General features: G+C 42.2%; 1 protein-coding gene across 1 annotated transcript; it reads left to right on the top strand.

Annotated features, from left to right (window-relative positions):
- The first annotated feature begins 15,641 nt into the window (after positions 1–15,641).
- On the top strand, positions 15,642–55,018 carry LOC126442260 (proton-coupled folate transporter-like). The gene is made up of 10 exons (XM_050090695.1): positions 15,642–15,741; positions 20,330–20,608; positions 28,307–28,481; positions 36,007–36,193; positions 36,298–36,445; positions 40,106–40,207; positions 42,530–42,667; positions 44,746–44,829; positions 45,698–45,854; positions 54,931–55,018. The coding sequence occupies exons 1-10, from the start codon at positions 15,642–15,644 to the stop codon at positions 55,016–55,018; spliced, it is 1,458 nt and encodes a 485-aa protein (XP_049946652.1).
- Positions 55,019–72,089: the final 17,071 nt, after the last annotated feature.

Raw genomic sequence — 72,089 nt, 5'->3', positions numbered from 1 at the left:
AACAACAGTCCAGTACGGATTCAACTAACCTATCTAAAGAAATTATCGTATTAAAGAAAATGCAAAGAACCATTACTAACCACACAGTTTTCATTGAACAAATTGTAAAGCAATTTATCTCACATTTACAAGTAATTGGTAATGAAACTGTTAGATTTAAACACTCTTGTGTTAAGGATTACTGATAGTTTACCAAATGCTAGAACTGATACCCTTAACTTAAGAACAGCCTTAGAAAGTAGTTCAAACGATTGTTTGAGCAGAGTACCACTACATCCAGAACAATTTTTAAAGATCCTACTATCAATTGAACGGAAGCTAGATGCAACATATACTATGATTTACCCTGTTAACTCTTACAGTTTATATGCTTACTATAAGTTAACCACCACAGACTTATTAATGATTGATGATGAATTAACTGTTATTGTTTCTATTCCCATTGCTAGATCAAAGCATAATTTTGAAATGTATACGATTTGTACTTACCCTGTGAAATGGAGACAGACAGGTATTCCTGTAAAGTATGTACTGAATGATTATCTGCTGATCAGCAAGGATCGAAGATATTTTGTGTCACTAAATGAAAATGATTTGCATGTGTGTAAACGTAGTCATAAGTTAATTTGCCCTGAATCGGCAGTATTCTTAGACAGTAGAATGTACAGCTGTGAGAAAGAGTTCTTTATGAATCATCCCCCAAGAAATGATTGCCCTAGAATTTTAACGCATCTTTATCATCCATTTCTTAAACGATGTTCTGAAGGTATAATTTTCTCATTTAACTCCACCTGTGATGTCACATTTACCTGAGCTGCCCTTTACACTAAAACTGAACAATAATAGATTAATCTTGAATGCCACACATTGTGATTTATCATGTGAACTATTTGATATGCCTAGTGTGTTGCCAACTACATTTCATGCAACTGGACATTTGCCATTAACTAGAAAGTTATCTGTTTATTACAATGATTCATAAATATTAACATATGGAAAGCATTCCTTATCAAGTTTTTCTGAAGACAATAATTTAATTAAGGACACCATTAAAACGTAATCTCTTCCAATAATGAGTTAAATTTCATTGAAGCTCAAATAGAATTGTCTTTCGATTCCTCCAGTAATGTTAATGCATACTTGATTGTCAGTACTGTGTTTTTATTGCTTTTATTAATTTGTCTTTCGTCAACAGCATTTGTCATGTGTGAAATTGTCATCTTGAAGGCACGCTTCTCTGTACCGAACATTACTGTGTCTACAAATGAAATACATGTTGCAATGCCTTCTGATGCCACAAATGGCGAAATAGATTCATAACGCCCACGAGGTCGTTTTGAGTCACCTATGGTTGCTTTTTTTCTCTGGGGAGAGTGATGTAAGGGTCTATGGGTTTCAAGCAGCCGTACAGTACGGGCAAGCCCTCGCCAGCCGGCCTTTCTCAAATGTTGACAATTTGCTTGGTCAGTAGACGTGTGTCCGGCCGGCGTGCGACGCAGCGAGTACGCCACTGGCCGCTGTCTGCAGCGCGCGGTATTAATTAGCGCGGCCTCGGGCGCGAATGTGTCTCTTTTTCTTAGCTCACCATGGACCCTTTCGATACGACCGTCATTAGACGGTGTTAGGATGTCAGACACAGTGATGATAGGTGCGCTTTTGTGGACGTCTTGTGTCTTATCCGGTCCAGTACGTCATCGTATTCTATGTAATATAGCATAAACCAGTCCCAGACGTGACTGATGCGACGTATACTCACCGATGGGCGCAGGCTTTGTAGTCCCAACTGTTTGAAAATTCCAGCTGTTCAACTATTCGGTAGCGCCAGCCTTTTAACATCCTACAGTCCTAATTCTCTTCCACTCTGTGATAAAGCTAAATTTGAATTTTAGCCTTGGATGTACAAGAGGTATTAGGAAAGCAAAGTCGGATAGTTCGCGAAATGGAATTTTCTTTCCCAATAGCCCTAGTATTTTCACTGTACTTACTAGTCCTCTACAACATTATTTCATCTGGGAGTGAGGATTATCGTGAGTTTTTATCGTGATATTTCACGAGGAGACGCCGAAATACTTGTTAGTATATGTACAGCTGTCTTCAAATCATTCACAATGCGATGCGTTTTCCTTAATCAACGTCGTACTTGTTTACATAGCCCCACCACATGTTTCCGATTTATTTATTTATTCGTATGGCTAGATGGGTCAGAAAAATTGTTTAATTACAAACCTAGCGATCAGTTTCTTGTAACGAAACTACATGGGTGACCGTCTAGTATCTGACGCGCGAGCGGACCATTCCATATCATATTTAACCAAAATTAACTCGTGTTGGTAAACTCTGACAGAGTTCCGGTTCGTTGTAGATGAAAATATCATGGTTCAAATGGATCTGAGCACTATGGGATTTAACTTCTAAGGTCATCTGTCCCCTAGAACTAGTTAAACCTAACTAACCTAAGGACCACACACACATCCATGCCCGAGGCAGGATTCGAACCTGCGACCGTAGCGGTCGCACGGTTCCAGACTGTAGCGCCTAGAACCGCTCGGCCACCTCGGTTGGCGCCGGTCTTTCAATCTGATGCCACCTCGGTGACCTGCAATCGATGAGGATGATAGATGATGATGAGGACAGCATAGCACCCAGTCCCTGGGCGGAGAAAATTCCCCACCCTAGCCGGGAATCGAACCCTGGCCCAGAGGAATGACAATGCGTCACGGTGACCATTCAGCTACCGGGGACGGACATGTTTCCGATAATGGCCACTGAGGGCAAGTGCAATAATGTCGTGGCCAGGTAGTACAATTACGAGGTCATGCCACGAGAGGAAGCGCTGGCGCGCTCTCTGTTAACACGGCCACTCCGTCTACAAGGCCGTGTAGCGCATGAGTGCTCACCACTGCGGCCGGGAATGGACTGACTGATTTGGCTATGAAAGCCCAACTCACTATCGTTCCTCACCGCTTTTATTTTGGCAGTACCACATCCCCACCCTCCGAATTTCACAGAAGTCACAATGCATTCCTAGTGGGACTAGCACTTCTGGAAGAAAGGATATTGAGGAGACGTGGTTTAGCCACGGCCTGCAGAATTGTTTATAAACAAGTTTTCACTCTGCAGCGGAGTGTGCGCTGATTTGGGACTGCCTGACAGATTAAAACTGTGAGAAGGGGTTGTACATCGTGCTGGCGAAAGGCAGAATTCCTGGGTTCGTTTCCCGGTCCGCCACGCAGTTTTAATCTGTCACGAAGTTTCAAATCAGCACACACTCCACTTGTGGGGCGGCGTGTGTAAGTTTGTAAAAATAAATTTGCTGTAACAAACGCTTGCAAGTTGAATCAGTTTCTGGCTTTTAGAATGTTGTTAATGCTGTCTTTCGCCGTTCTCAACACTGGCTCTCTATTTACTTCTTGGCACCCAGAAAGTGATTTAATAAAACATGGAGCCAGTATTTAGAGATCCTAGTGCCCACTTCAATTGAGATACCATTATAGCTGCAGCTTATAGCTCTGAGGAATTAGGAGATTGTCCGGGATTTCTAATCAAAAACGGTTTTCCAAAATAGTTGAGTATATTCTGAAATTCACTGATAAAAAACACAAGTATCCCTACAACCTAACTAACAGAGCAGTTCAGAGTCTAATGCGCTGATGCAACTATAAATGTCCGAATTAAATATTAAAAAGAATGCTCGCCATAATTTGATGAAAATATTTCATCAAACGCCACGCTAAATATTTGGTAGAATGTCTGTCCCGCGACGGCGCGTGAAAATACGACAATACGCAAACTGAAGTTAGATAATGAAAATCATTCCAGAATTAACACTTCACATGAAATGTTTTCATGGTTCCGCGTATCTCTAGTAACTTAATACGGCACCCGAGGCTGTTTGTAGCAGATACACTGATGCGACGCGACTACCGACACAGATGGCGTGTCATTCAGCGTCTGGAGAGAACTGGGGCCTTGCTTCCTCGCGTAGCGTCCTTATATATAAAGCCGCGGTGCGGACGGCTAAGGGAACGCCTGATCAAATCGGCTGTCCCGACTAGCCGCTGGGCTAGTAACGCATCACTTCAAGTTACATAATAATTTATAGCTTCTTTTGCTGATGGCCGAAGAAGCTCTTAATTTAAACGTGCATTCAGCACGCAGGTAAGTATTGATAATAAAATTTTGACGTGGCTAAGTTAAATATTCTGGGCGAGAGAATTAATTAAATTACACTGTACGCAGTAGATGAGCTCTGAACTGGCCCTTTTGAGATCCGCTATCGCTATAATTTTATAGGTATTCAAAAGAAACTTTACACATCTTCATAGTCATAGCGGACCTCCAACCTATTTAAATCTAAACATCCTAGCCTTATTTATTAACCTACTTAATCTATCTTGCTTCCTTCAGTTTTGAGATGAAAACCACAAAATCATGAATTTCCACTAAAATCTTAATTTGTGAAATCCAAAGTACTGTTTTTATTAAATAATTATGAAAGATGAATCTAAATATAAATTTTGAAGCCTCTAGCTCTTTTCTGTTGCGCCAATGATTTTTTAGAAAAACGTCCAAATTTCGAAAATGACTTAAGTTATCGAACTGATATTCAACACACATTAATTTAGTATTATTCCTGACATGCTAGAAAAGTTTTAGGTCATTTGCTTGATTTTTAAGGTATTGCGCAACATTTATGACGTCAGAGCTAGTTACAGCAGACTGGCTGGCACACAATGGAAACTGATGTGAATTTACTACAGCGTGAGTAGGCTGCTTCCCTGCACACTGCGGAATGAAAATTTATTTTGGATTATCAAAAGCTATTTACAAGCTGTAGCAATGGCATAAAGATCGGAGAGAAAGGAGTATCACACAAATGAGAAAAAATGGGTAAGGCCTAGGCAAAATCAATATTACTTGTAGATCACCGAAGTAAACATACTATCTCAACTATTTACACTTTCTAAAGCACAGCGATAAAGATTTCCTTTGACACTAACCCTGTTCAAGATATAGATATGTGAAAATCGCTTTTTGTATAGAGAACATCAGCAGGAAATGTAACATTTTAGATTTTCTTCCCATTAATGAAACGATATAATACTCAATTACGAGAGTGAAACGAGCTGTAATCGAGAGAAACCAATGGAAGTGTATCAGACAACTACTACATGCCTGATTGAGGATAATGTTGATTTACAGATACTTAAACGTGGAAGTAGTTATATAAAAGCACTTAAGTGCATAGAAATTATCGAATGGTGGAGAACTTTCTGAGTTGTGTGTATTGTAAAGTAAGTAGAAGTAATGTAACTGAATTTTACGACAAAATAATGAACGATGTGATGTAATATAAGTGCCGCTGTAACTGCTGTATACAATTTGAGTGGCTCTACGGATTTAGGTTCTAGTGTCAAATAACTTTAAGAACATGGCGTTTGCAGAAACTGATTTAGGGAAACTAAAATGTGACACATGATGATGGCTTGCCACGTACCACCTGTATCCAGTAAAATAGCCCACAATTCGTGAGATGCCCTGTGAGCCGCCACTGTCAAACCTGATAGTTGTAACAATACTTGACACGAATGGGTACGGTTCTTACCATAAATCGTAATCACAGAAAGATTATTAAGAGAGGAGTCGCCTTCAGTAAACGAGGTACGAAACAAAAGTTGTTGTGCAGGCTCTCCAATTCCTCGAAAACATTACTATTCCACTGATCCACCATTGGCAATGAAGGTTGTGATTAATTTCTAGCACATTTTTGTTGCCTGAATTTAGTTCCCGTTTCGGTTCCAGAGGGAATTTACGTGTGACGTGAAGTGATAAAATCTGTCACCCATAATACCTTTTGATAGATATGAACTGCTTCGCGGGGAGGCACTTATCTCGGAGATCATGGTTATCGGTAAGTCACAAGACCGCGACATCCTGCCTGTTAACACTTAAAAGCAGCAGGTGGGAGTGTACCGTATCTCACAGCGGCGACGGGCTGAGACACAGGTAAGGCTTCTGTGTTGAGTGGCCGGCCGCGGTGGCCGTGCGGTTCTAGGCGCTTCAGTCCGGAACCGCGTGACTCCTACGGTCGCAGGTTCGAATCCTGCCTCGGGCATGGATGTGTGTGATGTGCTTAGGTTAGTTAGGTTTAAGTAGTTCTAAGTTCTAGGGGACTGACGACCTAAGATGTTAAGTCCCATAGTGCTCAGATCCATTTGAACCTTTTTTTTTGTGTTGAGTGCTACTGTTTGTGCCGGCGGGCAGCGTTCAGTTATCTGTGTGGCGCCATCAACACGTTGGTGCTGCTGTGCAATTAGTATCTCGTAGCTGTCAGTAACAGTATGTGTCGCATGTATGCAAGCGAAGCAGGGAACGTACATTTAGTTAAACGTAGTGGGCAGGATATCAGCTGTAGATCACTGTGCAAAGATAAAAATGTGTAGTCTCTACACACGTCAAGCGTCTACGTTTAAATACGCCTGTTATTTGAAACACTTTTGGATGCAGGCGCTTGATGATGTTATTTTCATTTCATTTTAACACTGACTCATCTTCGCAATCTTTACACCCTCCGAGTGGTGGAAGATTATTTTTGTTCTTCATGAGGGTATTTTTGATCCGTCGTTGAAACTACAAAAATGCGTGATTTTTTCACCAGACGCGTTTCGCTTTATTGAGGTAAAGTATCATCAGTGGTAAGTAATTAAGTTTATTTACATTTTGATTTGCTTTTTAGATCGAAAAACAGTTCGTTAAGAATAGGTTGGTTTGTACTTACGGTGATTTTTCGGCTGCTTTCTCGCTTACATCGGGAAATGCTGTCTGCTAGCACATCGTTGTTTTCTGTGTTAGACAGTGATAATTTTTGTCTACTTTTTAGATGTTCTGCAGCACTACGCATTTCTCACAACACACTTTTATGCACACCACTGTATTCTGTTTGTTTTCGTGCTTGAAGTATGTGTTGATGTTTTTGTTTTGTAGTGTTGCCAACATAACCTTTCCACTACTTTGTCTTTGACCTACAAATATTCTTTTCTAAATTTGGTTACTGTATGCGTGTAATTCTATTTAAGTACGTTTCTGTGTATTTGTATGCTGTGTAAGAGTAGAGAAGGAATAGCGAAGGAGATATATTTACTTATTTTTGAGAGGAGAAGCCATGATGAGTGGACGTAAGTATATAGCAGTGCGATGGAGTGTGGGTTAGTTTCATTTCACCTCTCGCTCCTCACCTTCTCCTCTAACCGACACTCCATCACACTGCTATATACTTATGTCCACTCATCATGGTTTCTCCTCCCAAAAAAATAAATAAATAAGTCTTCATCGCTATTCCTTCTCTACTCTTACACAGCATATAAATACACACAAACATACTTAAATAGAATTACACGCATATAATAACCTAATTTAAAAAAGGATATTTGTAGGTCAAAGACAGTGTAGTGGAAAGGTTATCTTGGCAACACTACAAAACACAAACATCAACACATACTTGAAATACAAAAACAAACAGAATATAGTGGTGTGCATAAAAGTGTGTTGCTAGAAATGCGTAGTGCTGCAGAACATCTAAAAAGTAGACAAAAATTATCACTGTCTAACACAGAAAAACAACGATGTGCTAGCAGACGGCATTTCCCGATGTAAGCGAGAAAGCAGCCGAAAAATCACCGTAAGCACAAACCAATCTATTCTTAACGTACTGTTTTTCGATCTAAAAAGCAAATCAAAATGTAAATAAACTTAATTACAGATCACTGATGAGGCTTTACCCCAATAAAGCGAAACGCGTCTGGTGAAAACATGACGCATTTTATAGTTTCAACGACGGATCAAAAATACCCTCATGAATTATAAAGCAACTACGGACACTATATCCACAAAAATGAATATTTTGATGTCTTGAAACACTCTTACTCATTTACGGAAATTAAAAAACCCAGTAATTCATACGCATGACTTTACCACTGTACATTGGGTTCAGATTTCTCCTAAAAATAGCAAGAGCAATTACGAAAAAAGTTGGTTCATATTAATATGATACCTAAAAAGCATAAAAAGTTGAACTCCATACTGATGTTATGAATGTGAAAGTGTCTTTGCCGGCCGAAGTGGCCGAGCGGTTCTATGCGCGACTGCTACGGTCGCAGGTTCGAATCCTGCTTCGGGCATGGATGTGTGTGATGTCCTTAGATTAGTTAGGTTTTAAGTAGTTCTGAGTTCTGGGGGACTGATGACCTTAGAAGTTAAGTCCCATAGTGCTCAGAGCCATCGAAACAATACAGAGGTGGGCTGCTAGATTAGTTACTGGTACGTTGAACAACACGTAATGTTACGGGATGCTTCTGAATTCAAATGGGAATCCCTGGAGGGAACGCGACGTTCTTTTCCAAGAACACTATTGAGAAAATTCAGAGAACAGGCATTTGAAGCTGACTGCTGAATAATTCTACCGCCCCCAACATACACTGCTCGTAAGCACCACGAAGATAAGCCACGAGAAATTAGGGCTCATAGGGAAGCATACAGATAGTCATTTTTCCCTCGCTCTATTTGCGAGTGGAACACGAAAGGAAATGACTAGTAGTGGTACAGAGTACGTTCCGCCACGCACCGTACGGTGGCTTGCGGAGTATCTATGTAGATGTTGATGTAGATGTACTTCTTCACGACGAAACCGCTGAATGGATTTTGATGAAATTTTATGTGGAGACAGCTTGAACGTCGAGAAAGGATATAGGCTACTGTAGGAAGTGTTTAGAGTGTTTAGTACAAGATATTTATTGATTTAAAGAATATAACGCGAATTAGGGAAAATATTTACTCTTTGAAGAAGTTACTTACTCTTTGACTTTTCGGCTTTCATATTTGTGAAGATGCTTTTATTTGCTGATACGTTCTACATAATACGATTCAACGTTATGAATACAATGCTTAGAAAGAGTTTAATCCACGCTTCCGCACTATAATATACTAATTGCGACAGTAACTATGTCACGTTTTTAAGACGAAACCTCTGAACCGATTTCTATGAAATTTGGTGTGGAGATAGACTGGACGCTGTCGAAGAACATAGGATACTTTATAAAACAAAACAAAAAAATCGCCTCCTAAGAGGGTGAAATAGGGACTGGAACATCAGTGAACATAAACCACGTCTTCGTACGTTGAGGCACTTGGGGAGTGATTACGCACTTCACGAGCTATGCTTACCCAAACAAGCAGATGCGTGAGAGCAGCTGGCGTTATTTCGCGGTACTGTAGCTTACTTACCATCACTCATCATAACAAAATTGCTAATATGCGAGCGCAGCCGCAGCTAAGTGGGGGTTATTTATAAAAAAAATATACCTTTACTTATAAAAGCAGTGTTGATGCTGCAGGTTGTGATCCGTTAGAAAGAATTTGTAGATCACTGCAGTTTATGTTCGACAAACTGCAGAATTGACGTATGTAAGATTTCACGCTAAGTCGTCTTTCTCTGTGCGACGCCAAAATCTTATAAAATAATTGATGCTCACATATATTTATTACAACGATCTTTTATCACTACGCCACGTACTGGGTGATTTAATCGACAACTAGCGTGTTTCTGCCAAGCCCTAAGTATAAGGCGTGAATACATCTGGTCGCTTTCATTTCCCTGATTACTGATTCTGTTGCCTATGTGATAATGACTCTAGGTTCAGAACCCTCATCGTCAGGAAATACACGACCAACTAACAAACACGTTTAGTATCAACATTGTAGCGATTACTTTATCGTGTTTCGGTACACTGCTTACTCTAGTGTCGCCTAGCCTAGATAAGGCGTTCGAAGAACGCGGCGATAGTTGATTTGAGCCCGTGAGTAGTCTCTACAGTGCTCCCCCAACGCGTGGGTCAACGTGATGCCCGGATGCCCGTGATGCCCGGCTAGCTAAGCTACAAACTTCCGGAGCATTTCGTCTAACATGTTGACAGAAAGCATCAGGGAAGTGGACATTGTGGAAGGTATGTAGGCTCTTGTTCTATCAGAAATTCCGTCAAAATTTACCATCATATAAGTAGCTCTTTTTTTTTTTTTTTTTACCTTTCCTAAAGCCACGCTAATTGTCATGTAACAGATCCTCAGTTTTCTTTTCCATTCTTCTGTATATTATTCTTGTCAGCTACTTGGAAGCATGAGCTGTTAAGCTGATTGTGCGATAGTTCTTGCATTTATCTGCCCTTTCTGTCTGCGGAACTGCGTCGATGACATTTTTCCAGTCTCGTAGATTCTACACACCAACTTGAATAGTAGTTTTGTTCTCTCTTCTCCCATTGATTTTAGCAATTCCGATAGAATATCATCTCTTTGAGCTCAGGTCTTCCAGAGTTCTTTCAAATTCTGACTCTAGTACTAGATCCCCTATGTCTTCCGTATCGACTTCAGTTTCTTCTTCTATCACTTCAGATATGACCCACGCCAAATGCGCTATTTCCATCCACATTCTTTCTCCTCCTCGTTTAACAATGGAATTCCCATTGCACTCTGAATGTTACCACCCTTGCTTTTAATTTCACCGAAGTCAGCCCTTCCGACAATCATTCCTTTTTCTTTTTTTCCCACGTTTTTCCTACAGCCATTTCGCCTTGGTTGCACTGCACTTCCTATTTATTTCATTCCAAAGGAATTTATATTGCTGTATATCGGTCTTTCCCTGAACATTTTTGTATTTCTTTCTTCATCAACTAATTGAAGTATTTCTTCTGTTGCCCATGGTTTCTCCGCAGTTACCTTTTTTGTACTTACGTTTGTCTGGGCAACGTCAGTGATTGCCCATTTTAGTGGTGTCCATTCCTCTTCAACTGAACTGCCTATTTTAATATTCACTGACACAGTATCCACATCCTTAGCGAATTTCAAACACGTCTCATCGTTGCTCAGTATTTCATTATCGCACTTCTTTCCACACTGATTCTTCTGAACGATTTTCTTATACTTCAGTCTACACTTCATTATTAATAAATTGTGATCTGAATCTATGCCTGCACATGCGTACGCCTTACAATCCAATATCTGATTTCGGAATCTCTGTGTGACCATAATGTAATCACACTGGACTCTTCACGTGTCTCCGGTTCTTTCCAAGTATATCTCCTCCTCTTGTGATTCTTGAACACTGTATTCGCTACTACCATCTAAAGATTTTTGCAGAACTCAATTAGTCTCTCTCATTCCTGTTTCCAAGACCATATTCTCCTGTTACCTTTTCTGCTGTTGCTTCCCCTACTACTGCGTTCCTATCCCCCTTGATTATAAAAGTTTCATCTCACTTTGTATCCTGAATTACCCGTTTAGTATCCTCATATACGTTCTCTGTCTCGTCATTTTCTGCTTGGAGCGTCGGCATGTATACCTGAACTATCGTTTTCGGCGTTAGTTTGCTAGCGAATCTGATGAGAACAGTCCTATCACTGAAATGTTCACACTACCTCTCTCGTTACTTTCCTATTCATAACAGAATGCTACTCCCATTACACCATTTTCTGCTGCTGTCCATATTACTCAGTTTATGGTTCGACCAAGAATCCTTATGTTCTATCCACTTCACTGTCGCCCATTATATCTAGATGCAGCCTCTTCATTTCCGATTTCAGATTTTTAAGCTTTCCTACTACGTTCAAACTTCTGACATTCCTAGCTCCGACACGTAGGATGTTACCCTGTCGTTCGTTATTCCATTTTTTTCTCATGGTCACCTCCATTTTAACAGTCCCGTCCCGGAGATCCGAATGGGGATTAATCAGGAATCTTTTGCCAATGGAGAGATCATTATGACACTATTTCAGTCACAGGCCGCATACACTGTGCATAACATTACGTGTTTCTAATGCAGTGGTTTCCCTTGTTTTCTCCATTTTCATGCCATTGGTCATGGCTGATTCTTCTTCTTGGTCCTAAGATTGTATTCAGACACCTAACTCACGATTTCCTTACCAGAGTATTTTATAGTAGCCGTCTGATACGAAAGCCGCGTTTCGAGTTTTTACAAAAGCCTTGACAGAAGATAAAAGTGTGTAGAGATCGTTTTATTGTTTTTCAGAATATTCGCTTTTAAAATTTATACACTTTTGTCATCGACTGAACCAATTATGATAACATTTTTTTCTCACTGATGTTGATATCTCAAAAATACGATTTTGGAAGTATTCAACATCTTATTAATATGATGAAATTCTCTGTCCGTATATTTTGTAGATGATGTAAGAAAGCAAAAAGAAGTAGTGAGACAGTGAATCATGTGAATACAGACAGTAAGACAGTAGTTCGATTCTCTTGGAAGCGATTCGCAAACGAGCCAGTTTAGTTGGTTTCGGTTGGTTTTGGAACACCGAAATAGTTGACAGCTTAGTTTCCGGCCTGTACAAATGTATCCCAGTTTCGTCTTTGGCACTATATTGTTCACTGATTTTACGATTCGGTAAAAAGATTTTGGGATTTATTGTATAACAGACACGAGCGTGTCTTTTTGGAGCTTCGGTCAGATTATACCGAATGCATCCGCTACGCATCTTCTCCATCACTAAACTTCGATGCTAATTCCACTACCTAACAAAAAGGCGAACCACCCTGGAGATACTGTCAGACGTCAGAGTAGGCATCATCGGCGGGTAAAAGATGATTGAGTTGCTGTTCCCTGTGACAGGTACACTGGCCACTAGAGTACGGTAGTGCTGTTTGTCTGCTGTAGTTACCAGGGCTGGTAGGATATAGACCAGGCACGACCAGCGTCACGCGTTGGAGTGATCAGTGTGACAGACCCGGAGGTGCCGGGTACAGAGGCAACGTTAACTCCACCTGACAGACTTCGAAAGGGGCATCGTTGCCGAATACTACTCAGCCAGCTGGTTGAATTGTGCAATGTCCAGATTTGCTCAGCATTCAGATGTGACAACTGCTCGATATTGGAATGCATGGGAATGTGAGGTCACCCAAACTCGTCGTCAACTTTCCGATCGGCGGCGTTTGATCTCTACAGGGGGTGTGGCCGTATTGTGCACCAAGCGCATCCTAACCCCTTCGCATCAGCGCCCGCCAGCCAAGAGCAAGTAACGGACGTCCTGCAATTCCGTGTCATCCCGCACCATTGGTCAGAGACCAGCGGCAGCTGGGCTAGGGAATTACTTTCGCACGCGTAAGCTGTCGTTAACACAGCAATACAAACTGCCGTGTCTGGTGTATTGCCGTGACTGGGAAGCGCGGTTTTCTGATGAAGATACATCACATTGTGTTCAGCGATGAATCGTGGTTCTGCACTACCCCGGATGATCTGGGGAGAGATCCACGCTTACAGTGTTTTGCAGCACAGCGGTGTTACTCCTGGGATCGTGCTGTGGGGAACAATCGAGTATGACTTCATGTAATCGATGGTAGTAGTGCTTGTGGGAACTGACGGCACAACGCTAGGTCACGGACATCCTGCGTCCTCATGTGTCACCTCTTGGTGCCATTGTTCAGTAGAACAATGCTCCCCCACACATGGCTTCTGTTTCTATAAACTGTATGCGTGATGTTAAGGTATTCCTGTGGATGGGAAGATCCCTAGAATTGCCATCGGCAGAACACGTGCGGGACCAGCGCGGACGTCAAATCCGTCTCAGTGCGAGTATCCAGGACATCAAGGACCAGTCACAACAGTTTTGGTCCATTTTACAGCAGGAAAGGAAACAACGGCCTTACGACACCCTTCCCAACCGAATCAGTACATACATCCAAAGTAGAGGGGATGCAACGTCATACTGATAAATGGGCTGATACTTCCAAGTGCTTTGTAAATTTAACTCGATTTGTAGGACGTGAGGTCCGCCAGTTATGGAAAACACCGTTTTTTCTCAGTAACCAAACATGTTTCTGCACCACTGTGCCATCATCAGTGGGTTTCCGTTTTATTTATTCTTTACACTTGGTGTGCATGAATTTTCCGGATCATTTGTGTATTATTTACTACAGGTAGCTTGTCATGTTTTCATGTGGCAAGCCCTTTTATTCTCCGCATCACGGAGAGGTGTCGTGATGCACACGTAAATATAACACGTATTTTCCACAAATAAGGTAGTAAAACACTTTTCACTTCACCAAAGCACAAGTGATGCGGAAAATTCATGCTCACCAAGTATAAAGAATAAATAAAACGGAAACCCAATGATGATGACACAGTGGTGCTCAAACATGTTTGGGTTCTGAGAAAAAACGGTGTTTTGCATAACTGGCGGACCTCACATCCTACAATTTTAACTGCAAACACGGTCAACACAAGGAGCTGCAAATCCAAATGATGAATATTTACTCGCCTTTTTAATCAGTGAAATAAAATAACACACCCTGAAGTTTCATTTTGTTTTCCAGCCCGTGCTGGCTGCTCTACTGTTTTTTTCTGGCAGTGTCGATAGTAGTGCCGTATTCGATATACTTAAGGACGCCGCTGTCTAGCGGTAAGCCACCTGCCGAGTCTCTTCAATCGCCGGCCGGAGTGGCCGAGCGGTTCTAGTCTGGAACCGCGCGAACGCTACGGTCGCAGGTTCGAATCCTGCCTCAGGCATGGATGTGTGTGATGTCCTTAGGTTAGTTAGGTTTAAGTAGTTCTAAGTTCTAGGGGACTGATGACCTCAGATGCTAAGTCCCATAGTGCTCAGAGCCATTTGAACCATTTTCTCTTCAATCATGTTTCGCATAGCGTACATGATTTTTTGTAACAACAGTCGATTAGATCGACCTTCACAAAATTTATCGCTGACTTAAGACGTTCAAATTTTGGCAGACCAGTTGTAAATAGAATTTTCTCAGCGTCATTGATTACTAAAAGTTGAACGAAGCGCTTAGAGGCATTGATTTGAGTTAGGTCCTAACGAAAACCTTTAGAAAATCACCTCTCAGAAAACTTCACATGAAATATCCGTTCTGACACAACACTGTTTCTTTAAACATTCACTCATAAGTAAATTGCTTGTCCAGTTTTTGAGCTGTTATTGTTTCCACAACAGAACATGGAATATTTTTTAAAAAACTGTAATATCTGTCAAACCTCATTTTAAAAGACATTCTCGTTCGTCGCCTGGCCGTTCTCTTCTAACTGTGTAAACGAATTTTCACGTCTGAAGTCTTCGCTAATATGCTATTGAAATTTAAGTAGTAAACTCAGTAACCGAATGTGCATTTCACTACCTGCGTACGCTAGTTCACTCAGTTCCGGAGGAATTGGATTCCAGCTGTCAAATTTTCGCAAGGAAAGTAACCCCTTTTTCCCTGCTTCACACAGGCAGATACTGTTTTTGTCCCCGTATTTGTGCAGTCGACCGCCTGTTCAAAATGGTTCAAATGGCTCTGAGCACTATGGGACTTAACTTCTGAGGTCATCAGTTCCCTAGAACTTAGAATACTTAAACCTAACTAACCTAAGGACATCACACTCACCCATGCCCGAGGCAGGATTCGAACCTGCGACGGTAGCGGTACCGCGGTTCCAGACTGTAGCGCCTAGAACCGCTCGTCCACTGCGGCCGGCGGACTGCTTGTCTCCCTCCGTCACACTTAACAGTGCAATAGAATTAATTAGGTTGAAATCCATCATAGTCTCACGCAGATTCTTTGTTCTCTTTTTCAGAGTAAAGACGATGGAAGCCAGAGCGAGTGTTACAGCGCCGGAAGAGGAGGTGATGTGTGAGACCGACAGGAACGACCCGCAGGAGGACGCGGCTCCACCCACACGCGCAGGTGAGTGCGCGGCGCGGCTCCCCGCAACACAGCACCACTCTGCAGCAGCCACGTGCAACAGATCCCCTCTTCATAGAGCAGCACGATGAGAGGCAGTATAACACAGTCAATGGTTATCTGACATCCTACATTAGTGCTCACAACTCACTATGTTGATTCTTCCATAACGGTTGAAGGATGGCAGCGTTCCTTTGATACGAGTCAGATCTAGATGTTCAGGATGTACCAGTCCACTAGCAGTATTTTGCTAGACCTTCCCGTTGGGCTACACACTTCATACAAGTCTGTATCAATATCACCGTTCTGCTACGACAAAATATGATTTAAATCTATGACGCACACTATTTTTTTTAAAATCTGTCTTTTATTCTACATGTTTGAAAGTTTTACAGTGTGTAGATACATCCTTTAGGAACAATATTTTCATTTCTCCACATAATTTCCATTCCTCTCAACTGCCTTACGCCATCTTGTAACCAGCGCCTGTATACCCGCACGGTAAAATTCTGGACCAACCTGTTGGAGCCACTGTTTGGCGGCGTGCACAAGGGAGTCATCATCTTCAAACCTTGTTCCACGAAGGGAGTCTTTCAGTTTCCCACAGAGATTATAGTCACATGGAGCCAGGTTAGGACTGTAAGGCGGGTGTTTCAGTGTTGTCCATCCGAGTTTTGTGATCGCTTCCATGGTTTTTTGAGTGACATGTGGCCGTGCATTGTCGTGCAACAGCTAAACATCCTGCTTTTGCCGATGTGGTCGAACACGACTCAATCGAGCTTGAAGTTTCTTCAGTGTAGTCACATATGCATCAGAATTTATGGTAGTTCCACTTGCAACAGTCCTTCGGAATCAAAAAACACCGTAGCCATAACTTTACCCTGGAGAAGGTGGGGTTTTGAATGTTTTTTCTTGGGTGAGTTTGCATGATGCCACTCCATTGATTGCCTCTTCGTCTCTGGTGAAAAATGATGGAGCCATGTTTCATCACCTGTCACAATTCTTCCAAGAAATTCATCTCCACCATTCTCGTACTGTTCCAAAAGTTCGCTGCATACTGTTTTTCTTGTTTCTTTGTGAGTCACTGTCAACATCCTGGGAATCCACCTGGCACAAACGTTTTTAACGCCAACACTTTCAGTATTCTGCAGACACTTCCTTCCCCTATCCCAACGTAGCGTGACAGTTCATTAACTCTCTGCACATTGTCTGGAGTGTGTGCTGTACGAGGCCTGCCGCTGCGAGGACAATTCTCAATATTGCCGTGCCCGCTTTCATCACGTAACCTGCTTGCCCACCGACTAACTGTACTGCGATCGACAGCAGCATCTCCATACACCTTTTTCAACCTCTTGTGGATGTTTGCCACTGTCTCGTTTTCACAGCACAGGAATTCTATGACAGCACATTGCACGAACGTCAAGTGTAGCAGCCATCTTGAAGACATGCTGTGTCGGTGCCACTCACGGGAACAGGTTGAACTAAGTTTGAAAACAAGCGGGAAGGATGTGTCTACACACTGAAAAACTTTCACACATGCAGAATCAAAAATGTATTTTTACAAAAATAGTGTGCATTTCTTTTGAAGTGACCCTCGTAATTGTCGTCACAATACTCCTCCTGGCAATGGATCATTTGCCAGATCCTTGATGAAGTCTTGTAACTCCTACAGTGCTTAAATGCAAACAATAATTAACTCTATTTGTATCCGAGAGTAAATGGAAGCTCACTATATACTGTGTATTTGTCTTGTGACACACAGCAACTGCACTGATATTTAAGACATTTCTCATTTATTGTTCCGTCTCAGCTGCACCTTTGTTATTAGATTACATGTTTCGATCACTGAGGATCGTCTTCAGATCTAAAACAAAAACTAAATATGTACCATCTAATATTAACAATAGCGGAAAAGTAAAGAGTTGAACATAAACGTGGAATTTACCCAAGTAGCTGCGTCAGCAACACGTCTTGTCTGCTCAGAAACACATTTGAGTACTGTTTTTTGCAACTGAGGTCAATATTTTAAACGGATATATGTTGGAGGTAGGGGTGGCGGCGGGACGAGGGGGAAGGGGAAGTGGAGCGAGGGTTATTGGGGGAGGGGGGGGGAGGAATTAGGTTGGGGATGGTGGTGACGTCACGAGTTTAATAAGTGGAGTCGTCCTAAAATAATAGAACGCATAATTATGAAAAAATTCTCGTTAGAGTATTAGTAGTGCAAAACAATGAATATGTAATATATAGACTGCAAAGATAGTAAAATTACACTACTGGCCATTAAAATTGCTACACCAAGAAGAAATGCAGATGATAAACGGGTATTCATTGGACAAATATATTATACTAGAACTGACATGTGATTACATTTTCACGCAATTTGGGTGCATAGCTCCTGAGAAATCAGTTCCCAGAACAACAACCTCTGGCCGTAATAACGGCCTTGATACGCCTGGGCGTTGAGTCAAACAGAGCTTGGATGGCGTGTACAGGTACAGCTGCCCATGCAGCTTCAACACGATACCACAGTTCATCACGAGTAGTGACTGGCGTATTGTGATGGGCCAGTTGCTCGACCACCATTGACCAGACGTTTTCAATTGGGGAGAGATCTGGAGAATGTGCTGGCCAGGGCAGCAGTCGAATGTTTTCTGTATCCAGAAAGGCATGTACAGGACCTGCAACATGCGGTCGTGCATTGTCCTGCTGAAATGTAGGGTTTCGCAAGCATTGAATGAGGGGTAAAGCCATGGGTCGTAACACATCTGAAATGTAACGTCCACTGTTCAAAGTGGCGTCAATGCGAACAAGAGGTAGCGAGACGTGTAACCAATGGCACCCCATACCATCACGCCAAGTGATACGCCAGTATGGAGATGACGAATACACGCTTCCAATGTGCGTTCACCGCGATGTCGCCAAACACGGATGCGACCATCATGATGCTGTAAACAGAACCTGGATTCATCCGAAAAATGACTTTTGCCATTCGTGCACCCAGTTTCGTCGTTGAGTACACCATCGCAGGCGCTCCTGTCTGTGATGTAACCGCAACCATGGTCTCCGAGCTGATAGTCCATGCTGCTGAAACGTCGTCGAACTGTTCGTGCAGATGGTTGTTGTCTTGCAAACGTCCCCATCTGTTGACTCAGGGATCGAGAAGTGGCTGCACGATTCGTTACAGCCATGCGGATAAGATGCCTGACATCTCGACTGCTAGTGATACGAGGCCGTTGAGATCCAGCACGGCGTTCCGTACCACCCTCCTGAACCCACCGATTCCATATTCTGCCAGCAGTCATTGGATCTCGACCAACGCGAGCAGCAATGTCGCAATACGATAAACCGCAATCATGATAGGCTACAATCCGACCCTTATCAAAGTCGGAAACGTGATGGTACGCATTTCTCCTCCTTACACGAGGCATCACAACAACGTTTCACCAGGCAACGCCGGTCAACTGCTATTTGTGTACGAGGAATCGGCTGGAAACTTCCCTCATGTCAGCACGTTGAAGGTGTCGCCAACGGCGCCAACCTTGTGTGAATGCTCTGAAAAGCTAATCGTTTGCATATCTTCTTCCTGTCGGTTAAATTTCGCGTCTGTAGCACGTCATCTTCGTGGTGTATCAATTTTAATGGCCAGTAGTGTAAAAAATGGTCTGATGGGGATTGGGAGTGACCAAAGAAGAGCGGGTTAGGGGCAGGGAGGCTGTGCGTTTAACAAGAGAAGGTCTTATACTAAGATTGCGAAAAGTCAGTTTGTAAAAAATCTTCCGTAAAAATACCAGAATATGTGTGTGAAACTGTAAAAGGAGATAAAATAGTATATTATAATAGTGGAAATAAAGGGAGGAATGTGAATTAGCATCTTGAGACATTGAAAGTAAAAAACTTTCAAAGTGTAAAACCGTAAGGTCTTACTCTGAAAATATTAAAAATAAAAAAAAGAAGCGATTAGGGGAAATCACGGCAAACCTAAATACGGATGACCAGATGCGTGTTTGAACCATCCTCCCCCCGGATGCGAGTCCGGTGTGCTAATCACTGCGCCACTTCTCTCGGTCGGCCTACAACGATGGATGTATAAGAAGTGAAATACATAAAGGTTGTAAAATTACAGACGTGAGAACCCTGAACTGCATGAGGTGTCATTATTAATATATTTTAAAAGCATTGCGACTATAAAGCAGCAAAAAGCGTAAAATAATAAATTATAAAAGGGAAATTTTATACACTTTTATTTTTTATACTTTCAGAATAAGACTTTATGGCTTTATACTTTCAAAGTTTCACACCCACGCCAATGAAAAATTTCTGGCTGTACCGGGAACCGAAACCGAGTCTTCCGCGTGGCAGGGAGTCACGCCGACCAGTCGTACGTAGGCGGACTATCAGTTTGTAGTGTAGAAATTGATTCATTAGACATATTCCAGACGTAAACACTCACCAGTAATAGTAAATGTAATCGAAATATTTCCTATATTTGTACATTTGGTACACACGCTCAGAGGCGAGAGTGTGAAATACAACTTCACGAGCAGGAACTGAGGCAGCGATCGGACGAGTGAAGGAGTGCGTCGTGTTGCAGTGAAGTGGTGGCGCACGCGCCCGACGGTGGAGCCGCTGGTGTTGCTGTTCATGTTCTCCTACGTGGTGACGCACTCAGTGGTCAACGGGCTCTTCCTGGAGCGCGTGTGCGGCTCCAGCGACACCAGCGTGTGCACGAACGAGGACCGCGCCTACTCCAGCACGCTCACCACCTGGAAGACCATCATCGAAGCTATCGTGCCCGCCGCTGTGTCGCTTTTCATCGGCAGCTGGAGCGACAAGTTCGGACGTCGACCCATCTTCATCTGGTCATTTGCTGGTATGTCAAGAGCAAATGTCTTCTATGAATCAACTACGTTTACCAAACTGAGCTTGCTTTAAAATTTACGATAGCGGTGCTTCATACAAAAAGAGCGGTTTCCTTTAGTTGTAGAAATAGTCACGTTAAGAGCTGTGTGCCTTTGATACTCTATATTAATGCATGTAATAGCACCGACAGTTTCGACCCATTCTTCATGATAGATGAAAATACAAAAATCTACATCACAGCTAAGTAAATTTAAACAGATTCAGAAAATGCACAGTGTTACTGACAAGGGGAGGCCACGACTTTTGGAACGCGGTTTTACTGCAAACTTCGTACACTCGTAGTACTCCATGAGGACAGGAACATGTGTAAGCAGTAGCCCGTACTTCTCAAGCGTTATTAAGAAAATCGCAAGATAATTTCGATCGTCGAATATATATCTGTCCGTGGTCATTTGAACTACCAAGCGACTGCGGCCGACTGGTGTTGGTACGGTAGCTCAGCGTGTTCGGTCAGATCGTTAATTACCCTTTATAAAAAAAAAAAAAAAAAAAAAACTGGGCGCACGGATGAACGAAAAATTGCACGGGTGTCATCGGACGTCCGCCCTGAACAAATTCAACAAACAATATAGAACAAAATTTAAAAAAAAAGGAAGTGTTTGGCGTTCAAGCCGCTGGATCGCTGGATCGAGTTCCGTTCGTCAGTTTGGTTTTTAATTTTCAACACAGTCATTTTCTTTACTATTTATATTACAATTGATATGATGGGAAAAATACGTGTAATCGGATGAACTTTTATTAAATTTACAGTGTTATTTGTCAGTCTACTAATTTTTATTATCACAAATAATGTAATATTCATAACTATCGACTAGTAAACGACCAAACGCATAAAGTGATACTGAAAATGTATGCTTGTCCGTGATTTGAGAAATCCCTTATACCTGGAAGGAGCCCGAAACGACGTGTTACCTCCAAGTTTTGACCGGCACAGACGGCTTTTGAAATACGTACAATTAATCGTCGCTTTCGACATTGCGAGTACAAGTTGCAGGATGGTATTTTTCGTAAAAAACATAGAAAACATACAGTTAAACGGCACCAGCTGCATTGAATAAGCGCTATGTTTCCGCATACGCAAGGTCTTTTGGCGTTTTCCGTGGAAAAACAAACTTCGTTAACATTTTCAAAAACCTCTCTTTCAGACAATAGTTTGGAAGCAAACCATGCATAACGCAGTATTTCTTTAAAAATCGACTCTGATAATTGGTTATGCAGTATCGAGTGTATTTTAATGGCGGCTTCCGAGAAGCAATTTCTCGTTCTCTTTCGATTAAATACGAACAGTTTTGAAGACGCGGACAAGCGTACATTTTCATTATCACTTTATGCGCTTGGTCGTTTACTAGTCGATACTTATGATTATTACATTATTTGTGGTAATAAAAATTAGTAGACTGACAAGTAACATTGTAAATTTAATAAAAGTTCATTCGATTACACGTATTTTTCCCATTATACCAACTGTAATATAAATAGGAATGAAAATGACTGTTGAAAATTAAAAAAAACTGACGAACGGAACTCGATCCAGCGGCTTGAACGCCAAACAATTTAAAACAAAAAATTGTTCTGTATTGTTCGCCGAATTTGTTCATGGCGGACGTCCGATGACACCCGTGCAGTTTGTTCCTCCATCCGCTCGCCCAGATTTTTATTATAAAGGGTAGCTAACGCTCTTTTTTTTGTAATCTCATTTTTTTCGTTTCAATTGTTCGTGGCGGACGACACATGACGCCCGTTGAAGTTCGTTACTGATCCATTCTCTCAGTTTTTTTTATTACAGAGGGCAGCCGAACACGCTGAGCTACCGTGCCGGCACGCTCTGACCGAACACGCTGAGCTACCGTTCCGGCACCACTCGGCCGCAGCCGCTTCATGGTTAAAATGGCCACGCACAGATATAGACGGTGATCAAAAAGTCAGTATAAATTTGAAAACTTAATAAACCGCGGAATAATGTAGATAGAGAGGTAAAAATTGACACATATGCTTGGAATGACATGGGGTTTTATTAGAACCAAAAAAAAAACAAAGTTCACAAATGTCCGACGGATGGCGCTGGACAGCAAAACTACTACCGTGACGGGTGAGAGGTACGCCGATATGTTACAGAATCGCATCATCCCCAGCCTGGCTGATAAACACCTGCTGGGACGTACGATGTTTATGCAGGATGGCACTCCACCCCATATTGCTAGACGCGTGAAAGATCTCTTGCGCGCGTCGTTTGGTGATGATCGTGTGTTCAGCCGCCACTTTCGTCATGCTTGGCCTCCCAGAGTTGCGAATAGGCCAAATTTGTGTAACCATATTTTCGTGTTTATCTGTAATTTAACTGACTTATTCTTAATAAATTATTACGTTTATCATGAGTGAAAAGTGCTTGACTTGCCGTAGAATTGTTAGGTCGGGGCTTTGGTGTGATGGGTGCTGTAGTTTTTTCCATGTGGGTGACTGTAGTGGCGTGGGAATAGGGGAAGTAAATGAGACTCATCAGTGGTTTTGTAGGATTTGTAGTAGAGATAGGAAGATACTGGAACAGGAGGGGAAAATTGCTGCCCTTCAGGCTGAGTTAGACAAGGCCAGGGGAGATCTTGACAGGTTAAGGAGGGAGAAGGGTAAAGAGAGGTGGGAAGTGGCAACAGGCAACAGGAGGAACAGGCCTAGAACTTTGTCTGACAGCTTTATGGTGAATGTGGGAAATAGATTTGACCTGTTGCTTCAGTTAGAAGCTGGTGAGCCTCAAGCAGTTACAGGTGTAGACAGGGCACAACAAACTTTCAGCAGCAAATTGAAAAGTAAGAATGTAGGGAAATCAGTAAAGAGAAAGAAAGTGTTGTTGTTAGGTAGTTCCCATGGAAGAGGTGTTGGCCAACTCTTGCAGGATGAACTAGGATCAGAATACCAGGTCACCAATTTTTTTAAACCTAGTGCTGGTCTGGAGCAGGTGACAGAGGATTTAGGATCACTTTGCAAAGATTTCACTAAGGAAGACACCGTGGTTATAGTGGGTGGGGCAGGTAACAGTATTGACAGAGATCCTGGGTACAGCATAGAGTGTGACCTGGCGAAGATTGCATCAGCATCGAGGCATACCAGTGTTGAGTTTGTATCTGTTCTTGGGCGCCATGACCGACCTCATTTGAACTCTTCTGTCAAGAGAGTTAATTTGGAGCTGGAACGGCTGCTCATGTCGGGTGCGGGGTCACACATTGGTGTGGTTCATGTTGATTCTGTCAGTAGGTGGGATTATACTAGGCATGGCCTTCACCTCAACAGGAAGGGGAAGGGTAAATTGGCTGGGGAAATAGCAGGAAAGTTAAAGGGGGGAGGCACTGTCATGAGTGGTAAAATACCAGTGGTTATAGGATTCAGAAAAGACCCTTTTTTAGGGTAGGGAGGACAGAAAGAAAACAAATTTTAAGAGAGGTTAGAACTGAGACAAACCTTCAGTTTGAGAAAGAAATCAAAAAACATAATTCCAGCTTATTACATCAACATAAACAGCCATTGGTTAAGAATTTTCAACTGTCAGCAGATATTTTAACTCCATCCAATTTTAAGTCAGTCAATGTGAAATGTCAGCTATCTTTATTGCATCAAAATATTCGAGGACTGAGAAATAAAATTAATGAATTAACTATCTGCATAGATGAATTAGAGTCTTCAAACCCAGCTGACATAATCTGCCTCTCTGAACATCATGTGACCACTGGTATAGAACTTTTAAGTGTTACAGGGTTTAGGTTAGCATCTCACTATTGTAGATCAGAAATGGAGAAAGGAGGAGTTGCCACATTCATCAGGAACTGTCATAAATTTAAGAACATAGACATTCATAAATTTTGCCTAGAACAGCATATGGAAGCATGTGCAACAGAATTAGATTTTCACAAAAAATCTTTCATAATATTAAGTGTATATCGAGCACCTGCAGGTAACTTTAATCTGTTTGTAAACCACCTTGAAGCTGTACTGGCCCATTTAACAACCAAAAACAAAGAAATAGTGGTTGCTGGTGATTTCAATGTAGATTTCCTTAAAGACTCTCCCAATAAGAACCTATTTGAGTTAGTAACACTATCATTCAACTTAATTCCCACAGTAAAGTTCCCCACTAGGATAACCACTTGCTCACAAACAGCCATTGATAATATCTTTATAGAAAAGTCAAATGAACAAAATTATATTGCAAAACCAATAGTCAATGGCCTCTCAGACCATGACATGCAGTTCCTTCTGTTAAATGTTAATACTGAACAGGATATAAAATCTGTTAAATCTGAGCTCAAGAGGGTAATCAGTAAGCCAAAAATTGATTATTTTAGGACACTCCTCAGAGACATTCACTGGACTGATGTTTACAGTGCTCATGGCATGAATGAAAAATATAACATTTTTGCTAATAAAGTGCTTACCTTATTTGAACACTGCTTTCCCCCAAAACTTACCAAGGTTAGAGCAAAGTCTACAAAGAAGCCATGGATTACTCGAGGAATAGGGGTATCTTGTAAAACAAAAAGAAAACTGTATCTGTCAATCCGAAACATTTCCAATGTTGATGCTATAGCACATTATAAGAAATACTGCAAAATATTAAAGACTGTAATACGGATGTCAAAGCAAATATATTACAAGGAAAAGATAGTCATATCAGATAACAAAATAAAGACAATATGGGATATAGTGAAGGAGGAGACCGGTAGAACCAGACATGAAGAGGAACAAATAGCATTAAGAGTAAATGATGCATTGGTGACAGATGTGTATAGTGTTGCAGAACTTTTTAACAAACATTTTATAACTGTTACTGAAAAGATGGGGTTGTCAGGTTCGGTAGATGCTGCTATGGATTACCTTAGACCAGACATTTCAAGTAACTTCCATAATATGAATTTGACCCTCACTACCCCAACAGAAATAATGTCCATCATAAAATCTTTAAAATCAAAAACATCTAGTGGGTATGATGAAATATCAACAAAGTTAATTAAAGAATGTGATTCTGAGCTAAGTAACATATTAAGCTATCTGTGTAACCAGTCGTTTATCAGTGGAATATTTCCCGAATGGCTGAAATATGCTGAAGTTAAGCCACTGTTTAAGAAGGGAGATAAAGAAAGAGCATCAAATTTCCGTCCAATTTCACTGTTGCCAGCATTCTCAAAAATTTTCGAAAAAGTAATGTACAGTCGTCTTTATAACCATCTTATCTCAAATAACATACTGTCAAAGTCACAGTTTGGATTTCTAAAAGGTTCTGATATTGAGAAGGCTATCTACACTTACAGTGAAAATGTACTTAATTCATTAGACAAAAAATTGCAGGCAACTGGTATATTTTGTGATCTGTCAAAGGCATTTGACTGTGTAAATCACAATATCCTTTTAAGTAAACTAGAATATTATAGTGTAACAGGAAATGCTGCAAAATGGTTCAAATCTTATATCTCTGGCAGGAAACGAAGGGTGTTATTAGGAAAGAGACATGTATCAAGCTATCAGGCATCATCCAACTGGGAACTAATTACATGTGGGGTCCCACAAGGTTCCATTTTGGGGCCCTTACTTTTTCTTGTGTATATCAATGACCTTTCATCAGTAACATTACCAGATGCCAAGTTTGTTTTGTTTGCTGATGATACAAACATTGCAATAAATAGCAAATCAAGTGTAGTCTTAGAAAGATCAGCCAATAAAATATTTGTAGACATTAATCACTGGTTCCTAGCCAATTCTTTGTCACTAAACTTTGAAAAAACACACTACATGCAGTTCAGAACTTGTAAGGGGTGTCCCAAGAGTATATGTCTAACATATGATGACAAGAAGATAGAAGAAGTGGACGGTGTTAAATTCTTGGGATTACAGCTTGATAATAAATTCAACTGGGAGGAGCACACCACAGAACTGCTGAAGCGTCTTAACAAATCTCTGTGTGCAATGCGAATTTTGTCAGACATAGGGGATATAAAAATGAAAAAGCTGGCATACTATGCTTACTTTCATTCCATAATGTCATATGGGATTATTTTCTGGGGTAATTCATCAAGCCAAGCTAAAGTTTTCCGGGCACAAAAACGTGCAGTAAGAATTATATGTGGTGTGAACTCAAGAACATCCTGCAGAAGCCTGTTTAGGGAACTAGGGATACTAACTACAGCTTCCCAATATATTTATTCCTTAATGAAATTTGTCATTAAAAATATATCACTTTTTCAAACCAACAGCTCAATTCATGGAATCAATACTAGAAATAAGAATAATCTTCACAAGGATTTAAAGTCACTTAGTCTTGTACAAAAAGGTGTGCATTATTCAGGAACACACATTTTCAATAACTTGCCAGCAGCCATAAAAAGCTTAACAACCAATGAAATTCAGTTTAAGAGAAGCCTAAAGGATTTATTGGTGGCCAACTCCTTCTACTCCATTGATGAATTTCTGAGGAAAACCAACTGATTTGTATATAAGTACAACATAACTTCTGCACAATTTCAGTGCAGTAATGTGTTCACTGAAAATTTGTGTGTGTGTGTGTGTGTGTGTGTGTGTGTGTGTGTGTGTGTGTGTGTGTGTGTGTAAGTATAATCTAACTTCTGCACCATTTCAGTGCAGTAATGTGTTCATTGTAAATAAGTATTACAGTAGTTGTATTACATGTTTCTTACCTTATAAATAAATATAAAACTTTTTTATTTTAAATTCAGTGCAATAGTATTTGTAAAATGACTCTTAGTGTTCATTAAAAAATGACGATCATTCCACTTGGGACCTGTGGAATGGTACATTAGCTTATTTGTTTTAGTTTAAATATTTGTCATGTATTGTTGTTTTTCTGACATGTTCCACATCCTGGAGGACCTCCTCACTACGGATCAATTGGAATGAAAGTAAATCTAATCTAATCTAATCCAGGTCCCCAGACCTCAGTCCGTACGATTATTGGCTTTGGGGTTACCTGAAGTCGCAAGTGTATCGAGATCGACCGACATCTCTAGGGATGCTGAAAGACAACATCCGACGCCAATGCCTCACCATAACTCCGGACATGCTTTACAGTGCTGTTCACAACATTATTCCTCGACTACAGCTATTGGTGACGAATGATGGTGGCCATATTGAGCATTTCCTGTAAAGAACATCATCTTTGCTTTGTCATACTTTGTTATGCTAATAATTGCTATTCTGATCAGATGAAGCGCCATCTGTCGGACATTTTTCGAACTTTTGTATTTTTTTTGGTTCTAATAAAACCCCATGTCATTTCAAGTATGTGTGTCAATTTGTTCCTCTCTATCTACATTATTCCGTGATTTATTGAGTTTTCAAATTTATACTGATTCTTTGATCACCCAGTATATTCGACGACCGAAATTATCTTGCGATTTTCTCAATAACGCTTGAGAAGTACGCGCTACTGCTTACACATTTTGATGTCCTCATGGAGTACTACAAGTGTACGAAGTTTGCAGTAAATCCGCGCTCCTAACGTCCTGTCCTCCCCTTGTGAGTATTCGAGCGTAAACGACCTCCACAAAATAACTATTGACATCAAGTAGTCCAACGCTGTGTTACAACTGGCTTGTGCCGGAACACTGTGCTCTTCTGTTGCTGGTTATGTCAACGTCGTCCCTCATTCCAGGCAACGCCATTGCGTACGGCGTGTTCTCCGGGCTGGCTGCGATTCCAAACCTAGCGCCGGAGTGGTTGTTGATGCCTTCAGTAGCGGCCACCTTCAGCGGCGGCATGATGAACCTCATGGCTGTGGCCAACGTCTACATCGCCGACGTCAGCCCTGCGGGGCAGAAGGAGCTGAGGTAGGCGCTCACAGCTTAATACACTCATTACAGACCAGGGTGCCAACGAAGCACGTGATATTGCAGTTTTAATGGTAGATGTCAGTCGCAGTGTACTGAAGAAGAATATTCAGTTGTAACAGTAATATTACACAGCAAATACACCGATAAACCAATTCAATACGCCCGCTGCCACCGCATGGCTGGATGCTGCCTGGTGATGTTGCGGGTCAGTATGAGTAGGAGTATCTAAGCGGAGCAGACGCGGACGGGTGAACACTCCAACGAAGACATGGGCTGCATATTGGGAGATCCATGCAGATAAGCGACTTTTGCGAAGGGCAGATTATTTTTACGCAGAGCCTGTGAACGAAAATCTCGAAAACTGCGAAGCTGGTCAAATACGAGGGCATTTCGAAAAGTAAAGATACAATGGCTTGCAGTCCTTAAATAGAACATTTATTTAGAAAACGTCAGTTACATCTTATTAACTGTATTATTTGTTATTTTTCGACATAATCACCCCCATTATCCAAACATTTGTTAAGTTGTTGCACAAGCTTTTGTATCCCACAGTCATAGAAGGTTGCCGCCTGTTGTCGAAACCACATTTCAACTTCATCTTTGATCTCTTCATCGTCGTGGAATGATTTTCCACCAAGATGTGACTTCAGGTAACTGAAGACATGGAAGTCGGTGGGCGCAAGGTCCGGGCTGTATGGCGGATGGTCCAATACGTCCCATTTGGATTGTTTGAGTAGTGCTTTGGTTACGAGCGCTGTGTGAGGCCGAGCTTTGTCATGAAGCAAGAGGACTCCACTTGTCAGCATGCCCCTGCGTTTGTTTCGAATTGTCCTTCGAAGACGTTTCAAAGTCTGGCAACATGCAGCAGCATTAATTGTCGTTCCAGGAGGCATAAATTCCAACAGAAGAATGCCTTGTCTGTCCCAAAAAACAGAAGCCATGATTTTCTTCGCTAAAATCGACGTTTTGCATTACTTAGCTTTTGGTGAATTCGAATGGTGCCATTGCATTGATTGTTGCTTGGATTCAGGTGTATGGTGATAAACCCACGTCTCGTCACCTGTCACAATGTGATCAAGGAACTCATCACCTGCTTCAGCACAGCGTGTGAGGAAGTCGAATGCAAAGCCCATCCTTTTCTTTTTGTGTTCTTCCGTTAACAGTTTTGGAACCCAGCGCGCACACAATTTCCTGTACCCTAACTTGACAGTCACAACATCATAAAGAGTTATCATTGACACGTTCGGTATGATCTGATGCAATTCTTTCAATGTGAGATGCCTATTCACACGAATTGCTTCCTCCGGGCATCAAAAATCACAGATGGCCGACCTGTTCTTTGTTCGTCATGAACATCGGTCCTACCTTCAGAGAAATGACGACACCATTTCGTTACATTTTGTCGATTCATAATGTTCCCATAAACAGAAACAATTTCTTTGTGGATATCCGCTGGTCGCTGACCTTTTGCATGAGGAAAACATATGACGGAGCGCACTTCGCATTTGGCGGGATTCTGAATCGGGGCAGCCATTTTAAACACAACCTACTCCAACCAGAAGCAACGTTCGACTGCCGAACGACCGCGAGGAGAAAGCTAATGGTTTAAGGTTAACACCAGTGTTGCCAATCTGCTCGCCAAAACACTTCTGTTCCTCTGGCGTATGGTGTATCTTTACTTTCCGAAATACCCTCGTATTATACTGCCATGAGCATCTACGGAAAGAGATAGAAGGGCAGTAAAACTATCACTCGGCACCAAATGGCAGAGCGGACAAGACTCTTCACAGAACATGGGGTTCGAACATTGTCTGCTCTGTAAAGTAGGTTAGATGGTGATCTGTGGCGTCTCTGCTGAAACAGCACAAAGCTGGTGGTCGCACAATTGCTTCGGAGCACACCGTCCATCCTAAATTGTTGAACATGGTTCTCCGCAGCAAACCACCCCTACGTATTCACATGTTGACCAAACGACATCGTCAGTTACGACTGCAGTGGGCACGGGACCATCGGGATTCGACCATCGATCAATGGAAACTCGTCGGCACTTTGGGGAAATCACATTTTTCCTTCAGTAAGCCGGTGGTTGTCTCCACAAAGGCCATCATCGAGATGAACGGAGGCTGAAAATGTGCAGTGCACCACGGAGACATTCTCCTGCGCTTGCTTGGGGCATGTGGTAGCAATCTTACACACATTGACAGCTGCGAAGCTCCTGCATCCCTTCATGTTTGATGTCTCCCCCGACGGCGATGTCATCTCTCAGCGGTACAATTGTCCGTGTCTCCCAGCCAAAACCGTGGTACAGTGGTTTGAGGAGCATAATAGTGAAGCCACGTTGGCGTCTGGGTGATTCGCAGTTCAAGGTCACGCGGTTCCTGGCACGAAACTAAGTCCACAGTACTTATTTGATGATTGTTAATATTTTTTTAAAAAGGAGATAAGGAAAAGAGATAAGGAACTTTATTGTTTATAATACAACATACAGTCACCATAAATCTTTATTTTACAATTGTTATTGCCCACTTTAGCCCATATAAAAAGGTACATATCACCATTCAACTTCTTCTTCTTCCTGGTAGACAAAACAAATGGTATACTAGGAACAAGAGTACGATACAGTACTTTTGCTAGTATTCCTGCTGTCTCAGCTATATTCCACGTCTTCCAGGCCAGAATGTTAGCATCTGGAAATGCTTCAAGGCCACCATAGTCTGCATGATTGCCCCAAACAACAGCCAAGGTAAGCGATGTTGAGCCTCCAAACACAGCTTGTACATCACAAGTGAGGTTCAGACGCAGTCCACGAAAAACACTTGGTCGTCCAATCAATTGCTATTTAGAAATCTGCCCAGCCAGATCAATATCAATGGCCTATAAAGACCTGTACACAGGTACACTGCGCCGCCAGCGACGACGGTAACCTAGACGTCGCAGAGGCATTGCTGAGGCACGCTAACACAAGTCTTTAAAGGCCATTGATATTGATCTGGCTGGGCAGTTTTCTAAACAGCAATTGATTGGACGACCAAGTATTTTTCGTGGACTGCGTCTGAACCTCACTTGTGATGTACAAGCTGTTGTTGGAGGCTCAACATGGCTTACTTTGGCTGCTGTTTGGGGCAATCATGCAGACTATGGTGGCCTTGAAGCATTTCCAGATGCTAACATTCTGGCCTGGAAGACGTGGAGTATAGCTGAGACAGCAGGAACACTAGCAAAAGCCCCATATGGTACTCTTGTCCCTAGTATGCCATTTGTTTTGTCTACCAGGAAGAAGAAGAAGTTGAATGCTGATGAGTACCTTTTTATATGGGCCAAAGTGGGCAATAACAATTGTAAAATAAAGATAAATGGTGACTATGTGATGCATTATAGACAATAAAGTTCCTTATCTCCTTTTTAAATAAATATTAACAAATTCGCGTGGTGTAAATCCTGTGGAATCGATCTGCGTCGCTGTCGCGCACCATCACCGCGTGCGCAAATCAGCATCCCGTCATTTATGCGAATTACGTGACCTGTGCGCAGACATGTAATGACACATACTTCCACAAACCTACCAAGAAACTTTAGGGTCCCTGATACGTAGAATCAGTGAAGTATTTCGTCCCAAAAATGGACAAAAAAGTTATAATCAGGTGGTCATAATATTTTGGCTTATTAGTGTATGCTAAACTTATCTCATAGTATCAGCTGAAATATTTGCCACTTCCGGGTTTCACGTTCTCTGTTAGGCGTTTGATTTGGTTAACCTATGTAAAACCATTTACTGATAAATCGAAAACATAGGACAGCCGTGTAATATTATCCTGTGCTAACTGACTTCCTGACCTCCCCTCGAAGTCTAGGTGGAAACACCGCAAGAAATGCATGCCTGGCCATAAACGCAGATGTTAACCAAGCATGCAGGTTGCAACTTTGTTTTTTGATCACGAACATCACTTGTGCAACACCCTCAATGCTTTGCAAGTGTCATTCACGTTAAGAACAGTATTCAGCGTAGTTGTGTGCGCATTTTGTCGGAGCTAAATGAATTCGAAGCGGGCAAATTGTTGCTGCTCATATGCTGAGTGCGTATATAACCAAGGTATCCGAAGAGTGGCCGGCCGGTATGGCCGAGAGGTTCTAGGCCCTTCAGTCTGGAGGCGCGTGACGGCTACGGTCGCAGGTTCGAATCCTGCCTCGGGCATGAATGTGTGTGATGTCCTTAGGTTAGTTAGGTTTAAGTAGTTCTAAGTTCTAGGGGAATGATGACCTCAGATCTTAAGTTCCCATAGTCCTCAGAGCCATTTGAACCATTTTATCCGAAGTGTTCGATGTTTTAAGAGGCACCGTATTGACGGTTTATGCAGCATATAGGCAAAGTGGAAAAGCATCATCCGCAAAGAGTTGAGTGGTAGTGGGTTCATGGTCAGTGAGGAGGATTGTGACGAAAAATAAGAGGATGACAGCTGCAGCACGACAACAACACGAAGATAGCTGCATAAGCAGGAAATTGCAGGGCCAGCTGGAATTCCACGTTCACTCCTCAGCGCTGCAAATGTCCGTAACAGGAAAACTGATGCAGAAGGCATAAAACCTGGACTACGGGGCAATGGAAGAAAGTCATTTGGCTGGATGAGTCTTCTTCCACCGTGTTTCCAACTTCTGCTCGAGTTTATGTCCCAAGAGTGCAAGATGGCGCGGGGTTCGCCGATGATTTAGGCAGCCATATCGTGCTATTCCGTGAGCCCCATGGTTACTCTGCAAGGATTACGTGACCATTTTAGCTCACCAGTTCCATCTCATGGAACAATGTTCGCTCCCCAATGCTCATGCTTTGTCTGAAGACAACAGGGACCCTGTTCACACAGCTCGTATCTTCCAAAAACTTTTTTTTAAATACTAAGATGAATTCTCACATCTCTCCTTGTCACCACAGATCTATATTACTGAGCCCGTGTGATCTACTTAGGAAAGAAAATTGCCTGATCACTATCCACCTCCATCATCGTTACCTGACCTTGCTTCTATTTTGTAGGAAGAATGTTGTAAGATTCGCTTCTAAACCAAATAGGACCTTTATTTATCCTTTCAGAGATGACTGTAAGATGTTTCAAAAGCCAATGGGTTACCTACACTGAACTAACAGTGGCATTGTGTTGTTTTTGTGGTGTTCCCATATTTTTGTACTATCTCTGAAATGTGACGTTACGGCTGACGCGAGTTCAGCTCTAGAGATTCAGTTAAACCCAAGAAAATTAGGGAGTATAAAATACTTATTTTTATTTGTGTGATCTCGTTGAAGTCAATAATGTGTAGTTTTTGTCTCCAAGCAGAAATGAATTTTGAGAAATAAAGCGAATCAAATTAAGAGAGGTCGTCATTATCAGTAATCTTCGTTATTTATTGTTGCTTCTTCCTCCACTTATGTTTCTCAGACATTTAAGTTCAAACATTGGCGCTAACACTGCGCAATATTCGACAGAAAACAGAATTTCAAAATGCATCTTTCTCATATCGCACCTGGCAAGCACCTCCTCTGTCAATTTCTCACTGTTAAGCAAGACGCTCCTTTCCAAAGTCAATGCAATTTTTGAATCTGTAATACTTGAATTTTAGCGCGGCTCAACACCAGTGGCACAATCTAAAGTGCATTGTGTCCACTCTGACCTCTAAGCCTTTCACTGAGATATGAATTACGGAAAGGTGACAACTTCTTAGAAATACATAAATTTTGAAAATGTGTGTTTCATCAGGTATCAATTTGTATTTCTTATTACTTGTGATGACATTTCGGTTTTTTATACAAGACATGGTCATTGTAGAGGTAAAGCTGGTATTAGGCACAATTAACTTGCTTCTCAAGACGTTATATTTAGATATATAAGTGGTAAGAAACGGGGTCGTAACTACTATGCGTCAGAAACCGTTCTTTCGTTTATCAGTATTAGAGAATATAAAGTGTACATTATATATAGTGTTATGTGCATAAATTCAAGTAGACGTGTATTTCTTCAATTACGTGGTTCACTAGCCGATATTTGAATGTACAAAACAGTACTGTAGTATCCGATACATGACCTATTTCGTTGCAACTTAAACTCTTATTGCTAGACTGAACTTTTTCTGTGAATTGTGCGGAGTTGCTATAGCCAAAATCAACATTTACTGCTGTTCATTGTGGTATAGACGTGAGAATGTGGTTTCTTGCGGTAACATTCTTACATAAATATTTCACGGATTTCTTGCGGGGTCAAATTTGTATGTGAACCTAAGCTTTCAACGATATCCTCTGCCGTCAGTGCCAGGAATTATTATGGGTCATGTGGGACTTTCACGCCCGGGTTCCCGGGTTCGATTCCCGGCGGGGTCAGGGATTTTCTCTGCCTCGTGATGGCTGGGTGTTGTGTGCTGTCCTTAGGTTAGTTAGGTTTAAGTAGTTCTAAGTTCTAGGGGACTGATGACCATAGCTGTTAAGTCCCATAGTGCTCAGAGCCATGTGGGACTTTATTTATTCCGCCGAACTATGTCAAGCAGACGGCCCGAAAACACAGAAGTTCCAAGTGCTGTCACAGAGTATGCCGGTATCTGTGATGAGAAGTATTAGCAGCGATGCTTGCTACTCTGTACCTTTCAGCTTCAAGCGCCTGTTTTGTGCAACAAGGATATACTTGCTGTTACATATTCTGATCTCAACGGCTTAGTTGAGGACAGAATCCCAGTAGACTGGCTACGTACAGACGATACCATTTGTCATACATCAAACACGATCGCCCGTTTGTTTATGGTCTCTTTAACTGAGTAGTCAACTCGTCTAACTACCATTTTTCCGGGCCCGGATTCGATTCCCAGCCGGATCAGAGATATCCTCCTCTAGGGGTGTTGTGTTGTCATCACCGTATCATCATCATAGGCAAGCAAGTCGCCAAGCGTGGCGTCACCTGAAGAGCCTTGTGGTTAGACGTCCAAACTGTAGGGTCTGTAGGGTCTGCCGGCCATCAATGGCACACGATCATTTCGTTTCATTCAGTTTGTGTTTGGTAACACAGATTTGTCGAAACCATGATATTTAATATGGCATCGGTGCTCTGTGCAACGATCTGAAATAGTATGTGTTGGCTGATAAATGTAGCTACTACTGTACTGTCACGAAATTTTATAAATTACACGAACATTGATACCAAGACTGTCTTCATTCTGGAAGCAATATCTCTTTAATTTTCCTGGGCAGGCACGATATTTAATCAATTTTTCGACCGCCCAAGAAATTCCTGGTGATGACGACAGAGGAAGCCATCCCAAGCTTAAGTCTATGAACAAATCTGACAGAGCAGAAAATCCCTGACACCTTTATCCAAACCATGTGTGTAGCATGTGATCAGGTTGACTTCGACCTAATGTGCATGCGAGCAACAGCATTGGCACAGACGAGATCGTGACTTAAATTTAATGAGTGAAAAAACCAGTACATCCAATGTAGAGGTGGTCGCGTCACAAGAGGAGAACTTTCCTGACACTGTTTACTTCCCGCTTGCAGACTGGGGATACTGGATGCGGCGCAGTACTCGGCCATGATGCTGGGGTCAGGGCTGTCCACGCCGCTTTTCCTGGGCCTCAGCTACTACGGGGTGTACGCCCTGGCCGCCGGCCTCATGCTGCTGTGTCTACTCTACTCCATTTTCCTGCTGCCGGAGACCATGGCGCCCTATACGCCGCCTGAAGACGTGAGTTGCAGGTCTTCCGGCCGACCGAACTGAACGCATTACTCGCACCCTAAAACATCCATAATCATTACAAAAAATCACGTGACTTTGTCTCGTGTGCTCAGGCGAGTTGCGGTTGCTGCAAGGGGATCTTCCGCCCCCAGCTGGTGCGCGACGCGCTCAAGACGTCCCTGATGAAGCGGCCTCATCATGGAAGGTCAACCATCCTCATCGTCATCGTTGTCGTCGTCACTGGCGTCCTCATCTCCCAAGGTATACCCAAACTGAAGCACTGATCCTAGTAAGAACATTATGAGCTTATGTTTATCTGATTTATACTTGATCTGGAAGCAAATTTTGGCGAATGGAAACTCTTAAGTGTTTCACACAGGTTAACTTGTTCAGTTGCATTCATGGCCAGTAGGAACAAACTCATCTGTGACCTGATAGTTTTGGAATCTCTTCTAAATAGGATTTTAATTCTGGACAAATTTTAATTTAGATCACACTCCTACGATTTCCAAACAACATTTGACAGAAGAATTCATTCATTTTTCAAGTTCAACATAAAAGAGTACGTGCTCGGCTCGGCACTAGATCCCGTCAATACTCGCCCAACAGCTGCTATTAGTCGTGACTAGCTCATTACGTAAGGGGGAGACGAGCGTTAGACCGGTCGCCAAATTGACTTCAGCTGAACACTGCTACACCGGAGGTATACATTGAGATGACAAAAGACATGAGATACCTCCTAATACCGTGTCGGACCTCCTTTTGCCCGGCGAATTAAGGCAGCTCGACGTCGCATGGACCAACAAGTCGTTCGATGTCCTATCCAGAAATAATGAGCCATGCTCCCTCCATAGCCGTCCATAATTGCGAAAGTGTTGGTGTTACAGGATTTTGTGCACGAACTGACCGCTCGATTACGTCCCAGTAATGTTCGCTGGAATTCCTGTCGGGTAATCTGGATGGCCCAATCATTCGCTGGAATTATCCAGAATGTTCTTCAGAGCAATCGCTAACAACTGGACCATTATCATCCACAAAAATGAAGTCCATGAATGGCTGCAAAAGGTCTCCAAGTAGCCGGACATAACCATTTCCAGTCAATGATCGGTTCAGTTGGTCCAGAGAACCGAATGCGTTCCATGTAAATACAGCCCACAACAATATGGAGACACCACCAGCGTGCACAGTGCCTTGTCGATAATTTGGGTCCATGGCTTTGTGGGGTCTGCGCCATGCTCGAACCCTTCCATCTGCTCTTACCATCTAAAATGAGGACATCTGACAAAGCAACAGTTTTGCAGTCGAGTACAACTGATATGGTCATGAGCCTAGGAAGGGTGCTGCAGACAATGTCGAGCTGTTAACAAGGGCACACGCTTCTCTCGTCTGCTGCTATAGCAACGCCTTACGGTTTCGTTCGTCGTCCTTCCCAGATTGATTTCTGCGGTTATTTCTCGCAGTGTTTCTTACATTGACAACTCTACACAAATACCGTTGCTCTCGTCGTTAAGTCAAGGCCGTCGGCCACTGCGTCGTTCTTGATGAGAGGTAATGCCTGAAATTTGGAATTCTCGACACACAGAATATTGAATCCCCTAATAATTCCCGTTGTGCTGCCATAATCAATTCGGAAGCCTTTTCACGCGGATCATCTGAGCACAAACGACATCTCTGCCGACGCGTTGCTCTTTAATATCTTGTCTATTATACGATGCAGTCGCCATCTGTATATGTCCATCTCCCTATCCCATGAATTTTGTCACCTCAGTGAAGTACATTTTAATCGCATACATTGATGCGAGAAACAAAGGAAAACTCTCAGTCGATTAACTAACTTTTTTAGACATCGGTTCTCACAAAACAATGGCCACTGTGACGCCTGCAGAGACATGTCAGCGTGGTTAGGAGGTCACGTTCACCGTGGCTGAGCATCGGTTTATTCTTTATCTTTCTACAAGAGACAAGAGTAAAGGTCACGAAGTTCTGCATTGTTCAACAGGCCATGGGAGACGATGCTACAGTTTCCATGTTGTACAAGATCTCCTTCTTTGACCTATCGTATAGCGCAACAGGCTGGGCGCCAGCTTGCGAGTGAGGGAAGTGAGATAGATATGAACTGAAAGCGCACAGCAGATTTACGGGCTGTTGGGTAGTACACCGTCCAGTCTGAGAGTGGTTTCAGGCGGTTTCCCACGCTCATTATGTCAAGTGCTGGGCAGGTCCCCAAATTCCGCCTTAGAGAATACAGTACACAAGCGTTCAAAGTACGAACACACGGGACAAAGTTTACACGACTCACAGTCAGATAGTGCACAAGACTAAAGGGGTGATTCCACCTGCGCGCCTTGCTCCTAGTCAACGTACGGTTCTGCTTGCCCCATACGCAAGTATGGGCTTCCAGTGTCAACACTGATGTGGATGGGAGCACTCATGGGGAAAAGGCATGCACCTACACGCGTGCCTCTACTTGCGTGCGGGGCAAGCACAGCCGCAAGGCGACTGGGCACAGGGCGCCCAGGTGTTAAACGCTCCAGTAGGTTACGTTGACGACTGTGGCGTTATTAAGGGCATCTAGCCACAAAGTTAAACAAGAAAATAAAATTGGACAAATTCTAGAATAGTTCACCTCGTACTAGAATGGAAAAGAAGAAGAAAGGGTAAGGTCTCCATCAATAAAACTGCTAATCCGTATTTGCGTTGAATAAGGAAGACAACTTCTCGCCAATGAAGTACGAGAGAAAATTGTGTAAGAGTAATGTAAACAATTTTAGTACATGTCCTACACAGTGTGTCAGGGCAATTTCTGGAATGTACGTTAAGCAAAATTCGAACACTCCGCTTCGATAGCAACTCAGCCTGTCCTCGATCATGACTTTCTCAGTCAGATGGCTGTGTTTCACTATGAACGCCGACGAGTGGATGTCAGACCCAGAAGAAGGCCACTGCAACCGTGACCGGAACGTTGGTTTTCTCCAGCGGCTGTGATTTTATACATTATGACGCGGTACCATAACCATAAAACTTTTATGTCGACTGACTGGCCGCGGAAGCCTAAGCGATTATATTCAAATTTTTGTTAGTTAAAATTCGAATCTGTGTTTACTTTAAGTATAGTTCAAATGGTTGAAATGGCTCTGAGCACTATGGGACTTAACATCTAAGGTCATCAGTCCCCTAGAACTTAGAACTACTTAAACCTAACTAACCTAAGGACATCACACACATCCATGGCCAAGGCAGGATTCGAACCTGCGACCGTAGCGGTCGCGCGGTTCCAGACTGAAGCGCCTAGAACCGCTCGGCCACACTGGCCGGCAAGTATAGTTTAATGGTCAATCACAGTGTAGCTAATTTTATGATTATATAATATATACACACTTCTCAACACATTTATCTTGGCAAGATTACGGTCCTTTTAAGTCCAACCATCCATTCTAAATATTGTCCATTATGTTCAAATAACGAAACAGATGTTAGAAAAAGGAAAAAAAAAAAAATCAGATACAACAAAGCGTTATAATTTTTTTTTTAGAAATGCAGCTCTTTTTCTTCTTACAGCCTAGATAGATCTAATTAAACATCTGAAATAACATATCTTTTCCATCTGTCACTCTGCTTATCGTTCAGTGGTCTCCATTTATCTATTTTAATTTTTCAAATTCTAGAAGACGAAAAATGTGCCCAGATGGTTAAAAATGTCCTCCTCCGTTCTCCATTAACAGGTGTAAGTGTATCGCAGGTGTTTAGTAAACAGTTCAAACGATGACACAGTTCTTATAGCTGTTCTGTAGTAATTTCAATTTTTCATACATCGTTATTTCCTTTCCGCAGAGTCTTAAGCTAAACGAAGACATAGAAAATCCTTCTGAGCTATTACCGGAGGCGTCGCACGGTGTGTAATATTTTGCTGTACATTTCCAGGAGAAGGCGTCGCCAACTACCAGTTCCTGAACGCCAAGTTTCACTGGACCGTCGAACAGAGCTTGCTGTACGGTTTCTTCACCAACGGCACCACTGCTGTAGGTAAGCTGACACATATCAGTTCTGATATCTGGTACACACCCAAGGACAAGAAGCTGGCATTCATTTTGATACAAAACAACAGAGACGACTAGTTTTCAACGAAAAGATCAGTCATGAAAATAGTTTCAATAAGTGCTCTTCTGCGACTATTTGTTCGAGGACATTACAGCTCTGAAGGAGCTGAAAGAAGGGAGCACCTCACGATGAAATCTCAATTTAATGTTTATGCAATAACGCCTCTGACATTGCTAGAAGTCTTTGTTTTACCTTGTGTGTTGACTAACCAAACCATTTCAACGTAGAGAAGCGAACTTTTTCGAATGTCAGGAAATACATTGAAGTCACAAAGTACTTTGAAGCTGCCATTCATCACAACAACTAGCAATTTCGTCTAAGTCATGTTGTTCCTCCTAGGGTCACTCAGCAACGACACCTCCCCGTACACCACAGCGTCATCAGCAAACAGTCGCAGATTGCGACTCACCCTGTCCTTCAGATCATTATGTACATAGGGAATAAGATCTGTCCTATCACACTTCCTAGGGGGTATCCTTATCTGTGAGAAACACTCGCCCCCCAGGACAACGTTCTGGATTCTATTACTTCAGAAGTTTGCGAGCCGTACACATATCCGGGAGATTGTTCCGTCTGCTCGTACCATCGTAAACAATCTGCAGTGGAGCGTTGTGCCAAACTCTTTCCGGAATCCTAGGAATATGGAATCTGCTTGTTGCCCTTTATCCATGGTTCGTAGTATATCGTGTGAGAAATAGGCAAGCTGTGTTTCACACGGGCGAAGCCTTATAAATCCGTACCGATTCCAGGACAGAAGCTTTCCTGTGTGGAGACATCGAGTTACAAGCAGCCACAGAAATTTTTAACTGTCTACGCTAAAAGTTAGGTCCGGCATTGGTTTAGGAAATTCCTTTTCTGATTAACAAACCATGCAGACTGAAAGGAAAGTTATTTAATTTTTAGGTTTCTGGAGGCATAAATCATTTTAAATATTGTTATTAAATTAATAGAATACTGAGATTCCGTAGTGTCTTGTCGAGTGTATGCCGTACAACAGCACAATTAGTTTAACTTGTGCCAATGTTCCACAAATACGCTAAATAAATTGTGCTGGTGGGAGTATGATATTTCTTACAGTTCACTACATTCAGCATTTGTGAAACTTTAAACTGTTTCCAGTTCGAGACTCTAATCCAAGGAACATTTCGACGAGGAATTGCTTTTTTTTTTAACTTATATTTTTCCCCGGAAACGCCTCCCTGAAAACGTTAAGACCCCAGATCCACAGTATTCGAGACCCAACAAAAACAAAATATCATTATAACAGTAATCTCAATACTGTTGTCAGACCAAGCTATTCGTAGTTGCTTTTTCTTGGGGCCGCTAGTGTCGAAGTGGGATGGGGAGCATATATTTTATACCATACTGCATGGTCTGCGTTCTTCAGAAATACGATGCATGTCCGAAGGCACAGGAACTGCAGCAACATTATGAAATTCATGACATGTATTCGCAGTTGCGAATATGGAAAGCCACCAACTGGGTAATGGAATGGCGACAAAAAAATTTGCTCCGGATTGAGACTTGACCCGGATTTCCCGCTTATCGCGAGCGGTCGCCTTTCAATAAGGATAAACGAGGGAGCTTCACCGCCACACCCAAAATTTCATATGTCGTCAACCATATCTGTACATCTTGCACACGCATGTCTGAAGGAACGTGGCATCGTACTTCTTAAGAAAACAGGTACTGTAATATCATATAAAATATCTGCTCTCCCACCATATTGCGGCACTAGCGACCCGAGGAAAAGCAACCACGACTTCTTTCTCATTTCGTGAGGAATATCTGGGAGAACGTCATGTGTTGTTCGTCCCTTCACGGAGTGCGCTCTCTCGGAATTTCAGTAGTTAACATATCCGTGATGCACATAGCCTCTATTGTAGCGTATGTCACTGGAGGTTATTGGACATGTCTGTAGCGCTCTCGCGCCGATTAAACGATCCCGCGACGCAACGGTCCGCTCTTCGTTGGATCTCAGTCCATATCAGTTCGTCGCCTAGATTGTTGCCTCTGCAGCTATTGAAAAGGCTATTGTCCCTTTTTATGAACCACATGTTTGTCTGGCATCTACACATATACCCCTCCGTATTGGTTGCATCTACAGTGCCACAAGGCATCCCATCTGAGCAAGGTCCGTGTTTTGCGCGGGGAAAGCAGCTTATAAAGACGGTTTCATAGCACTGCTGCGATCGACTGCAGGAGAAGTGAACTGCTGTGGCCTTCACTACTGCGCTCTGCCTGCAGGTACCATGGTGGGAGTGCTGGTGTTCGTACGCTGGCTCAAGCTGGATGACGGCTGGATAGCCCTCATCACCTTCTCCTGTAAGATCGCCGCCGCCATAATCTACTCGATATCTCCGGAGTCGTGGTATATGTTTTTAGGTAAGTCATCACCAACTTTATTAGTTTCCATTATGCTGTACACCGAATTGTATGTTGGTCGCTTTTACGAATATGACTCAATTTTACTGTAATTTTATCTTACACGTTGCCCATCTCTTTTTCAATCATTACTCATCTTATTTTAAGGTTCATCAACGTATAATTAAACATAAATCCTAGACTTCTCTTTCACCCTAATGTAAGATCAAACAGCTGAACAACTTCGTTTGTTGCCGTAGTTCATTCTTCCACTTCTATCATGAACAATGTAACACAGTTTTACGCATAATAAACTATATGCGCTACTAAAGTCTTCATCCACTAATACCCTTTGGAGCTTCTTCTTCTTCTTCTTCTTCTTCTTCTCCTTCCATAGATAAGGGTATTTCACCTGTTACGGTACACAAGCTCCAGCCACTCTTCCATGTTCTTCCCCGCTGTCTTGCCCCCTAGGTTTGTACACAATAATATGTTTTGAAACTCTGTTTTCATGCGTTCAAACTACGTTTTCCCACCACCTGTTTCAGTTTGGAACTATTTTTTTGCGCACTCAATCAACTTCCATTTCTAGTAACTTCATTTCTGAAGCGATCTTCTCTGTTGCGTTCTTTAATCCTCTCATTTTCGTTAGCTGCATCCTGGTCATATCCTTCCGCGTGTGATCCCACGTTCCAGGTCTAAAGAGGATAGTACATACCGCTATGACTTAGCAAAATGTCATTCATGTCTCTTTGGTGTCTTTAGAGCTATGAATTTAAATTTAGAAGAAAGTTCTCTGGAGAATATCAGACATCCATTCTTTAATCAAAACATTTTTCAGGTAATGCAGCCCTCTCGATAGATATAAATAATTACTACACTAAAATCAAAGAAATCGGTGGGAGAAGAATTATTAGGATTGCCTGTCTTGTCAGTCACCACGTCATTACAGACGGAAGGATATGGAAGGAAATCCTTTTCAAACAAATTATCTTGCAACTTGACGCAAGATAATTAGGGGAAATTAATTCCGAATGACCAGACAGGGATTCGCACTCCGGTCTTCCAGACAGCCATTCCATTGTCTTAACAGCTATGCTACGTATTTCGCACAAATCTGGCAGTTCTTCGAGGTTGCGATATATTGTTAAAATTCTCTGCTGCCAGATGTTTAGAGAACCTTCAAACTTAGGAAGTCAGTTGGTCGAAAATCACTGTTTCAGTCTTTGGTTGTGAATACTGCCAGTTACATTATGTAAATGCAAGGGGAAAGGTACACATGGAAATAGCCGGCCGGTGTGGCCGAGCGGTTCTAGGTGCTTCAGTCTGGAACCGCGCGACCGCTACGGTCGCAGATTCGAATCCTGCCTCGGGCATGGATGTGTGTGATGTCACTAGATTAGTTAGGTTTAAGTAGTTCTAAGTTCTAGGGGACTGATGACCTCCGATGTTAAGTCCCATAGTGGTCAGAACCATTTGAACACATGGAAATAGCACTACTACGTTATGAGCACTTATTAACTATTTTTAAGTATTTAATCAACATATTATGATAGCTGGAGCGTTTAAAAACATTTACAGCGTACATATCACGCAGTGAGCTCTGTCGCAAATGGGTCTTGAAAGCTTTTAGCATATATACTGGAAATATAGAAAACTCTTTAGTCAGGTTACCTTCCATTCGGAAAGTGGCTGCACTCAGCAACTGTTATGTGATTTATAAATTATAGAGTGTAGCAAACAATCGTCCTTTTTCAGATTTGCGTAGTAAAATCTAAAAAAAGGACGACTGATAGCTGCACTCTATAATTTATATAAAAGTCTTTAGTGTTAAAATAAATAAATAAAACCCGTTGAAAAAAAAAGAAATGTGCAAATAGACAATAGATGATGATCAAGAAGAACATCAGTTAGAAGTACGCGAAGCTACGGAATGTAGTAACGTGTGCTTCTCAGCTATGTGGCTTTCTTGTAAGTATAGTGGGAGAATAGGCTACTCCAGACAATGCTCTGCAGCTGTCGATCTCTGCTTCAAGTCTCTGCTCCACTTTTTACGATATTGTATTCCACAAAACCATAATATGTTCTGCATCTTGCAGGTGGGGCTATCGCTTGCTTCGGAGCCTTGATCTGGGTTCTGGTCAGAGCGATGCTGACGAGGCTGGTCGCCAAGGACGAGATAGGTGAGTGCTCTTCCGAACTGGCAATACCACATACTTGTCAAAGAAACGTTACCTTAGAACACTTTTAGCGACTTCTATGTTTAAAAAATCCTCCGAACGTAATGTCGGGGTAAGCTATGGTAGGAAACTACATACACAGAATAACTCGGAAAGAAACATTATGATTATGATATCGATCGCGATTAAGAATCTGAAACGTTGGAGAAAAATTCCATGATTATTTCGTGTTTAGAGTGCAGATTGCAGTTGACTTGAAAATAGTCCATGCATAAAAAAAAGAGATGTAGGATTTTGTGTTGTAATTTAATGGTTTTCGGAATCACGCTATTGTGTAAAGTAATTTTATGTTACGAGTGTGCATAAGTCACAAGACTCAGTGACAGGGGACATTATGAAGATTTCATTCAACCTTTAATCTATGGGCAAACAGTGGTCAGCCCCGTAGGCAACGCGATTATATGTTGAAGAAATCATGTTTTATGGATGCCAATAGCATTGCTGCGAGACTTTTTCACTTGGAGAAGGGACAAATACATAACATCTCAATGAAGCAGAGAACAGATACCCAGCGAAGAAGAGTCTTAAGAAGGGATCAGCATACTGTGCCACACTGCAGCGTGGAGAGAGAGCCGGCCGGAGTGGCCGTGCGGTTAAAGGCGCTACAGTCCGGAACCGGGTGACCGCTACGGTCGCAGGTTCGAATCCTGCCTCGGGCATGGATGTGTGTGTTGTCCTTAGGTTAGTTAGGTTTAAGTAGTTCTAAGTTCTAGGGGACTGATGACCACAGCAGTTAAGTCCCATAGTGCTCAGAGCCATTTGGAGAGAGAGAGAGAGATGAGCAGCACGCGTGTGTCTTGTGTGTCCACAGGCCAGGTGTTCGCGCTGGCGGTGACCATAGAGTCGGTGACCCCACTGGTGGGGCCTCCCATGTACAACGCCGTCTTCAATGCGTCCATCAACACCTTCCCTGGAGCCTTCTACCTGCTCTCCGCCGGGATCATGGCTATCGACCTCCTACTGCTGCTGTGAGTACTCTTATACCAATAGACTGGTATCCACTATAGCGATGCAATAACATCAGCGTCACCTCGCTTTCCACAACCACCTTCTACCACAACTCAAATCCAATACCAGCTTTTCCAACTCCTTTCTTGTTCCATATTAGACATATTTGCACCTTGCATTAGTTTTGTAAATTGGTAATAAGAATCCCGTCGTTTTTTCATCTGATTCAACACTAGTACTCCGTCCCTACTCCACGCCATCATTATTCACTTCATTGTAACCTACTCCACTTTCACCTCTTACATATTAAAGCTCCTCCTTTCTTGTCCTTTTCAATAACTGCAGCGTGATACCATCCTTAATAAGATCGTCTTGTTCATATTACACCTTCTACCACTGCTGGAACTTCACACCTACAATACTTTACTTGACTATACACAGGACCTCGATTTCAACACCTCACACCTGACATGAACACAATGTGTACAATGTTCCCTTCCACACGTACTAGTACCTGATTGTTCCATAGAATTTCTCCCAGTAACATCACCACCTCTCATTATCTCATCAATGATAGCATCTACATCTGCATCTAGTTGACTACTCGGCAAAAATAAAATGATCGTGTGGCATTGTTGGCCGGGAGCCCCATCCGGGGAAGTTCGGCCGCCGAGTGCAAGTCTTATTTCAGTCGACGCCACATTGGGCGACTTGCGTGCGGGTGACGACGATGACATGATGCCGAGGACAACACAACACCCAGCCCACGAGCGGAGAAAATCTCCAAACCGGCTGGGAATCGAACTCGGGCCCACTGCATGGGAGGCAAGCACGTTACCACTCAGATAAGACTACTCTGCAATTCACGCTTCAGTCTCTGGCAAACTCCACGTGCGAGTTCTGGTTTCCTTACTTTATTACGATGAGCGCACTACAGTACTACAGACGACGGACAAGACTAGACCAATGAATTTAGTAGACTTGTTGCATCTTCTACGTGTTCTGCAAATAAGAAGCAGTCTTTGATTTGCTTTCCCCAGAACGTTATCTGTGTGATCTTACCAATTTAAGTTGTTCGTAGTTATAGTTCCTGGACATTTTGTTGAACTGACAGCCTTTAGATTTGTGTGATTTATAGTGTAACTGAAATGTGACGGATTCCTTTTAGTACACATGTCGATGAGTCACACTTTTCATTATTTAGGGTCAACTGCCACATTTCGCACTTTACAGATATCTTGCCTAAACCATTTTGTAATTGGTTTCGATCTTGTGCTGACTTAACTAGACGGTGAATGACAGCATCATCATAAACAATATAAGATGGCAGCTCTGATTGTCTGCTAAATCATTTATTTAGATCAGAAACAACACATGGCCTATAACTCTTCCTTGAGGAACACCAGACATAACAAACGCGATTATTACCTAAAGCATGAAAAATTAATTACCAACACTTTAGTTTCTTCTCTGTTTCATCATTACAAAATATTGTTCTTTTGAAATGGGCACATAATTTTTTCGTCACTCATTAGAGATGGTGTTGCTACGAGTTGGTATAACCATGCAACTCATCCCAAAGTAACTCAAACGCAAGTTCTATTTCTAATCGAAATTGATGAGTTTCGCTTTGATTACTCTCATACAATACTGAAAGAAACTGACAACTATCTATTTGCAATATTAAATATAGAACAGCAACTGTACAACGAGAGAGTTTGTGTGAAGTCGTACCATTATTATTATAAAAAACACGTTGCAAATATTTACATCCTATCCGATGTCAAGAATGCAACAAACTAGTGTTTTAAATACGAGCTGAATTCGTTATGAGCAGAACACAGAAGTAATGCCTGCAACGATGACCCAGATTATGTAAGTCCACAGCCAGGACGGTTTCGAAATAGAAGCAAGGCGAGATTCTAAGGAACTCATACGGTGTACTTCTCAAGACTGAGCTATGGTGGCTTGCTTTTTGCATTCCATACCTCTGGTGGCGCTCTTCACTCCGAATCATTATCTATATTGCTTACAGAGGCGCATGTTAAATCCTTCCCCTCAGAAATCGGAACCTAGGGGCGAAAACGTACTGCTCTATGCCGGCGTCGGCAGTGAGCGGCAGGTCTGGCGGCAGAACGCTCCACTAGCTGACCTGTCCGTGATGGCTGGGCCTGACTCTGTCACAAGGCCCGGTCGATGACTGCGGGGAAATGGAGGTGGCAGAATGATCACGGTCGTAGACTGCTCTGATTCCACTGTAATGAGGGAAAACTGGTGTGGAGAGTGATTCTGTCTCCAAAGATTCCCAAACCGTATTCCTCTCACCCACCTGGCAGTGCGGGAGTGTGCAGAGGCGAAGGTCCTATCAAGGTGAAGGAGACGACGAGAGATCCAGCTGATGGATATTCTGTTGTTGGTTTGGGGGTCAGAGGGGAAACAATGGTGGGGGCGCCGATTGCAACTGCAATCACAGCTAGAGCAGGTCAGGTCGATATATCCAGCCACAGACTAAAATAGCTGATGTCCCTGTGGCCTATGACAACCCCAGACAGTCTCAGACTCCAGCCGAATGTACACGCCCAGACACAGGCGCCGTATGTGTAGCAGGGACTGTACAAAGCACGGCAGACGTCTAACAGCCTGCGGTGCTGCGCCTGTACAGGATTTTTCTAGACAGACCCTGTTGACAGGCTGGAGCTGTACATCGGAAGGAAGCTGTGCAAGGCGTTCTTGGTCCACAACGTCTGCATACCGTTCCACCTCTGAGTCTTGAGTGTGCAGACCATTCCGGCCGAAGTGGCCGTGCGGTTAAAGGCGCTGCAGTCTGGAACCGCAAGACCGCTACGGTCGCAGGTTCGAATCCTGCCTCGGGCATGGATGTTTGTGATGTCCTTAGGTTAGTTAGGTTTAACTAGTTCTAAGTTCTAGGGGACTAATGACCTCAGCAGTTGAGTCCCATAGTGCTCAGAGCCATGTTTGTGCAGACCATTCACTCGGTTTCCGCATTGGAGGCAGGCTGGAAGGGGACGGAGGACTGATAGTGCCGTGGCGGCAGCAGAAAATCTGGAACAGGGTCTACATAAACTAGATCCCAACACTAAGATACAGGGTGCCACCTCAATGGCGAAAATTTTGTTGAGAGCAGGGGTGGCTGTGGTGGCATGTGTGTCATCAACCAGAGGTTTGTGAGAGCCTTCACCACCAGAAGCAACATAACTCTTTGAAATGGGCCAGCAATATGGACATGGACCTTGTAACATGGATGTCAGGGAAGGCGACAGTCAAAAACATTGTGCTAGTGACGTGTGATTGAGGGAGCCAGCACGGCAGGAGCAGGACGCACGTTCAGTGTCATTATTGATGCCAGACTAATAACCGTCGCGCCTGTCTTACGCCTTCATGTGTGTCATCACCCAGTGTGATGTTTGAAAGAGCTGAAGTACCTAGGGTCAGGGCGGGGCAATCAGAGTCCTCCTTGGCCAGTATTAAGACGCCGTGGGTGGCACTGAGCCATTAGCGTAGCACGGAATAATTGTGAAAAGCTGGGTTAGCTTGGCGGGAAAGTGCTCTGGCTAGCCTTTCTGGACCACTGACAAAACCTTCCTCAGGACTGGGGTGCTGACGAGCTCGAGGCTGCCTCAAGCGGTGTTAGCGGGATTTCGTCCACGGTTGTTTGTAGGTGTTGATTCAGGGCAAACCAAACAGGTCCCTGATAATCGAATTCCGCCTCAGGGCCAAGAGGGATGCGGGACAAGGAGCCTACGTTGGCGAGTCGGGTAGTGGGGCGAAAGTGAATTATATAGAGGCGTTCGCTTAAGAACAACACCCAGTGCTACAGACGCAATGCCTTCTTATCTAGGTGTATAGAACAATACCTGAACAAGGAAATGCAAACAAAACACAACTAAAGAAAAATCAAAACAAGCAGAGAGCATAGAACCCCACAGATACTACAGCACACATGGAAACAGAAAACAGTAGCACTCATGACATGAATAACAGAAAGAATGGTACACTCGTATGTGCAAACAGAAAGCAACACACAAGATAGCAAATATACTAAAGAAACAGGGATTACAAGTAGCTTACAGAACAAGAAACACACTCCAACCACATTTATAAACAATAGTAAAACCATATAAATACCAAGGAGCAGGTATATACCAGCTAGAGTGCCAAGAATGTAAATCAGTATATCAGGGGATGACAAGCAGGAACTTTAAAACTAGATATAAAGAACGTATAAGAAGTTGGAAATATGAGAACGGTCATTCTACCTTCGCCGAACACTTGATAAAATATGGACATGAACCATCCAACATGGAATGTGACATGACAGTTACCAGAGTGAATAATCACAAGAAAAAGCTCCTGACGTTGCAAGAAAACTTTCACATACAAAGAGCCAATCGAATGGAAAAGAAGGTACTCAATGACCAAATCCAAATAAACAATAACTCCCGGATCATGCTATCCACCAAAACAATAACAAACCGAAATGTAGACAGGATAAATAATTAATGAATCTCCTTCCCCTCCTCTCTCTCTCTCTCTCTCTCTCTCTCTCTCTCTCTCTTTCTCCCCCCCCCCTCCCACACACACACACACTGACACATGAAAAATACATTTGCACACTGCAAATTACACACACACGCATAAACTCATATTTATTAAAACAAATAATAATAATAATTCATTTGCACACAGCAAAGTACACACACAAACTCATTTAAAAAACAGCAGAATACACACACATACACCCAACAAATGAAAAGCATCAAACACAACAGAAACTAAAGACAGACAAACACACAACAACAGTTGGCAACTCTACACACCGGAAACACACATATGTTGATCACCAAACTAGACAACATTCCATTAGAACTAATGACGGCCTTAGGAGAGCCAGCCCTGAAAATCTGGTGAGCAAGATATATGAGACAGGCGAAATACCCTCAGACTTCAAGAAGAATATAATAATTCCAATCCCAAAGAAAGCAGGTGTTGGCAGATGCGAAAATACCGAACTCTCAGTTTAATAAGTCACGGCTGCAAAATACTAACGCGAATTCTTTACAGACGAATGGAAAGACTAATAGAAGCTGACCTTGGGGAAGATCAGTCTGGATTCCGTAGAAATATCGGAACACGTGAGGCAATACTGACCCTACGACTTATCTTAGAAGATAGATTAAGGAAAGACAAACCTACGTTTCTACCATTTGTAGACTTAGAGAAAGCTTTTGACAATGCTGACTGGAATACTCTCTTTCAAATTCTGAAGGTGGCAGGGGTCAAATACAGGGAGCGAAATGCTATTTACAATTTGTACAGAAACCAGATGGCAGTTATAAGAGTCTGGGGACATGAAAGGGAAGCAGTGGTTGGGAGGGGAGTGAGACAGGGTTGTAGCCTATCCCCAATGTTATTCAACCTGTATATTGAGCAAGCAGTGAAGGAAACAAAAGAAAAATTCGGAGTAGCTATTAAAATCCATGGAGAAGAAATAAAAACCTTGAGGTGACATAATAAATTTGTCAGATACAGCAAAGGACGTGGAATAGTAGTTGAACGGAATGGAGAGTGTCTTGAAAGGAGGATATAAGATGAACATCTACAAATGCAAAACGAGGATGATGGAACGAGGTCGAATTAAGTCGGGTGATGCTGAGGGAATTAGATTAGGAAATGAGACACGTAAAGTAGTAAAGGAGTTTTGCTATTTGGGGAGCAAAATAACTGATGATGGTCGAAGCAGAGAGGATATAAAATGTAGACTGTCAATGGCAAGGAAACCCTTTCTGAAGAAGAGAAATTTGTTAACATCGAGTATAGATTTAAGTGTCAGGAAGACGTTTCTGAGAGTATTTGTATGGAGTGTACCCATGTATGGAAGTGAAACATGGACGATAAACAATTTGGACAAGAAGAGAATAGAAGCTTTTGAAATGTGGTGCTACAGAAGAATGCTGAAGATTAGATGGGTAGATCACATAACTAATGGTATTGAATAGCATTGGGGAGAAGAGAAGTTTGTGGCACAACTTGATTAGAAGAAGGGATCGGTTGGTAGGACAAGTTCTGAGGCATCAAGGGCTTACCAATTTAGTATTGGAGGGCAGCGTGGAGGGTAAAAGTTGTAGAGGGAGACCAAGAGATGAATACACTAAGTAGTTTCAGAAAGATGTACGTTGCAGTAGTTACAGGGAGATGAAGAAGCTTGCACGGGATAGAGTAGCATGGAGAGCTGCATCAAACCAGTCTCAGGACTGAAGACCACAACAACAAAAACATAAATAATCGATAGATCAACGTGCGCTGGATGACAGGCGCTTTGTAAAACAAGGTTTTATTCTTAACGGATAGGAATTTGGCGCCCCCTGAAATTGCCGGCTGGGGCAGACACCCAGGTTTGGCCCACCCTCGATCCGGACCTGGTTGAAGAAAACTGATACGAAAAATGAGAGGACGACTGCTGTAAAAGTCGCTGCCGAACTGAATGTTGCGTTCGCGAACCCTAGCAGTACCCAAAGAACACGAAGGGAGTTCCGTAAGCAAAGAACTGCAGAGGGAGTTGGAATTCCAAAACCACACACCAGTTATGCAAGTGCCCGTATCAGGGAAACGTTGTGCCAAAGCCAAAAAGCTAGATTGTGGAGCAATATCAGAAAGTCATTTTGTCAGTTGAATGTTGTTTCGCACTGTTTCCAAATTGTGGCCGAGTTTATGCCCCAAGAGTGAAACATGACGGGGTTTCGGTGACGATTTTGGGTTCGGTGATGATCTTGATTTCGGAGATGATTTTGGAAGCCAAATCGTGGTATTCCGTGGCCCCCATGGTTAGGCTGCAAAGTGGCATTACTGCCAAGGATTATACGACCATTCCGACAGGTAATGTCCATCCTATCCGTCCTATGGTGTAATGTCTGTCCCCCAATGGTGGTGCAGTAATCCAAGACAAAAGGGCCCTTTGTTCACAATGATGGCATCATCAAGGATTGGTTTTGTGAGTACGAGGATGAACAGTCGCATCTCCCCTGGCCATCAGAGACATCAGATCTCAATATTATTGATACTTCTTAGCCTACTTTGAAGAGAAGAGTGCGTGATCGCTATCCACCTCTCCTATCGTTACCTTAACTTGCCGTTATTTTGCTGGAAGAATAGTATGAGCTACCCTTAAAAATCATTTATCCATTCCGAGACGACGGTAATCTGTTTTGAATGCCAACAGGTTTCCTAAACCGTAGTAGGTATTGTAACGTGTTTTCTTTTTGGTATTTCCATATATTTTGGAAATTTGTGGTGAGGTCTTATGGGACCAAACTGCTGAGGTCATCGGTCCTTAAGTCTACACACTACTTAATTTAACTTAAACTAACTTGCGCTATAGACAACACACACACCCGTGCCCGAGGCAGGACTCGAACCTCCGACGTTAGGATCCTCACGGACCGTGACAAAGCGCCCTTAGACCGCGCGGCTACCCCGCGCGGATCATATACCGGGTGATCAAAAAGTCAGTATAAATTTGAAAACTGAATAAACCACGGAATAATGTAGATAGAGAGGTAAAACTTGACACACATGCTTGGAATGACTGCGCATGACAATCGTGTGTAAAAGGAGCTGTAATGAGAAAGAGAATCAGATGCGCCAGCAGTCGCAGCATGTTGACGTTACCTGAAAAGGCGCTTTTAGTGGAGCTGTATTATCAGAATTGGGAATGTGCTAGTTGAGTGTTACGATCCTATCGCCATAGGAAGGGTAAGGGTCCGTTGACAAATGTAGCTGTGGCGAGAATGATTTCGAAGTTCGAAGCCACGGGTTGTTTAGACGATAGACCCCCTTAGTGGCCGACCGAGCACAAGGTGCAATGCTGCTGAGACAGTTCAGGAAGAATTGGAGACTGTAGCGGCTGCTGAGACAGTTCAGGAAGAAACGGAGACTGTAGCGGGTTTGTCTAAGCATGGGGAAGTCAGCGCTCGTGCAGTCGCACGTCGCACCGGCATTCCACACACTACTGTTTGGTTGGCACTTAGGCGTACCCTCTGATGCTATCCGTACAAAATCCATCGGCATCATGAACTGTTACCTGCGATTTAGTGAAGCGGAGGGCATTTGCGGTGTGGGCGTTTCAAAAGATGGCGGAAGATGACGATTGGTTGAGTAACGTGTTGTGGAGCGACGAAGCTCATTTCACGCTCCGAGGGTCTGTCAACGCCCACAAATGCAGAATGTAGGCTACCGAAAATCCTAGAACTGTCGTGGAAACTCCATTGCGCGACGACAAAGTCACGGTATGGGTTGGATTTACCACATCTACCGTTATTGGGCCTTTTTTCTTCGAGGAAATGCGTGATTCTGGTTTTGTAACTGCTCCGTGACGGGTGAGAGGTACGCCGATATGTTGCAGAATCGCATCATCCCCAGCCTGGCTGATAAACACCTGCTGGGACGTACGATGTTTATGCAGGATGGCACTCCACCCCATATTGCTAGACGCGTGAAAGATCTCTTGCGCGCGTCGTTTGGTGATGATCGTGTGCTCAGCCGCCACTTTCGTCATGCTTGGTCTCCCAGGTCCCCAGACCTCAGTCCGTGCGATTGTTGGCTTTGGGATTACCTGAAGTCGCAAGTGTATCGTGATCGACCGACATCTCTACGGATGCTGAAAGACAACATTCGACACCAATGCCTCACCATAACTCCGGACATGCTTTACAGTGCTGTTCACAACATTATTCCTCGACTACAGCTATTGTTGAGGAATGATGGTCGATATATTGAGCATTTCCTGTAAAGAACATCATCTTTGCTTTGTCTTGCTTTGTTATGCTAATTATTGCCATTCTGATTAGATGAAGCGCCATCTGTCGGACATTTTTTGTACTTTTGTATTTTTTTGGTCCTAATAAAACCCCATGTCATTGCAAGCATGTGTGTCAATTTGTACCTCTCTCTCTACATTATTCCGTGATTTATTCGGTTTTCAAATTTATACTGATTTTTTGATCACCCGGTATTTTGCCGACATATTGTAGATGTAGGAAAATTGAGAGCACTAGTTTTGAACTGGCTACGTTGTTGCAGATTCGCGATCTTCCTAAACCGAGGAGCGAAGAGGGAGCAGCAGAGGCAGCAGGACCACACTGACAGCAAGACGGCGGCCCCCGAGTGAGTCTGGCCAGATGGCTCGCCGCGGCTGTAGCCGTGTGACGGCCGCTCCACGAATCTCAGCACGCGGCGCTGCGTGCGCCTGTCACCGTGGTCGCGTTATTCACCCGCAGAGGGCCGCCAGAGGGGTCAGGGACCACACGGTATGCGCGCGGCATACCCCTAGCCGCTCCTGCCCTGCGTTCGTACGTCACTGCCCGCAAAAGGACGGCGTGGCTCTCCTGCCATGCTTTTTGTAACAATTCTTTTTTATGTGTACTTATTGTTGTATAAATATTTACATTCAATTTTTCAAAAGAACCAGTTCTTTACAATCCAAGCCAACACCTTAGACACATATCTGAAATGGTTTGGTGTTTTTATGAACATAAAAATAAAATATACTACATGCGTTTCCTCCAAGGGCATGTATTAGCAACCGTAATTACATGTACCAGGAAAGCAAATAAACATTTTATACTTGTTTCCTAAAACACTGTTGTGCTGGACTTATTTTATAAAATCATCTTTAACGGAAGCTTAAAAAAGACTTCTTTGAATTATCTTCTACGAAGTTTTTTGGAAACAACGGCATCTTAGCCTTAGCCTGTTTTAAATTACACATAAAGCATTTGCACATAATTTGTATATGACTGTATATATTCGTCGTTACAAAATATTCTTTTTAGACTGAAAACGACTTATTAAAGCTACATTATTGTAAAAAATTACTACACTTCTCTCTGAGACTTCCTATTCCTCTGATATTATCATAATTAGGACAAAATTATTTACAGCACTGTAAAGGACACGGCTGTGACCACCCGATAAAACTGAGATATTATCTTCAGATCACCTTCTGTGTGTTGAATACTGAGCGTATTGTGATACTTTCGCTGGTTACTCACAGCGCCAACGGTGCAGCACGAGGGGAGAGCCGGGCCCCATACAGTGAACGCCAGAGACACATTCTGCAATAACGGGGAAGTAGCATAGAAGATGCCGTCGCCCAGCTCAATAAAGGACACTGTGCGAAGAGCCTGGCGAGCAATGCGAAACGTGCTGATAACTGAGGGGTGCCTGAAGGGACTAAGAAAATACGCACAAAAGCATACGTGGATTTGTGAGTCTTCTAGCTGGCAGCAGCTGTTTAGGACAGCCTTTAAAAAGTGAGAAACTTGCCGTTGACCCCTGCAGACAATGTGACGTGTGAAATTATTATTAACAAAGCTTATAATTTTGTAGGGTGTACTCATCCATTTGCTTTATATCTGCTGCTGCCACAAGCTCATGTTGTCGAGTGTAACATGGTTTCCACACCATGAACGATCAATACAAACATTGTGTTTCAGAACCTTTATTCTAAATCAGGTCATAATTATACCGACATGCTTACAACACTGACGTACATCTTACTTAAGCAATTACATGCTTCTTGTAAAATATCTTCTAAGACACTGCTCTCTCATTCCAACATGGCTGCCCTTTTACATGTATATCCGATCAATCCTCGGTATTGTTATAAAGTTTTTTTTAATAAAATTACGATTAAAACTGTTGCCTTAAAATTAATGACATATTTCAACAGTTGCACTGGCTCTAATAGAACAAATAGATTTATCGATTTTTAAGTATTTAACATTTTAGGAGTGTGTGAATACTCAAATATGAAAAATTAACAATACTTTTACTATGAGTAAACTCTTCCGGGCTAAGTTGCCGTGGTTGATCTGTAGAACTTCTTCTCCCTGACGTTTCGTTCTCAACTACGGAGAACATCTTCCGAGGTGAGTCGACGACTGGCTGCTAGGAGCTGGGGCCGCCGCTTATATAGAGATCGTAGGGGGCGCCACCACACGTCACATGGCGTCGATGTGCGGCTATCTCTGGCTATCGTCTGTTCTCTCGATTGCAGGCAATCGATTGTCACGTGACTGATGCAACGTCGACCGCCATATCTTATCCAATTTTAATCCTTCTTCTTTACGATTAAAATTGTATTGATGTTTGTGGATTTCAATTGCCTCTCTATACATACGTGTATAATAGTGCGACGTCCTCGCTAGCACGCTTGTTTCACCAAATTTTATGTCGTGATCTCCATCCTTAAAAACATGTCCCGCTACTGCCGATTTGTCGATATGTCCCAAGCGACAGTTTCTTTTGTGCTCCGTCAACCGTGTATTGATGCTTCTTTTTGTAGTTCCTATGTAAACCCTGCCGCGACTACACGGAATTTTATATACCCCTGGGGTGGCTAGGGGGTGACGAGCATCTTTTGTTGATCTTAGGCATTCACTAATTTTCTTAGTAGGTCTAAAAATGGTCTCTACGTGAAACTTGGCTAGTACTTTTCCAATGCGATCCGTGATATTATGGATGAACGGAAGAAATACTTTTCCAGCTGATGGTTGTTGCTGTCTCCTATTGCTGTCAGGGAGAAGAAGTTCTACAGATCGACCACGGCAACTTAGCCCGGAAGAGTTTACTGATAAAGACGCCGGCCGTGAAAGCCTACATGGAATGAATACTTTTACTATTTTTATAAAATGTAAAAGATACATGGTTCGGAAAATGTTCCTAAAAATGTATATGTTTCCAAGTCTCCCATTGAAGGTGGAAAAATATTATTTATTATTGACAAAATACCTAAAGAACTACCTTTGTTTACACGCCGCTTATAACATTGTCGCTAATTACATTTTAATTTTCTAATCAATTTTGACTCTCACAGATGGTTTTTCGTTTAAATACCACAGACTTAATTTAGATACTGTTTTAACAGAAATCCATCTCAGTTTCAAGGACATGACTTTAACCAATGTACTCGATCATTTGTTCCAGATTTTACCTAATTACGTTAATCCTAAATATTCCTACCACTTACAGGAGCTATACACCTCAACACAACTACAATTCAGTAATCAGTTTTATGGTATAGGTTTATCTATAGCACTGCCTTTTGTTTACATCAGAGATTCCTGTTTGTTTCAAATTGGATCGAAAAATAAGAGTTTTAAATGGGTTTCAATAGACAGTTACGTCTCAGACGGAACGTAGAAACAAGCGACAAGAATTCGTACAGGAAGGCGTGTGAAAGATAAATAGCTGCGGAAGGAGTCAGTCTGCTTACATAAAAGTGTTTTCCGAGCAGTAAGGAGATCGCTTTTAAGTCACGAACGCCAAGCAGATTGTTAGACGAAGCACGAGCAGAGAGGCAGCCGTTAGTAAGTGTGTTGTGTGGCTGCTTTCACAGTAGTTACAAAATCCAGATAAACATTGAAACATTGTGGGACCTACTTTGGGATCAGCCTTGACAGCGAAAACGTGAGAAAGACGCTGATGCAGTCCGTTACACTTTATACACTAATAACAGTAGCACCGGCAAAATATATAATTCACCGAAAGAAATTCGTGGCTTTTGTAGGAGAAGCTTTTGGAAATTTGCTATTTTGAGCTATACATTAAAACCGGTGTTAGATTTGGTAGTTATACAGACTATGATTCTTAACAAAAGTTTTATAGTGTCTAAAGTACGGACTGAAGCACGTGTATATGGCAACCAGCAAGTCAGTGTAGACCCGTGGTTGCTGCGAATGTCAGACCTATGACAATTAGCAAGCTGCGGAATGTGTTGATGCAAATTTTATTAAGGCAGTGATACCAGAAAATGTGTCTTATGGGTTTAGGAAATATGGATTTCAAGCACTTAATGTCAACATCTTCGATGAGGCAGATTTCGTTATGTTTGTGGTTTCGGACCACACTCTTAATTCTGTGATCCTAATCCAACTAATGGGTTCAGGTAGATATGTGATCCCTCCAAACACTTTGAAAGATAATATGCAAAATGTAGAGGCATTCGATGAATCAGAGGGTAGTTCATCACTATAGCTTTTTAATTTGAACTGAGATGTTGTGATTAGCGACTATACTTCGCTAAAATTTGCCAATGCTGTATTTTTGTAGACAAAATGTTGAAGGAAGTAGATGGTGACGATGAATATGAGGTCTCTTACCTTCAAAAAATATGTTTCCGAAAGCAGAAGGCATAGTCTGTGTGTCACATTGCGATGATTCTGCCTTCAGCGTTGGCTATGCGTCTAAAACACTACTAAGTGTGGTGTCACCGCCAGACACCACACTTGCTAGGTGGTAGCCTTTAAATCGGTCGCGGTCCATTAGTATACGTCGGACCCGCGTGTCGCCACTGTCAGTCATCGCAGACCGAGCGCCACCACACGGCGGGTCTAGAGAGACGTACTAGCACTCGCCCAGTTGTACAGCCGACTTTGCTAGCGAAGCTACACTGACCGATACGCTCTCATTTGCCGAGACGATAGTTAGCATAGCCTTCAGCTACGTCAATTGCTACGACCTAGCAAGGCGCCATAATCCTTTGCTATATATATTGTGGTTATAACATGTACCGTCAAGAGATATGTTCTACAATTGTGGATTAAAGTTAAGTATTACATCATCTACGTACTTTATTTGCAATTCTCAAGATATTGTCCTGTTCCAGACCTCACGCCAGTCAGCGTGTAATTAAACGCGTGCATTTCGGCCTCCTCTAGAAACACAGTGTTGGCTCTTCTGCCAACACTACACTAAGGAATTTACTAAGGGACTAGAACCACCCGGACACATAATAAGGCGACTCCCACCAACCAGCAGCAGTCGTTCTCACCCTACCGCCGTGAGAAATCACCCACCTATTACTAACATAGTGGGCAAGATTCCGTGGCTAGGAAGAATCAAACCCATCAAACAATAAAATAAAGGACTTCCTGTTTCCATTAAAGACAGGATGAAGAAGCTTCATAAGTCAGTAGTGTACAAGCTTGCAAGCGTCTGGGCACTGATCTATAATTATGAGAAGAGACGCCCCATTAACACACATACTGGTGAGCACAAGCGATACGAGAGCTTGGTCAGCATACTAACTTGGCGTAGGTAGAACATAATGACACGTGTGGCTAGTCCGTACAATGTAAAGAATTCCGTGTTACTGCTAGCCATCCATTTACCACTTAGTGAAAAATTCAGAGACGCCGTCAACGGAGTAATGCGCTCATCTAAGATGAATCATAAGAAGGGCTAGAGAATAACACCATCCTGGATGCTGGTGGCCCAAGCTTGATTCGGAGCTGCACCACCACATGCCGTAAACACCACGCCACAGATAACAGGAGCACTGGCTGGTCTGACGCCACCAGCCACTACGTAAGCTGCTCTGTGTCACGATGGCCGCTTCCAGCGGATTCGCCTATGACAACCAACAAAAACTGACATCAATTATACCCAGAAAAAAGCGTATTACATCAATATTACTTGATCCTGCCATACATTAAGGACGTGATATGTCAGGATACCCTACCGTTTCCCAAATAATATGTATAAAGCAGTAACCTCAAATCACAATTAGTCACCCTGATGAAGAGAGGCGCAAAACGACGGTAGTTTGATCACACAGAACGCGATCTCGAATATAGATGAGTTTTTTTGAAACTGATACCATCCACAAAAGAATACATCTTAAAATTACTTATATTGATTGTCCATTACGTATAACAGTAAGCACACCACTAAAACAAGTTAGATACATCTTCGAATTCTGTTCAAAATTCCATTCAGTATGTAACGCGTCCTGTTATATTATTATGTTTTGCTATTGTTATTGTTAGAAAAATCTTTATTCAGTCAAAAATGGTTCAAATGGCTCTGAGCACTATGGGACTTAACATCAGTCCCCTAGAACTTAGAACTACTTAAACCTAACTAACCTAAGGACATCACACTCATCCATGCCCGAGGCAGGATTCGAACCTGCGGCCGTAGCGGTTGTGCGGTTCCATGGTGAAGCTCCTAGAACCGCTCGGCCACACCGGCCGGCTTTATTCAGTCAGTCGCCAAAATTTTGAAATAAAAGTTGTTGTGGATGTGGCATGATAACTATTCCGCGTGAAGCGCTGTTGCGACACAGGCAAAGATCAATTCTGGAAGCTAAGCCACTGACTGTTACAAATAATGTCATTAAGGAATACGGCCGACTGACTACATCAAATAAGAGGGCACGTACATTCGCGTATGAGTGGTCCAAAAAAAAAAAAAAAAAAAAAAAAAAAAAAAAAGCGTTAGTACTGTATAGGAAATGAGTCTTAAATATAGTTACGCTTGTACATACTCAAATGTATGCGATCATACGAACGGGATAGAGGCACGTACATTTTTAGTGCAATCATCCCCCGTGGCCAGATAAAAATAATTACAGTTAAATGCATTTATTCATCTTAGAACGTAAATGCGTGGACTTTGAAATTAAATGAAAAGAAAGACTGCAGGTTCCGAATGTCTCGGCAAATATATTGAAACTGACGGTAGCGGCCACGAAAGGAAAAAGATGAACACATTCACGTACCTCTATTGTTGAGCAGCGTCGCCGTGAAGATCGTCGCCTACATCTAAATTCTCTGCATTAAATTTAAATAATAGTAATAATTTTCCAGAATTTGAGGATCTGGGACCCATGGTATCACAAAAGACGAAATCTCTCTGCTTCAAAACCATTTCATTATTTAACCCAATTTGATCCTGCCATACATTCAGAACGTGATAAGAACGTGATATGTCAGGATACCCTACCATTTCCCAAATAATATGTATAAAGCAGTAACCTCAAATCACAATTAGTCACCCTGATGAAGAGAGGGGCAAAATATCAGTAAGAAATGGCACAACACATCTTAACACTAGGACAGGATAACAGCGAAAGGTAACTTATTCTAAAACTAATAAACGAAGAACGTAAAGCTTCTTTTGTTCAGCAAAGGCTTTACGCATTAATCTCTGGTAGTTGAAGTAGTGTCTATATATTCATAAAAAATTATATAATCCCTTTACATTGCCTTCTTGGGCGAATTGTCTGAAGAAATGCCAAATTCCGGGCAATGAGCCCAACCACTTAACACACTGGTAGTTCTTGACTCCCCTACACATGTATTTAAATGGCATTGTTCATTTCTTTAATGGAGTTCTCTTCATCACTTAGTTTATATAGTTCTAGTGCTGGTACTGGCACTTAGCAAGGAAAACAAAAGGTACGCACTAGGGCACACAAAATACTTACATACTAGACACATTAAATACATGGATATTACATTGCATCATCTTTTGCATCAAATACATGGATATTTCATTACATCGTCTTTTAGATCAAATACATGGATATTACTTTACATTGTGTTTTAGATCAAATTTATAGTTCAGTTCTTTACGACGATTCCCAGTGTCATTGTTCCTACGTACAAAAAAAATCTTGAATCGCACGTTGACAATAACATTACATTTCACAAGTCTTTTCTATGATTTTGCAGTTACATTTTTGATGAAAACAAGGAAGTCTTACAAGAACGTCGTATATTTTAGTGTATCGATGCAGGCTGTATGGCTGCAAGGGTATCTGGAGTAGTAAGTGGGAGACATTCTTCCTTATGCTTATGCTCTCCACTTCCTCCCTCTTTCATACCAGGATCTATTTGATAATGTCCTTTCTGGGTTTCATAGTTGTCGCATCATGGGCAAGATAAACATGTAACAAATGAAATTCACAGAGATTAGTACTTATTCTAGCTTAACACTAACATATACACAAACATGGGTTCTGTTCAGTGAACATGGGTGTCGTTTTTTTATATTTTGTTTTGTAACGTGCGACGTAAATCATGAGCTGAAGTGGTAAGACTTTATTTAGTAGGCCAGGTAATCGAGTCTCTACGCCTCTTTGCACTATGGCGAGCGTCCACCTGAACGTAGATTTTTGCTTCCTATTCAAATTGCCCTCCAGCTTCACGCTGTCAGTCAATGATGTGTCAGTTACAAGCAACCGCACGCGCAACAATGAGTCTAGCGGCACGCTACGCGCCGTTTGGAGTCCAGTATAGAGGTGGGTCGAACTCGTTCATTCCCGTGAACTACTTCATTCATTTCACTCTTTGCCGTGAAGCGTTCATATGAAGTAGTTCATTCGTGAAGTACGGAAGCCTAGCGAAGTTGCCCAGTTCGCCGCTCAGCCGCTGCTACGCTCGCTTCGCCTCGCTCGTACAATAAAGCTTCGTAATACTTCACAATTTTACCAACAGATGGCAGAACTATGGAGTAACGTGCACGCAACGTTTTACGCTCTTACAGCGTCTGATTTATCTTAAATACAGCATGGTCGAAGGGGATAAAGGGCGTTTCTGTCTGTGTCCAAGTGTCTGAACAATTTTATCTTGGACTTTACGCCCGTGAACGGCACCTTGTATTTTAAAAAGTGTTTGGCTCCGTTTATATGTCCACCATCTTTTTTCTCTAATTGTCTTCATTTCTATCTTTTGTGTTTCTCTACGGCCAAAGAGCGGCGTAGTATGCTGCTGCAGGCCTGCCTGTATACAGGTTTCAAAATGACAATAAAGTAAAAAAAAGGGGGACAAAGGAAAGATAAACAGAGAAGGCTGTCACATATAAAGAAGGTACTACATTTAATCTTGCTCGGCATTTTCTCATGAAGCCCCCAAAAAAGTCTTTATCTGCCAAATGAAACATTATTTGTTGTATTCATGAACTGAAAAATAGGGCTACCAACGAAATGCAGTCCAATTTTATGTTCCTTTTAAAATTTAATCCAAAATAGAATGAGTATGTTTAACACTGTCACAAAGTCTATATACCTACGGTAAGTAATTATTCAGAAGTTTTCTTGTAGATTTTATTTTTGTTGACAATAATAACCCACTAGATTCAAAACGTAAACTGTCACCTGTAGTCACTGGTACGATTCCAGGTAAAATCCCTCTTTCAGTGTTATTAACAAACCTTTTATTTTCATGTTTGCTGTGCGTGCTCACACAGATAGCCACTTCGTTTCTATCTTTAATATTCATTTGTCTTCAAGCGCTGCCAACGGTAGGCTACCCGTAGACGCGAAGTTTAACTGCACAAATAGTCACGGGTAATGATGTCAGCACTGCAGGTAGCAGCTGACGCTGCCTTCTCCTCACCCCTCACCTCCCCAACCCCTTGTAAACCTATCATTCCCCACTAACACCGCGTGATTCGTCGACAGGCAGGACAGGGAGGAGTGAAGTGATGGGAGGAGGAGTGACGTGGGTGAGGGAGAGGGGAAGAGAGTGAGTGAACTAGAAAAAAGTGTGGAGTGTGCTATCTGTGAAGAGTTTGAAGTACCAGTTCATTGAAATTGAATGGTTAGTTCACACTTCACAGGAGTGAAGCGTTCATTTGAACGACTCATTCACGAGCTCCCCATCACTAGTCCAGTATAGTCTGTCTGTTAACTCTAGAGCGAGCAGCGCTTTTGGTGGGGGAAGCGGCCTATCCCGGAAGAATGCTGCCACCGGCCTACAGGGGCACCCAAAATGCATTGCCCGTTACCTGTCTAGCGGTGTAGATCGGCGTGCAGTGATATACGTCGTTTCTGTTCGTGGGATCTTAGTTGCCAGTGTCAGTCAGTTAGCTTTGTATACTTGCTGATATACTTCGATATCCGGAAGTGATGGATAATCGTTTAGCATTGCAAGAAAACGTGCAGAATACGAAGAAGAGGAGGTATTAGCTGAGTAACGATCGTCTCTTATGTTATTACAGCGTGTATTAAAGAGGCGAACCAAAAAGAACTGTTGGCTAATATTACCAGCCCCAATCAAAGGGCTGAAATTTATGCAAAAGTCAGCCTCGTCGAGTAGGACGCATAAGGAACGAACGCGAAAATAAGCCGCATGGATTAGTGGAATCGCCACGAAGGAAAACTAATAATCTTGGGACGAAACCGATCGTTATAGATAGTTTCAAAATCACGTGAAACCTTTGATACTTATGGAACACTAAATCTCTATCTCGGTCACTATTCGCCTGATTCTGAGACATATTACTTGAAATATGTGCGCAATAGCTATTCTAAACACTGCTGAAATTTTCTTCGAAACATGTACATCGATTCTGGACTTATAAGCAAATAGCTTGACATACGAGGTGCGTTCAAATATTAATTTTTATTTTTTGGTAAGAACTTTATTTGTTAATCTACAGCAATGTTATCCTCTTCAAAATATTCCACGGTACATACTATACACTTGTGTCAGTGCTTTTTCCTATTCCCGAATTCTTTAGGAACTGTTTCTTCGGAATAGTTTATAGATCTCTTAACTATGCATTTTTAATCTCATCCATGCTTTGAAATGTTTATACCACTTCTATGCCCTTGGTTCACTCATAACAGGCTCACCAAAAGCAATATTTAACATTTCTTAAAATTTCATACACTTTATTCCATTCCTATAACAAAATTTAATACACATTCTCTAATCTGTTTTTATACAAAACAAATAATGCTTGATGCTACCAGAACACATGTAGCCTTTCTGACAACTGACAACAGAGTAAATACCCAATATGTATAACATTGTACACATACTTTCGAGACATGGTTACGAAGACAGTGAAAAAAAGTAGTGCAAATCGGACACACAAAATTATAAATTTCTGCTTACTTTTTAAACACTCTTCTGTTGCAAGTCTTTCAAAGAAAACTTCTACCTTTTAGTAGAAACACAAAGTTAGAACAAGCCTTAAATTCTACAGATTGAGTGCATAATATGGCGTTCGTTTTACGAATAGCAATAGAGGATCATACAATACATTCTCATGAACAGGTATTCGGTTCTATGTGTGTAGTGTAATCCTGACTTCCATTCTTATCTTAATATTATTTACTCTATAATGTTGTGTTTCGGAAGAAGCTGTCGTTTTTTGTATCCCTTCTGGTCTTAATGCATTTGTCTAAAAATGAACGCAGCCGAGACCTATCTGTACACGGCTTCGCCACAGATTTAAACCGCGCGCCTCGGCAGGGCCAGTACTACGTTGTGAAACGGCCTGTAGAAGCGCCTAGTGACGTAGCTGGGTTGGCAGAGTGGGGTCTCGCTCGCTCGCTCTTCAGTTTACCGACAGACTATAGTCCTGCAAACACTGCCGGATAGAGATGTTGCGCTCGCCGATCAATACATTTTCGTGAAGTGTTTTGTGCAGCGTTCGTAGCGTTTACGAAACTACTGCATCCGCTTCCACTCGTCGTACACCTTGGCTGTGAGAAGGGACCACAGGGCACCTCCTACGGTCACTGCACGAAGGTAAGTACTGCACTTTATCATTTTGCTTGCCGACGGCACAAGGTCGTATACTTTGCACAAACACTCGTGCCGTAACAGGCTTTCTCGAGTTACCAAGTCTTCTTTATTTCGAAGCAAAAAGCTTGTCGTTCTTACTGGTTCCTATGTGTATATCTCACATGTCACGGACACTGAATAACTCACTGTCGATGGGTAACTACACGCCGTCCCGTTGATTTTCTACCTGTCCCAAAAAAATAAAAATAAAAAAATAAAAAAATAAAAAAAAATTATAGCTCATGAGACCACTGGCTGGTTTTTAGTAGTTTATGCCCACGTTCGTTATTCGCTCCTATATTCTCTTTCAAAACTTTACCTTCTCCCGCTACTTGAAGTTTGGCTGTTAGATGTATCGGTAGTAGCAGCAAGCAGCCAGATGCAAACGAGAAAAATTTTTCTCGCGCGCCCTAGCTGCACAGAGTTGTCTGAGTTGTAGTGGGGAGGGGGTTAACCTCCACGTGACCCGTGTTTACGTTAAGTGATTTCGCTGCTTCTCTTCGTGTACAGCTCCCACGTCAAATGAAAACAAAACGGATTTCTGTGGCCGGGAGCTACCGAGTGAATCAAAATACATTCACATAATTACGGAGGGCAAAAATATATTATTGATTTCAGTTTTCTGATTTTATTTTATTTCCATGTTAGTAGCAGCCAAGCATTAATCGCCTTGCAGGACAGAGAAGCTATTTTTGCAAGTTTGCTAAAGAAATTTGGCTTTATTAATCTTTCCGACGAGGCAATCATTTTATCTGAAACGAAGTGTTTCATTCTACAGTATTGGCTAGTTCCCACTGTTCGCTGAATTTCAAGTGCAATTTCAAGTGCACGTTATCATCTTCAGCCATATATGGCATTATGCCATAACAAAGAACCAAAAATGAGATCGTAGAGTACTGGTACTCCATGAAAATTTACATTCCAAAAACCACACTGAAAAGCTTAATATCAGATAGGACCTACTTCATTGTGAATCTGGAAAAAGCCAATTTGCACTTCAAGCCGAATTATGCATTTTAGTATGGTTTACGAAATTCCGATGCTCTTTGGAGTATCCTCTGATGCACTGTTTCTTTTGTGGTGTAATGTAAGCTCTCATAGTGCTTTATACACACGAACGTACGGGCTTCCTACGCCACTGCAGTTGCACACGCACAATAATGCGTTTTCTGGCGCTCTCTGGCAACTGGTAAATCGAACCTATTTCTAGGTCTCCGGATAGAATTGCGAACGGTAGTTAGAAAAGCGTTACTTTCAAAGTAAATTTCTTTTTACGCAAGATGAATTACGTTACGTGTGAGAAAGTGGGATGGATATCTAAATCACAGAGCGTTCGAAACTGAACAGTTTGAGGACCAGCCACTTACAAGAATTTGGAGCCAAGACATTTATGTCATAATTTTAAATTTACTGCCACATTTGTATGATGTGTCTTAAAGTATAACACACGCAAAAAAGATCAATATTACATGTGAAAGCTTAGCTTCTGTTGTAGCGTGTTAATCTTAGAGACTAACATTATATGTGAAAGCTTAGCTTTTCTTGTAGATATACGATACTGTGTACATTAATGTAAACCGTTAACTTTTCCTCTTGCGTGTTCGCGCTATGTAATCAGTGATCTTGCTATTGGCTGACTATAACACGTGTCCTATGCGCTGAATAGCTGCTGTCATCGGCTGACGAGATCTCGTGGCTTGAGATATGAGTCGCTTACAAAAGGACATCGCAACCTCGGTTTCAACTTTATACTTTCGTAATACGAAAATATGCAACGTGTATGTTGCTGCAAATCAAAGGTCTTTCCAAAACTTCTCTCTCTTTTAAAATTAATAGTCTCTCCAAAACTTCTTTGCTCCGTCTTTTCTTTTTTTTCCGGGAAGTTCTATGCGATTGTATAAACGTTAACCAAAGGATTGATAAGTTTTATAGTTCCGAGGGAAAATCTACGGAAAACCTACTGTCACTTAGCACAGAAAAAGTGTATTTTCGCCCGGGAAAAAGCATGTTTTTTAAACGAGAAATTCGGGAATAATCCGGGATTTTTTTCCCTTGTTCCCGTATACAATATATATATATATATATATATATATATATATATATATATATATATTGTGTGGGTGTGTGTGTGTGAGCCGGCCGGTGTGGCCGTGCGGATCTAGGCGCTTCAGTCTGGAGCCGCGTGACCGCTACGGTCGCAGGTTCGAATCCTGCCTCGGGCATGGATGTGTGTGATGTCCTTAGGTTAGTTAGGTTTAAGTAGTTCTAAGTTCTAGGGGACTGATGACCACAGATGTTAAGTCCCATAGTGCTCAGAGCCATTTGAACCATTTTGTGCGCGTGTGATTTAAGTCCTTTCTTACTCTAATTCTTCACAAAACGTTTCCAACTCGGATTGGACAAAATATTGTAAACACAAGAGAAAATCAGTGCATACATTGCTCTAAAGTGAGCATAGATTCTTGGTACTCTCAATGCCGAAAATAAGACCAATTATTAAAACTTTCTGGTGTTACTGGGTGTCAAGTAGTGTGATCTTGGTAATACTCGGTAACGTAGATCGTAAGTCGTAGTGACGTAAGAGTAATATAGTTGCTTCTCTTCGCCGATTGAAGTCTCGTAGCATCTCGATGAACGTCGCCTGTAAAGAATTAAGGTTGTTTCGGCATTGTCCAATTTCTCTGCCCGTCGGTTTCCTGTAGCTTACCTCGTACGTATTTCTTTTACTTTATTCTAGAAGATACGGTATTAAGTATGCCTCATATCATGTTTGCAAATCGTACCTCAGCAGTGTACTTGCGCTCAAACCTGTGTATAAAGTTGAAAAATTATTTTTATTTAATTAAGATCACACTAGCTTTTTTTCTTCTGTACTCTATCATTGGATGCACTTTGCGTAGATCAGGTTGTCGTGCGTATTGTGTATAACACGCTAAACTTTCATTAGCAACCAGAAATCATATCATCGGAGCATAAAAAAATTAATATCGCTTTGCTCGATATATTCATAAATAAAGCCTGATGGTGTGGACACCTCAAAAAAAATTCTCTCTGCAATATGGCTTGTACTTGCGTGACCGTATACTTATGTACCTTAGGGAGTCCAATATTTTCTGTAACTTACCCTGTACCTTAGTCTTGAAACCCAAGCGGCAAAAAAAAAAAAAAAAACAACTTACATCTACTTTGCTCCGAGGTCTGTGCTAATTGTTCGCTCCACAATCCTTTGTACATAAACTTAAAACTAAAATACCACTGTGATCAGAAACTATTGTCAACCTTCCAGGTACGCCGTCCTATTTTAACATTACTAGTCATCAATTGACATGTATGTCCTAGCTTGCTTTAGTATTGAGTCCACGATCACTGACGAATGTAAACAGAAGTAGTGAAATGCTCTGATTCACGTAGCTGCGTAGGGAGATCTACCTACTTTAACGTAATCGTATTTCTTCTTTTTACCATAGTTTACTTATTTCACTCGTGTGCATAGATAGATATCAGGTGTGATACTTAAACATGGTAGAATTTCCTCAAGTCTCTGTGTGCGTTAGAGTCCTTTGATTTTACCATTGTGAGGATACGCAACTGAATAACATCCGTCATGCGGAATATGCACAATAATCTACGGGCCAGTATGTCTTACTTGCCATTTAGAGTTTTTCTTGGCTGACAGAGAAGATTTCCCATGGGTCTTAAGCAGTGCTTTTCTTCTAAAAGAAAGTTTAAGGGTACTTCGACATTGGATATAATGCAGCGAAAATTACTTATAACTGAAGCATGGGATACGACCCGTCTTTTAGCCATGACGTCATCAACATATCAACATGTCGAACTAAAATATATATATATATATGACATCGGCTGCAACTTGGAAATGCTTCAACAGTCAATGGCATCGCTTTTCCCACCAAAAACTGCACTGGTATCGTTCGCATTGCAATTACCAACACAAAAAAATGAAATAAAAGTGAAATAAATCTTTGGCACTCTTACAAGTTCTCAGCATTGTAAAAAAATTACTTTGGCGACGAAAATGTTTAGGGGTACGCATCCCCCAGCGTTCCCCCAGAAAAACAGCACTGGTCTTAAGTAATACTTTTTCTCTAAAAACAAATCTGGTAACACTATGTAGCTGTTTGTCAAAATGTTTCTTACGGCGTTGAGCTTGTTCTGTAATAGAGATCAATACCCGTCTTACGTTTTCATTTAAATCTCCAGGTTGTCTTGGAACAGATGGGATGGGGTTAATCCTTTCATTGTTTTCTTTCCTATTGTATATTAATTCCGATTGTGTAACTGTTGTTTCGTAAAGCGGAAGATTATTTACTACCTGTCCAAAAACGTTTACGTATTCAATCCATTTAGACTGTTTGTTGGCTACATACGTCCTCATAAACCTGTTCAATTCACGAAAAACTCTTTCTATGGGGTTGGATTGCGGGCTATATTTGGATATCAAAATTTGTTTCTGTTATATCCTAGCCAGTAATGCCACCCGAGCCCGCTGCCAAAAGGTTGGCAGCATCAAAAGTCCGGACGCCGTCCGCATAAGCAGCGCCAGCGAGACAGGAAATCGCCGCAAGTCTGCGCGCGCCACCGCTGGCTTCTGGTTTCTTAAGCGCTGGAGTCGCGAGCGCTAGGACAGTTCTGTATTCGCCGCTCAGTTGTATACTCGCCGCTGAATTGTGTACTTGCTAGTCAGTTGTGTGTTCATCGCAGCAGAGTTGTTGTTTGTCGTCAGCCGACGCTGACCTAGCCGCTCCGACTCGAACTAGACAGATCTCTGTAGACACGGAGTTCACTACTGTGTTTCTGTATCTTCGTTAATAAAGATAAGTACCGACTTTTATTTAATCAGAGTGTTTGGGTTTTCATCTTTCTGTTCACTGTTCCAGCGGACCGGTCGGCCCGCTATTAAAAGTGTGGCGGTGACTTCGTAAGCCGTTTCTACAGCGAATTGTTTGTCCCTACGAACGCCGCCACAAAACTGGCGACGAGGACTTCCGAACTCGTGTGCAGGGCTGGTTCAACTTGTTTCTGGTTATACTAATTATAGCGATAAAATTTTGGGGGCTGGTTTAATTTGTGTTCACTATGTCTGCCGAATTACAACAGTTGATCTTGTTACAGAGTCAGCAAATACAAAGTCTGGTGGAAGCGATCGCCAAACAAGCGGCTAATCCTCCAACACAAAAGGAACAAGCACAGGCAGCACCACCTTTCCGTGCTTTTGATGCATCAAGAGAAGAATGGCGAGAATATTTCGCGCAGTTGCAGGCGCACATGACAGTCTACAAAATCACGGGTACTGAGCGGCAGCTTTATTTAATTTCCACTGCAGGCGTGGAAGTCTATCGACTACTTTGTAAGTTGTTCCCGGAATCCAAGCCAGAAGCTTTAGATTATGACGTTGTTGTTAACAAGCTTGCTGAGCATTTCGAGTCGCGAGTTCATGTGGCAGCAGCCAGATTCAAGTTCTTCAGATTAAAGAAACTGCCACATCAATCAAATAAACAGTGGTTAACAGATTTACGGGGCCTCACCCGTCAGTGCCGATTTAATTGTGTGTGTGGAGCTTCCTACAGTGATGTCGTGTTACGAGACGCTATTACTCAAAACATTGCAGATTCTCGTATTCGTGCTGCTATCTTAAAATTGCCTGACCCGTCATTAGAGACTGTGATGAACATCATTGAAGCCCAAGATACTTTTGACTATGCTGAGTGTGAGTTAGATCAGCCATGTATTTCTCAAATTGCCTGTGCTAAGCAAGTTATGTCACGCCCGCGGCCCCACCGGCAGAGTCAGACTGTAAACACTAGCCGGCCGCGTCATGTTAAACACATTCGTCAGCCGCGTGTGCAAAATGAT

Source organism: Schistocerca serialis, chromosome 1, assembly GCF_023864345.2.
Source record: "Schistocerca serialis cubense isolate TAMUIC-IGC-003099 chromosome 1, iqSchSeri2.2, whole genome shotgun sequence".
Classification (NCBI taxonomy): Eukaryota; Metazoa; Arthropoda; class Insecta; order Orthoptera; family Acrididae; genus Schistocerca; species Schistocerca serialis.
This window is presented reverse-complemented; position numbering and strand designations above follow the sequence as displayed.

Coding starts and splice junctions, on each gene's coding strand:
- LOC126442260 (XM_050090695.1), top strand. CDS start 15,642: ATGGAAGCCAGAGCGAGTGTTACAGCGCCGGAAGAGGAGGTGATGTGT. Junction 40,208..42,529: donor CAACGGCACCACTGCTGTAG/GTAAGCTGACAC, acceptor CTCTGCCTGCAG/GTACCATGGTGGGAGTGCTG. Junction 44,830..45,697: donor GGTCGCCAAGGACGAGATAG/GTGAGTGCTCTT, acceptor GTGTGTCCACAG/GCCAGGTGTTCGCGCTGGCG.